This window comes from Ambystoma mexicanum, chromosome 9 (genome assembly GCF_040938575.1).
Source record: "Ambystoma mexicanum isolate Mex_15411 chromosome 9, UKY_AmexF1_1, whole genome shotgun sequence".
Taxonomy (NCBI): Eukaryota; Metazoa; Chordata; class Amphibia; order Caudata; family Ambystomatidae; genus Ambystoma; species Ambystoma mexicanum.
This window is the reverse complement of record NC_090931.1, coordinates 1,045,237,948-1,045,310,036: the sequence shown is the minus strand read 5'-3', so window position 1 is coordinate 1,045,310,036 and position 72,089 is coordinate 1,045,237,948.

Genomic DNA, 72,089 nt, shown 5'->3' with positions numbered 1-72,089 from the left:
GAGAGGGACGCCTTAGGCCAGGAAGACAGCCAATTAAAAACTAAGTTAGAGGAAAGAAAGCTGGCCCTTCAGGAGTTTGGTGAAATCAAAGCTGATTATGAAAAGCTACTAGAGCAAACCAGGCGGGTGGAGGATGCTTTGGAAAAGAATACTCAGGCCAATAAGAGCCAAATTCAGGAGTAGAGTCTCCTGCAACATAATTTGGCCCAGTATTCCCAATCAAGGCAGGAAGCACAGAGAGACAATGAGGCTCTCTGTGAAAAGAATGACAGGCTCCACAAACAGATAGCTGTGCAAGAACAAATCATAGAGACCAGTAAGGCCTTAATAGAAGAGCAAAAGGGTCAGATTTTGGCATGTCATTAGGGAATAGGGGCTGGAAGAGATGAGGTAAGAAGGGAAAGAGAAACCCCTGAGCATAACCTCAGGACCCCTGTCATCAGGGACTTTAATCCCTTCAGTCTCATGAACTCTGCCACCCTCCTGTCCACTGGCTCATATGAACCAAGGGCCACGGGGATGGTAGACTTCAGCACAATGGGAAATATGGGACTGACAGATCAGCGCCTCCCAGAAATGGATGGGGGGGCATCTATGTACAGATTCCCAAATATTATGGCCAGCCTCTCTGATCAGGAAGACTCCAGTGGGGGAGAATCAGGGAACTGGATCCTCACAAATATCACCTACCAAGGGATCAGTCTGTCAAATTTGGTGGTGAATTCCATGAAACTAGGCCCACAAAGAGCATCTTAAAAACCCCTTCCCAGATAGGGCAGTATGAGGGGGGGGGGGGTGTACTCAGCCAATCCTGGGAGAAAGGGAGAGTCAGAGGACTCTTCTGAGCACCACAGGTCTCAAGAGATTAGGCCCCCACATTCTGCAAGCCATTCCCAAGCCCGCAGAATCAGGGAGAGCCTAAAGGATAGCAGGAACCTCCTGTAGCAGTGCCTCTGAGTCAGAGGGTGAGTGGACATGGGTGACCAAAACTAAAAAGGCCAACAAAATTAAGAGGGCCCTACTGAAAGATCCCCTGAAGCAAATCAAGGCCATTAGGAGCGTCATAATGCCCTATCATCAAAAAGGCCAAATGTTCAGTTTGGGAGCACCCCGAGTTGTATGAGCAAATGATGGATACTTTCCACTTGAAGGATAGCCAAAGTTGCATGCAATATGTCAAGTGGACATTTTCCCCTGAATAGTCTAGCTTCTTTGCGGGGCTGGAGGATCAGAACCACTCGAGATGGTCCACCTATAGGGTGGCCATCTTAAAGCATTTCTCAATACACAGAAACCCTGAAGAGGCCCGCAAGACAGCCGACAATCTGCAATGTGGGGAAGACCAGGCCCCACAAGAATTAGTACAAGAGCTGAAACGTGCCTTTGCGCAGACCACCAGGAGGGTGCGCACAGACAGTAGGGAGTTCATCAATACCTTCTTTCATGCACTAACAAAATACATTATGACCCAGCTGGTGAGGGACTTTCATGAGAATAGATCACTAGACTGGGTCATTGAACAGGCAACTCGCATTCATGAAGTGCAGAAACCGGCAGAAAATAAAAGTGTCAATAAAAGCCCAAAACCAACCAACACCCCTGCCTCTGCTAAGGTGGCGTAGGTGAAGGTTGCCCCCATTTTAGATCTGTAGATGGGGGGAGACTAAAAATATTCCTGTGCAAAATCCTCCTAACCAAAGACCCAGAAGGCCCTCAGACCAATCGCAAACAGGTAGTCAGGGAGGTAACCCCACAAATGGGACCCCTAACTCCCCAGACTATATCAGCCCCTATTACAAGGGCAGCAGACCCATTGAGGCTATGTGTGGACTCCCCCAGCCCAAGGGGGGGGCGTTCCAACCGGGTAGCTGCCAACCTAGGAAACTTCCCTCCTAATTTTCCCCAGGAGGGCAGTAATCCCCAAATACCGGGTTGAATTTCTTTCCCCGGTACCTGCCAAACATCAACCCCCAAAACAACCCTTCTTTCTTTCCCCACTTTCCTGAGCCCAGACAGCCCAATCTGGGAGAGGGGAGGCCAAGGGTGGAGGGGTACCAGAACTATCCCAACCAAGGGTATTATGGGAGAAGGGACATTTACCCTTCCTGTGACCAACCTAGGATGGACCAGAGACCCCCATACCAGCCAGAGCGTGTGTCCCAACTGGAGCACCAGGTCCAGAACTTGTCAAAGGATCTGGGTCGCATTTTGAGGGCTCAGCAGAACCCTCAGATGAACATGGTGGCCCAGAACCCCTCAAATCAAGGGTCTGGTAATCCAGAGCAATGACGGGGAGAGAACCCTGACAACCCACCGGTTCCCAGGGAAGAGGCGCAAGGGGAAGGGGGGTGTGAAGCATTAGACAAAGCTTCCTTCCCCACTTGTGAAAAGTCCCTGGAAACCCAGTAACCGGAACCAGAATCTCCTGCCCCCGAAAGTCTGCAACCTAAGGAACAGAGGGCGGGTAGGAGAAATTAAGGGCCTAAAAAGACACATTTTGTGGAGGAGGTTAGAATCTTCCAATTTGAAGGCGAGGGGTCCTCAGAGGATTCTGGGAAAACGATCTTCTCCTTCAGGGATGGGGGACCTCCTCCCAAAGAAAAATGGGTCCCGAGATATCCTGATCAAGACCGGGTAGATGTGGGGACCGAGTTAAAACCTCCCTTCATTGAACCCAAGAATGACCAGCAAGGAAATCACCGTCCCCAAAACAATTCTGGTGACTGCCTCCAAAAAGGGGAGGGCAGCCCAGAATCAGAACCAGGAGCCCGAAACTCCCCCCATATCCAACTGTCACCTTTTTCTTACAGGTTCCCAAAATCCCAAACAAAACCCTGCCCAAATCACCTCTCTGTCAGAATCCAGAGCAAAGAAATGAACCCACCAATTGGCCCAAAATGTGCATTATCTTTGCCCCCTTGAGGAAAAGGAGGGAAGATTTTATGCCCCAGTCCAAATACAGGGGCAATGTACATTTTTGCCACTGTTGGACACTGGATCTCAAGCCACCCTCCTGTCAAAAAGGGCCTTTGATCAGTTGAATTCGGGAAGTGGGGAGAAATACCAAATCCCCCTCACCCCTCTTCCTGGACAACTTCAGAACTTCGATGGGAAGGAAATTCCTGTCGAGGGGACTGTGGGTTTAGACCTTCAAATTGGGCGACACAAGGTGAAGCACCCGGTCATAGTTGTGACTCCAGAGGGCACACCATGTTTACTAGGGAATGACATCCCGCGTACATTGTCCCCCCTCATTGATTGTGTAAACAAGGTCCTCTGGACCCAGACTAACCGACCAATAAAATTAAAACATAGTGTCAACTATGTTAGTTTAAATGGTGCCTGCCACATGGTTGAACAAAAACCTGACCAAATTGAATTTAATTTCCAAAACCACCAAATCCCTGATGTGACCATAATTGCAGTAGGACAACAAACTGGTGGGAAGTCCTCTCTATTTCTGAAAATCAACCTTCCTTGCAGTCTCAAGTGGTATTCCACACTGGAAGGGAACACTCTGAAATTCTATACAAATTCACAATCAGATAATCCCTTTCCTATAGTCCAAAATGATGAGAAACCAGCTCAAAGCTTGGCTGACATTCAGAAATATGGAGAACAGTTGTTCATCCCTATTCAGTTAAATGAGGGGAAGGACTCTGTTCTCGCCCGAGTATGTTTGAACAACGGTAAGAGCTTCATCAGCAAAGCCATGTTCTGAAAACTCCCAAAAGATCCAGCCATGCCCACATTTACACTGTTAGACAAATGGGAAATGGACCTGGAAACACCCAATTCTAAACATCTCCTGACTAGCAGGTGTATGCTCAAAATTTCTGTAGGCAACAAGAGCATAGTCAATAATTGTTGGGTCGTGCGAGATGTCCCTGCTGCATTTTATTTAGGCAGTGACATTGTCAATCGCTTTGCCATTAGTTTGGACCTAATAAATTTCAAAGCCTGGTCACAATTAGCGGGTAATCCCATGGACTTTGATGACCCAGAGAAAGCATTTTGGTCAGCTCAACTGCTGCCATATGCAGTTGAAATTCAGATTGGAGAGGAAGTCACCATCCCAGAAAGGACCCGACAATTCTCACTTAAAGTAAAAATAAAAAGAGGACAGAAACTGAAAAATACTGATGCACATGTTGACCTCAACGCCCATTTCCAACAGCAAGGGTTGGGGTTAAACCCAACACCATTAGTCAAGACAGAACACAACACCATTCCAATAGAGGTGGATAACAGCGACCTTAGGATTATCACTCTGGGCGCAGGCACCATTATTGGAATGGCGGTTGATGATCGACATTTTTCCATAGATTTAGGTAACAAACTGGTAGGACTAATCCCCAATGACTGTTTTGACAGTGATAGTGACAATGACACAACACCAGACAGGATCTTCACCCAGCATGAGGTGAATGTCCTGGCGTACTCTTCCTGCCCTTATGGTAAGGAAGAGGTGACCTGTGACTTCAGGAGGGATGAGGTGATCTTTCAAGTCCACCAGGACTGCCTTCCTCACCTGAAGCCATCAGTCCAAGTTAGTACTTTGACCAGGGACTTCCCACCCAGCTGAAGGAGGCCGCTGAGATAGCCAAACCAGAAGTCTTTCCGGGTTTCAGGCAGATGGTTGAAGAAAGAGTCAACCTAGCTGATGCCTGTGAGACTCTGGAGCAAAAACAAAAATTGAAACAAGTTTTCTTAGATTTTCAAAATCTCTTTGCGGTGGACTCATATGACTGTGGTCGCACCAAAATCCATACCACAACAATTCTCACAGACCCTGACATGACTTCAGTGTTTGTGAAGCAATATTGCTTGCCTCTCGCATCAATGGAGTCCCTTACTGAAACAATTAAGAACCTTGAGTCAGTGGGATAATTCGTCCAGTCCACAAAACCTTCAATAATCCGGTTCTGAGGATTTTGAAACCAAACGGCCAGTGGAGACTCTGTGCTGACCTAAGGGAGCGGTGTAAGGCGCTCTATAAATAAATAAATCAAACAATCAATCAATCAACAAACGGGTCCATACTTCCTGATGGCCTCTTCACTACATTGTCCAAGGGCTGTCCCAGATCCAGGGGTCAAAGGTATACACTGCCATTGACCTGACCAATGGGTACTGGACTGTACCTGTCAGTAGGGAGGACCAATACAAGCTGGCCTTTACCTTCAGGGGGCAGCAGTACACTTGGACCCGGACTCCCTTTGGATACATCAACTCCGGCACTGAATTTAATATCTTTCTGCATAAGGCCATGCACGACTTGGGTGAAAGGGGTAACCTGGTCTATGTAGATGATGTTCTAATAAAAAGCTCAACTGTGGAGGAACACATAGTGGAGATCCGTTATGTTCTGACACAGTTGAGGGCTGCTGGAGCAAAACTCTCTTTCCAAAAGGCACAGTGGTGCAGGGCCCGTGTCAATTTCTTGGGGCATGAGATAACTCCTGAGGGTATGTGTCCCGAGGAAAAGAAAGTAGAAGCACTCCAGAAATTAAAAGACCCCACAACTCTGCGGGAGGTAAGGAGCCTCCTTGGATTGACTAATTACAGTAGAAAGTTCATTGAGGATTACGCAGAGATCACAAGACCCCTGATGCATCTGTTGAAGGGGGGAGGTCAAGTGGTAGTGGGGTCCAGAACAAGCTGAGGCAGTAAGACAACTCAAAAGAAGCCTCTCACAAGCACCTTGCCTAGCTTACCTTGTCAAAATCAAGGAGTTATTCTTGGAGACAGGGTTTTCAAATACATGCTTGACTGCAGTATTATACCAAAAGCATGAAAAGGTCAATAAAGTAATCTCCTATGCGAGTAAGTCTTTATCCTCTTTGGAGGAAAAATTCAATGATTGTGAGAAGGCACTCCTGGCAACGGTGTGGGCATTGAAGAATTACCATCCGTTTATCCAGGGGGAACACATCATAGTGGAGACTTCACACCACCCTCTGCAATATCTTCAAAGTGACAGAATCTGGGCCAGAAATGTGAGTAATTCCCGAATTACTTCCTGGATTCTGTCAATGCAGGGCTTTCCTGTGGAGGTCAGATATGGTCAAAACAAGAAGAGTCCCCTCACGCAAGGTCTGGCTGACTTGCATGATTGTGCCAGAGAAAACTGTCTTGAGGACGAATGTCTTAAAATCAAGGACAAGATGGAGGCATACCTTAATTCCCCACACAAAGTCTATGAATAAGACAAGTGTGAGGGAATGCCCACTGTCTATGTGGATGGGTGCTCCTACCATGTTGACAACAACGGGGAAAAAGGAACTTGTGGCCGGCATGGGGAATGCATGGGTGAATGATGCCCCAGAACCCTCCACTGGGTACAAAATCGGTCCCCTGAGTAGTCAAGTGGCAGAGCTGATGGCTGTGCATCAAGCCATCCTCACTGCTGTCCAAAACCAACTCCACGAACTGGTCATAATCACTAATTCAGATTATGTACGGAATGGGTTCGTGGAGTACCTGGTTAATTGGAAAATCAGAGGCATGCTATGTGCTAACAATAAACCACTGAAACATGGAAAATTAATACAGAATATTGATGATCTGGTCACCTCGAATGGGATGACCATCTACTGGAAAAAGATTAAGGGTCATTCTAAAGTAGAGGGACCAGACAAAACTGGAAACGACCGGGCTGATGAGCTGGCCAAAACCAGAGCCATCCAAGGGGATTTACTTGAGATCGAGCTCCTGTTGGTGAAATCCAGGTCACTGCTATCACTAGGTCCCAGACAAATGCTCACGATGTACTCTCAACTGCCCAATGGAGTAAGGAGACCCCAGATGCTGATTGTCATGATCCCTGCTTCCAAGGGGTCAGGACTTGCCCCACGACCTTGGAAGCAGGCCCATGACTCTGATCCCAGGAACCAGCCAGTCCCTATAGGGACCCTCTTGACCTTGTCCTGGCGCCAGTGGCGCCAGGCTCATGATGGTGACTGGTCCCGGCACAGGAAGCGCCGGGCTCATATTAGATAAGAGTGCTTGGTGGACCTACCTGTAGCAGACCATGCTGCTTCCTTACCAGCTAACTGGTCTCCTGATCCTTCTCTGCCTGGAACTACTTTTTCTATCTGGGTGGAGCAGGAGCCACTCCCTGGAAGCAGAACACAGGAACTCTTCTAGAAATCTGGAACTCTTTTCTTACCTGGGTGGGGCCGTGGAAGGAGACGCCTAAGCACTACAGAAGGCTATTTAAACCACACCCGATTGGTTTCACGTGCTTCGCGTTATTCTGCATCTGCAGCAGGACGCTCACCGTGTCAGCTCCAGGAAACCTCCAGCTCCAGATCCTGTGAACACGAAATAACCTGCTGGAATCCAATCTTCAGTCTTCTTCAGTCTTCTGCAGCTCCTGCAAAACAAAGGCACAGGTTAGGCTAAAGTAAAGGCAGTGAATCTACTTACCTAATCCAACGGCAGCATCCAAGGCGCCTTTCTCTGCCTTTCTCTTCCGGCATCCGGCATCTGCAAAGAGAGAGAACATCGGTCAGTAATATTCAACTACAAGTTCTGCTTACCTGTGTTACGCCCGTTCCAACTCAGCTCGCGCTGCATTCCGGCACCTGCAAGGCAAGATACATCGGTTAGTAACGCTTAGTTACAAGACTGCTTACCTGTGTTATGTTCGCTTTCAATCTGTTCGCGCTGCACCTCAGCACCTGCAAAGACAAAAGAGACATTACGGAGCATTCTCCAGCGCTAGTGCAGTCTTTCTACTTACGTGCCATTAGAAGGATAATCTTCATCGTCACAGCATCTGAAAAGGGAAAGACATAGGGCCTCATTCCGAGTATGGCGGTAAGGGATAGCGGCCACCGCTAACGAGAGCGGTGGCGGTAATCCCTTACCGCCATACTCCGAGTTCCCTTAGCGCCATGGTGCTTTTAACACCTGCTTTTAGCAGGCGTTAAATACCATGGCGCTAAGGGACCTTGATGTTAATTACGCCACCGTAATTTACGGTGGCGTAATTGACGCCTTCCCCACTCCCATTATGCCCTATGGGGCAAGAATGGGAATGGGGAAGGGTAAATGGGGATTGGGGAATTACCGCCCCGCCAACCTTGGAATGGGGCGGTAATTCCGCCAACCACCAAGGCGCTGCCGGTCCGGGTACGGCGTCAACCAAGGCGTTAATAGCGCCATTGGTTAGCGCCGTACTCGGAATGAGGCCCATAGACTTTACAGACTTAAGACTTTTGAAAGAGAAGAGAACAATGCAAAAGGAACTTTGATACTTACAAGGCACGCTCGTGCATTAACGGCGTCTTCGCTCTCAGCAAATCCTCTGCTATCAAGAGGCAGAGCTTGCATCCAGTGAAGCAACTGGATCCAGCGCCCCTGCACAAGACGCAGGATGGAGAGCCCGGCATTTACCTATATAAGGTAAGCGCAATATCAACCCAGTTCCACGGGGAAAGAAAGGGCGAGAGGGGCTAGGAACTTTCCGAACCTTCCAAACACTAATACCTTGGTTTACCCTTGCAGACATCTCACTCTTCAGCTTAAACTGTCGGTGGGAAGGGGGCCCAGTCCGGGAGCAAAACGAACCCTGCACCTAACACTGAAGACAGTATCCTCGCCAGATCAAGACCTGCGCCTCCGGGGGAACCAGGTGAGCGTTACAGAACGCGAAGCCTTACCACAAAATTCCCGCCCAGGCGCAATGGAAACCTCAGACACAGACCAGTTGGCCCAATTACTCGGGGAGTTGAGGGCGGAAGTACACGCTGCACGTCAGGAAACAAATGCCCTAAGGAGGGAGTTAGTGGTCTCCAAAGAGCGAACAGACGATTTGGCTAGACAATTGCTGCAAGCCCAAGCTGGACAAACTCCTCTATCAACCCCAAGTGGGGGCCACGCTCCTCCAGCTTCCTCGAATCCGATACAAATCAATCTACCAGGAAATATACCTTTGGCTCCGCCCGAACGCTTTTCAGGTGATTCAAAAAGGTTTGCTGTGTTCTTCAATCAATGTCGCTTGCACTTTTTGTGCAGACCCGCCGCTTTTCCAACGGACCAGGCTAAAGTGGCCTTCGTGCTCTCTTATCTCAGTGGCAGTGCCGCAGATTGGTGTGTTCCTTTAGTGTCTCAAGATGACCCCATTCTCCATAACTTCCAGGACTTTCAAGCCAGTATGGAGAAACTGTTCGCAAGGCACTATCAGGGACAGGCCTTGGACAATGAACTTCTTTCACTACGACAGGGCAATCAAGATCTTCTGACTTATATTGCATCATTTAACAGACTAGTGGTGGAAACCGGATGGCCGGAGGATAAGAGGATCACACTGTTTTACAGAGGTCTGCGTGGGGAATTAAAAGACGTTCTGGCTCAAGTGGTAAATCCTCCACAAGACTGTTCCGAATATATCGATCTGGTAGTGCAATTGGATCATCGACTACAGAATCGGAAAGCCGATCGATCCAGATTTGAAACCCGACCTTTTTCAAGGCCACAAAGTTCTACGAAAGGAACTGATTCCGTGGAACCCATGCAAATAGGGGGTGTAAAAGGACCTTTAACCCAAAAGGAGAGGGAAAGGAGGAGACAACTGCAATTATGCCTCTATTGCGGAAACTCAGGGCACTTTCTTCGAGATTGTCCAGTGAAGCCCAAGAAGAAGATAGTAGGGGCGTCTGATAAAGGTACCGAGAATTCTGAGCCGGGAAACGACCTCACCCGGCAAGTGTAGAGGTCCGCTTGCCGAGCATTAAAACCAGTTCTTTGACCTCGCATTTCATCATGCCCATGGTCCTCGTGAGTCCTGAACAACCTAATCGTATGCATGCCATTAAAGCATACATTGATAGTGGCGCAATCGGGAATTACTTGGACTGTGAGCTGGCCGCCAGGATGAATCTATCTCTTTGTCCAAAGACGGTGAAAGACGTCATTACCACCGTGGATGGGACGGAAATAGCTTCCGGACCCGTAACTCACACCACCATGGAAGTAACGTTAGTAAGCCAAGATGGGCATCAAGAGAAGATCGTGTTTGATGTGATCAAGGCCCCTCAGTTTCAAGTCATCTTGGGAGTTCCTTGGTTGGAGAAACACAATCCTCAAATTGATTGGCGAGCAAAGACAATCCGGTTTCCAGAATGCGCTTCTACCTGCTACCCTCAGCTCTCCACCAAACTAGCTGCAACTGTTTCTGAGAGTCCGCAACTGCCTCCTGAATACCAGGAATTCCAAGATGTCTTTCGGAAAGACCAAGCTAATTCTTTGCCTCCCCACAGATCATACGACTGTCAGATAGACCTGATTCCCGGATCCACTCCTCCGTGCAGTCGGATTTATGCCCTTACTGAACCTGAAAATCTCCACCTAAGGCAATATTTGGACCAGTACCTGGCTAACGGATTCATCCGTCCTTCGAAGTCCCCGGCCTCCTCAGCTCTGTTCTTCGTGCCAAAAAAGGAGGGAGACTTAAGAACGTGTATAGACTACGTGCCCTGAACCAGATTACAATTAAGAACAGGTATCCATTGCCATTGATCCCAGAACTACTTGACCAAGTCAAAAACGCCTGCATATATACTAAGTTAGACCTCAGAGGAGCCTACCATTTGGTGCGAATAAAGGAGGGCGATGAATGGAAGACGGCCTTTCGTACCAAGTATGGACTGTTCGAGTATCAAGTGATGCCCTTCGGGTTATGTAACGCACCGGCCGCATTCCAGTTCTTTATGAATGACGTGCTCCGTGAACTCATTGATGTGTGTGTAGTTGTATACATTGACGACATTCTGGTTTATTCGTCCTCTGAGGCAGAACACCGAAAACATGTAACCGCAGTACTGGAGAGGCTCCGCAAACACAAACTTTTTGCAAAAATAGAGAAGTGCGTCTTTCATGTTACTGAGGTCGAATTTCTGGGATTTATTTTGTCACCTAACGGAGTTCACATGGACTCGAGGAATGTAGATGCAATTATCAAGTGGCCCTCACCATCATCTGTAAAAGGGGTTCAAAGTATGTTGGGCTTCGCCAACTTCTATCGCAGGTTTATTCCAGACTTTTCTCGGGTAGTCCAACCCATTACAGCTCTCCTCAGAAAAAACAAACGTTTTGAATGGTCTACCGAGGCAAAACAAGCCTTTCAGGAGCTAAAGACTAAATTTACCTCCGCCCCGATTTTAAAACATCCCCGCCCGGAACTACCTTACATCGTCGAGACCGATGCCTCCAGCCTTGCTATGGGAGCAGTGCTTTCACAAAGAGATCCAGAAACCAACCAGTTGCACCCCGTGGCGTTTTGGTCTCGCAAATTATCAGCCCCAGAAATCAATTACACCATTACCGATAAGGAACTGTTGGCTATTAAGTCCGCCTTTAAGGCCTGGCGGCATTATCTCTTAGGAGCCCGACACACAGTCACCGTTATTACTGACCATCGTAATCTACAGTATCTTAAATCAGCCAAAGCTCAATCCTCCAGACAACTTCGCTGGGCATTATTTTTTGCCGAATTTGATTTTATAATCACCTACCGACCAGGCAATAAGAATGGTAAAGCGGATGCCCTCTCTCGAATCGGAGTAGAGGAACACATGGTTAACCCTGAGCTCGTACCTATTATTCCTGAACAAAGAATCCTGGGTTTGATCAGCATGCAATCCATTGAAGAAATTGAAACCCAGGTTAAACAACTTGTAACTCCAACGGACATACAAAAATGGCAGCTTCAGGGGGAAGACTTCACAGTAAAGAACGACTTATTATACTTCAAGGAACGACTTTATCTACCCTGTACCAGCTTACAAAATCAAGTCATCTCTTGTTATCACGACTCCTTAATGGAAGGACACCCGGGTATGGCCAAGACCTCGGAAAAGGTCAAGCGTCACTTTTGGTGGCCATCTTGGAGAAAAGACACCAGAAACTGTCATGTCCTGTGGAGTGTGCGCCCAGAACAAGAGTCCTAAGGAAAAACCAGCAGGCCTCTTACAACCACTTGAAATCCCACCTCATCCCTGGCATACCCTTTCCATGGACTTCATCACCGACTTACCTCCCTGTTCCGGATACAATACAATCCTGGTAATCGTAGACTTATTTTCAAAAATGGCACATTTCATCCCACTAAAGGGGTTACCGTCAGCAGCAATCCTGGCTCGAGAATTTCTTGAAAACATCGTTCGGTTGCACGGCTTTCCTTCAGTTTTAATCTCAGACAGAGGAAGTCAATTCATCTCCCACTTCTGGCGGAGTTGCTGTCGTTTAGCTCAAATTGATGTGAGGCTTTCCACCAGTCACCACCCACAAACCGATGGTCAGACCGAAAGGACCAATCAGACTTTGGAACAGTACCTACGCTGCATGCTGCAACAGACAGGAGGAACTTGGAAGGACATCCTTTGGATAGCCGAGTACGCTTACAATAACTCAGTCCACTCTGGAACCGGAAAGACCCCGTTTTTTCTTTTGTATGGTAATCATCCTCGAACCTCTAACCTGGATCCACCTCAGGATCTTGGAACACCAGCAGTTGACCACCTACATTCAACCATCACCCAAGCCTTCAAGGAAGCTACTACCCACCTTCAAAGGGCCAAGGAACAATACAAGAAAGGAGCAGATCAACATTGAAAGGAAGCCCCTCAATACCAAATAGGAGATCAAGTCTGGTTATCCACCAAATATTTACCCCTAAAGGGACCACGCACCTTTAACCCAAGATACCTGGGACCCTACTCTATTACTGCCATAATAAATCCAGTAGCGGTCAAGTTGGATTTACCCCATCGCATGAAAATGCACCCAGTCTTCCATGTTTCACTACTAAAACCTGTTCAACCAGAAACCCGATTGACTAAATCCCCTGAACCTATCCTAGTTGACGGAGAACTTGAGTTTGAAATCAAAAATATCCTGGATTCCAAGATCTCCAAATCAAAACTACACTACCTGATTGACTGGAAAGGCTATGGCCCCAAGAAAGATCTTGGGAACCTGCAGAACATGTACACGCACCACGACTAATCAAGAAATTTCATCGGACATTTCCTAACAAACCAAGACCTCCGGAGAAGTCAACCTTGGGAGGGGCCTTGAGGGGGGGTGCTGTCATGATCCCTGCTTCCAAGGGGTCAGGACTTGCCCCACGACCTTGGAAGCAGGCCCATGACTCTGATCCCAGGAACCAGCCAGTCCCTATAGGGACCCTCTGGACCTTGTCCTGGCGCCAGTGGCGCCAGGCTCATGATGGTGACTGGTCCCGGCACAGGAAGCGCCGGGCTCATATTAGATAAGAGTGCTTGGTGGACCTACCTGTAGCAGACCATGCTGCTTACTTACCAGCTAACTGGTCTCCTGATCCTTCTCTGCCTGGAACTACTTTTTCTATCTGGGTGGAGCAGGAGCCACTCCCTGGAAGCAGAACACAGGAACTCTTCTAGAAATCTGGAACTCTTTTCTTACCTGGGTGGGGCCGTGGAAGGAGACGCCTAAGCACTACAGAAGGCTATTTAAACCACACCCGATTGGTTTCACGTGCTTCGCGTTATTCTGCATCTGCAGCAGGACGCTCACCGTGTCAGCTCCAGGAAACCTCCAGCTCCAGATCCTGTGAACACGAAATAACCTGCTGGAATCCAATCTTCAGTCTTCTTCAGTCTTCTGCAGCTCCTGCAAAACAAAGGCACAGGTTAGGCTAAAGTAAAGGCAGTGAATCTACTTACCTAATCCAACAGCAGCATCCAAGGCGCCTTTCTCTGCCTTTCTCTTCCGGCATCCGGCATCTGCAAAGAGAGAGAACATCGGTCAGTAATATTCAACTACAAGTTCTGCTTACCTGTGTTACGCCCGTTCCAACTCAGCTCGCGCTGCATTCCGGCATCTGCAAGGCAAGATACATCGGTTAGTAACGCTTAGTTACAAGACTGCTTACCTGTGTTATGTTCGCTTTCAATCTGTTCGCGCTGCACCTCAGCACCTGCAAAGACAAAAGAGACATTACGGAGCATTCTCCAGCGCTAGTGCAGTCTTTCTACTTACGTGCCATTAGAAGGATAATCTTCATCGTCACAGCATCTGAAAAGGGAAAGACATAGACTTTACAGACTTAAGACTTTTGAAAGAGAAGAGAACAATGCAAAAGGAACTTTAATACTTACAAGGCACGCTCGTGCATTAACGGCGTCTTCGCTCTCAGCAAATCCTCTGCTATCAAGAGGCAGAGCTCGCATCCAGTGAAGCAACTGGATCCAGCGCCCCTGCACAAGACGCAGGATGGAGAGCCCGGCATTTACCTATATAAGGTAATGTCACGGCCCGCTCCCTTCGCTCCCGTTCTCGCTCCCTTCGTTCCCGTTCCCGCCACTTGGGGGCATGTTTTGGGGTTTATTCCCTACTGGACATTTCCTTCGAACCTTATGCTACAGTGTTCTGATGAATTGGGACCGTTACAAACTTATTTTCCAAGTTTCTTCCCTTCCGGATCCATTCCAGGGTTTTGGCAGCCAGCATGCTACTTAAATCAAATGACCATGTTTCCCAGAATGCCTTGGCTCACTGCTTCACCTCCTGCTTCCCAGAATGCCTGGCTCACTGCTTCGTCTCCTCCCTTGCAGCACAAGGCTGGGTGGAGAATAGGCAACACCTGTGGCTGCAGGTGCAGCAGGCGGCACGCCTGAGGGGTGTGCTCGTTTAGCAGCTTTAAAAGCCTCAGTTTGCTTCAGTCCGGCGCTGGTCATTGTAGCAGTGTTCCTGTTGTGACTAGTCTCCTGTTCCTTGTTCCTTGTTCCTGGTTTCCGTGCCTTGTACCTAGTTCCAGTTCCTAGCTTTTGTGCCCAGTTCTTAGCTCCTGTATCTTATTCCTCTGTCCTGGATTTCGGATTAATGTGCTTAATTGATTCATGCTTTCTGCATTTCCCTTTCTTTCTTCCTCTGTCTGCAGACAGCCTTTCTCTGTGCTTTACTATTTGATGCAGACCAGGTTGCCGGAGCGTTCTGTCTCTTTATGCTGTTCTGATTACTGAAGACTTGATGCATTAACCTTACTTTTGTAGTATTAGTTTACTGCCTTTTCCCTTGGTTGGGTGGGAAAGGTTTTCCTTGTAATAGCGTTTCCCCAGCTCCTGATCCATTCAGATTCCATTGCATATTTTCCATTGCACTTCAGCATTTACTTTCCATCGCATATTAGGTGTGGGTGTTGTTGCAACATATTCCAGTGTGTATCCCCTTTTGTTTGCCTCACAAGTTAATATCACAAATCTTACTTGCCCCTTACTAGGGTTAACGTATTTTGTTATCTTTAACACTTTGCTTTTACAGCCTTCTGGGTTCCTGTTTGATCTACAGGGTTCGTGACATTACTGACATTCTAGTGGTCTTTCCGGTCCTCGTGAGTACTGTTTGAATGTTACTTATTCAGTATTTTACAGAGTGTCAGTTCACAGAATCTGTACTTGCTTGCCCGTTACGTGGGTTTAGCGCCGTCAGTATCTGTAAGAGCATAGTGGGTAAAGAGTTTGCTGACTTTCCTTTCAGTTATAAGGAGGTCTTAAGTACTTACCCTACATTCCTTTTTCGTATATTGGTAAATACTTTATTTGCACTCCTGGGTTTATACATACACAAGCCTTGGGTATTTTATGCACGTTGTTAGATCCAAGTTGTTCCCTGTGCAATTCTGTGCACTTTACCCCTTGCCGTAGTCAAGGCCTTCTGCCTTTCCTGACAGAATGACCAGCCGATCTTCCCGTTTGAATATGGCCAGAAAGAAAGGCAGCAAGGTTACTAAAGAATGTGTACTGAAAGCTTTGATTCCGTTTATCTGTAATAATCAAATCACTGATCCTGACTTAAACGAACTCCTTGACACAAATGGGTATTTACGTGCAAAATATTTTTCCCACAGCCTGACCCATCATACATTGCCTGATCCTAATTCTGTCTTTAATTCTGATCCAGATATGTCCGCACAAGCCTTAGCAGCGGAGAATAAAACACTGTTAGGTTTACTAAATACGAGTACATCTGTTGTTGAATCTCATGATTCCGGTTGTGCTTTACCTCAGATTGAACAGTTTCATGATTCAAACATAAAGAATGAAGGGGTTCAGTACATAACTTCTGTTTTCAGCCCTCAGTCAACTGCTTACTCCTCTGCACAAGTACTTACTGTAGTTACTGACATCAAGAGGTCTGATGACAGAAGTTTACTTAGGGGTAACACAGATCAAGTCGGTATGAGAGAGTATAGAACACAAGACTTGCAAGCAGTAAATGACAATGTACCATCAGTAAACGTCCGGATGACTAGGGTAGGATCCAGTCCTGATGCCACCATGCCTTCCCTTTTGCCTACTGATAGGGATGTACAGGTAAGCCTGGGCATGTTAAGAGCTGAATTTGAGGAGTTAAAACGAGAATACATCAGTTTACTAGAGGAGAACAAAACTTTACGATTTTCTCTGACTACGCTTCAAACTTTATCCGTTGATGAAGTGAAGACTGTTCAATCTCTGAGTGAGGAGGTTTTAGTAGGCCATGATACTTGTCAATATGAAGCATCTATTGGGAGTGAAAGTCCTCTTTCTTGCACAGCACTTATTCAGAGCACTGATTCTGACAATTGTTCTACTGTCTGTCAGGAATTGCTGTTAGTTGAGGATTTACAAGCCACTCCTTTACCTAAGGTTTCCTCTGTAGCAGTCAGTCATAATTCAGAGTTTAAACACATACATGCTTCTGATTCCCAAACATTATCCACAATGGTGGCATACACAGAATCAGTCACTACCGTAGGCTTAGGTTCTGCCCTTGATCTAGCTGCTGAGACTGAAGTAAACATTCAAGCTGATGTGGAGAACGATGCTACCTCTGTGTTCACTCCTTCTTCTGCCACTTTTTGTCACAATGAACAATCAAAGACAGTACTTAACTCTTGTTTTGATGGACTCATTCCACAGTGTACTAAAACAAAGACCCGGCAGGCGATTCCTGAACTATTGATTGATAATCAGCCGCCTTCAGAAGTTAAGACAAAGGAATGGACACTTGACGAAATCCGAAATGACTCTGTGTCATCCACTAAGGAGAGGTACGGCATGGGTCCTGCTCAGTCTTTGGTTAATGGTGTCATGGAGTCAACCGCCCAAAAGATGCTTTCCATTCCTGAGCCACAATTATGTCTGTCAAATTCTGGAACTCCGGTCTGTCCTCCTACAACCTTGGACTCCTCAATGTCCCAGTCCACGGCTCAACACTCATCGTTGACACACGTATTTACAATCAATGAACAATTGCTATGCCAGCCAGTTACTCAAGAGCCTTCACCATGTACGTGGTCAGAGCCAAAGACTTCGACAAGTTTGTCTTCAGCAAACGAGACGGCTTCAGTTCATGAAAGACCTGTATCCTGCTCAGCCTCGCTGTCAATATCGGAGGAGCACTTGTCTGCTTTTTTTGATCATGTTGCAGATTCATCTACTTCAGAGCCACCTCCTAAATCTCCACCAATTATTACGGATGAACGTCCCATCTGCCCATCTTATGCTTCAGGAGGATCACCAGAAGGCCTGTCTTTCACACAAGCTAATTCTTCCAACAGCTTGACTGTAGAAGTAGCACCTCTCGCATATGCTTCATCTGAGTCTGAGACTTCTGCCAAAAACATCAAACTGGTTCACAACTCGGGAGGGCCTTCCGTGCAAGGCCGTTGGTCTTGCCTGGAGTTTTGCAAAAGGGAGACGGATACCATCCGCCATGGCCTAGACATCGATCAAGTAGCCAACCAGGATAACGGGCTGGACGGTTCACATTTGGGGGCCGGTTTGGATCAGCCGCTTGACAGCTCTTTTGTTGCCGGATCCCACATGAGCCTGAAGGAAGGGACAGGCACGGCCCTCCAACTGCTGCACCATTCGGGTGCTAGTAGTCAAAGGGAGGACTTGACTGCTGCGGTTCATGATGTGCCTGTTATTGCTCCTGCTGCGAGTGTGCTTGATGTACCAAGTACTGCGTCTATCACTCTTATCGGTATGCCAAACGTCCCTGCGGCTGTATCCCACGTGCAACCAGGTGGCTATATGACTAACACCAGGAATGCCAGCCTTGTACAACCCATTGGACTTCCAGGCCCCCAAGGTGTTGAACAGATGCAATCTGATCTTGGTCACCCTCAACCTCAGGTCTTGAATCAGATAGATGATGAGAGAAGATCCGAACCTCTATCTCGGCCACTACCTTCTTTGTCTGAACATGAACATTACCTGAAACCTGCAGTTTTCTCGCCTCTTGTGTGTAAGCCTTCAGCAAGGGGGCTACCAGAGCATCAATCCTCAGCCAAAGCATGTTGCACCAGCCAGCCTTCCTCCTCAATGATGTATGAGTGTTCGCTCCCAGAGACAGTGTTTCATGGACCTTCCAACTCTGCTTCGGGTCCTGCAAATCCTTCATGCTTTTCTTCAACCCATGAGTCTAATCCTCGCCAAAAACCTGCCTATGGCTCTTATAGACTGCAGCCTGATTCTATTCATTCCAGACCTTCTGCTTCTACCCGTGGATCATCGTTCTCGTCAGTGCCGCCTCAAAAATCAAGGCGCTTCCATCATGGTAGGAAGATGTTTTGTGCGAGTAACGGCCGCCTGGAGTCAGCCGTGGAAGGGGGTATACTGTCACGGCCCGCTCCCTTCGCTCCCGTTCTCGCTCCCTTCGTTCCCGTTCCCGCCACTTGGGGGCATGTTTTGGGGTTTATTCCCTACTGGACATTTCCTTCGAACCTTATGCTACAGTGTTCTGATGAATTGGGACCGTTACAAACTTATTTTCCAAGTTTCTTCCCTTCCGGATCCATTCCAGGGTTTTGGCAGCCAGCATGCTACTTAAATCAAATGACCATGTTTCCCAGAATGCCTTGGCTCACTGCTTCACCTCCTGCTTCCCAGAATGCCTGGCTCACTGCTTCGTCTCCTCCCTTGCAGCACAAGGCTGGGTGGAGAATAGGCAACACCTGTGGCTGCAGGTGCAGCAGGCGGCACGCCTGAGGGGTGTGCTCGTTTAGCAGCTTTAAAAGCCTCAGTTTGCTTCAGTCCGGCGCTGGTCATTGTAGCAGTGTTCCTGTTGTGACTAGTCTCCTGTTCCTTGTTCCTTGTTCCTGGTTTCCGTGCCTTGTACCTAGTTCCAGTTCCTAGCTTTTGTGCCCAGTTCTTAGCTCCTGTATCTTATTCCTCTGTCCTGGATTTCGGATTAATGTGCTTAATTGATTCATGCTTTCTGCATTTCCCTTTCTTTCTTCCTCTGTCTGCAGACAGCCTTTCTCTGTGCTTTACTATTTGATGCAGACCAGGTTGCCGGAGCGTTCTGTCTCTTTATGCTGTTCTGATTACTGAAGACTTGATGCATTAACCTTACTTTTGTAGTATTAGTTTACTGCCTTTTCCCTTGGTTGGGTGGGAAAGGTTTTCCTTGTAATAGCGTTTCCCCAGCTCCTGATCCATTCAGATTCCATTGCATATTTTCCATTGCACTTCAGCATTTACTTTCCATCGCATATTAGGTGTGGGTGTTGTTGCAACATATTCCAGTGTGTATCCCCTTTTGTTTGCCTCACAAGTTAATATCACAAATCTTACTTGCCCCTTACTAGGGTTAACGTATTTTGTTATCTTTAACACTTTGCTTTTACAGCCTTCTGGGTTCCTGTTTGATCTACAGGGTTCGTGACATTACTGACATTCTAGTGGTCTTTCCGGTCCTCGTGAGTACTGTTTGAATGTTACTTATTCAGTATTTTACAGAGTGTCAGTTCACAGAATCTGTACTTGCTTGCCCGTTACGTGGGTTTAGCGCCGTCAGTATCTGTAAGAGCATAGTGGGTAAAGAGTTTGCTGACTTTCCTTTCAGTTATAAGGAGGTCTTAAGTACTTACCCTACATTCCTTTTTCGTATATTGGTAAATACTTTATTTGCACTCCTGGGTTTATACATACACAAGCCTTGGGTATTTTATGCACGTTGTTAGATCCAAGTTGTTCCCTGTGCAATTCTGTGCACTTTACCCCTTGCCGTAGTCAAGGCCTTCTGCCTTTCCTGACAGGTAAGCGCAATATCAATCCAGTTCCACGGGGAAAGAAAGGGCGAGAGGGGCTAGGAACTTTCCGAACCTTCCAAACACTAATACCTTGGTTTACCCTTGCAGACATCTCACTCTTCAGCTTAAACTGTCGGTGGGAAGGGGGCCCAGTCCGGGAGCAAAACGAACCCTGCGCCTAACACTGAAGACAGTATCCTCGCCAGATCAAGACCTGCGCCTCCGGGGGAACCAGGTGAGCGTTACACTGATTTGATTACGGCTCAAAAAGGGGATCCAATCATTGTTAAGTTTTATCAACACATTGAGGAACCTGAGAACTTTCCCCTGACGGATACCGATTACATTGGGAAAGAGCACCTCAGAGGGTTGATGAAATGTCCAAAATTGTTCCGAATCAAAGACGGTTTGTTGGTGAGGAGATCCATATCTGGCCATGACCAGTGGGTGGTCCCTACCTCATTCCGAAGCCTGATGCTAAGTCATGCCCATGATGCGGCCACAGCCGGTCATCGGGGGTTTCATACGACATTAGAAATCTTGCGAGAGGTTGCATACTGGCCACACATGGGGCAGGACCTCGACCAATACTTGAAGGGGTGTCTTGTGTGTGCATAATTTCAGTCAACATCACTCACACACCGTGCTCCACTCCAAAAGTGGGGGATGACACTGCCTTGGTCAGATTTGCAAGACGATTTTATCGGGCCCGTGATTCGCTCCTCAGGGGGAACAAGTACATGTAGACCGTAACATGCTTGTTTACTAAATAGGAGGAATGTCTCCCGGTCCAAAATTGCAACGCAGAAACAGCAGCTGCCCTGATGATCAATCACATCTTCTGGCGTTTTGGACTTCCCCAAAGGATTGAGTTATACCGAGGTAGCCACTTCACTAGCGAAGTGATGACAAAGATGTGGGAGATACTTGGGGTAAAAAGGAAACTACACATTGCTAACTTTGTCCTCTAGTGGTGGAGTTCAGAGGTACAATAAAACTATTGTGAGCATATTAAAAAAGTTTGTGGCAGATGATTTGCCAAGTTGGGACATTTGATTACCCCTTTTCCTGATGGCCATCATATCTACCCCTTCTTCTGCAACAAAAATGTCTCCATTTGAGCTGATGACTGGACGGAGGATGGTGCTGCCCCAGCATCTGCTCTGCAGTACCCAAGAGCAGACCTTGATAAATGCCTCCACAACTCATGAGTATGTGAGCAAACACCTTCAACATGCTTTTGCCTATGCTCAGGGGAATCTAGAAAGATCTGCAGAAAGTATGAAGACCCACTATGACCTTAAGACAACTGAAAAGGAATATCAACTAGGAGACCGGATCTACTTGTACAATTTCCAAAGGAACCAAGCCAAATAGTGCAAATTCCTCCCAACTTGGTCGGGTCCTTTTGAAATTGTGGACAGAATCTCACTAGTCACCTACAGAATTCCGCATCCCCAAGGGCAGTTTGACAGAAGGGGACGACAAGTCGGTCAACATAAACCAGCTAAAGAGTTGCCACCCCAGGAATACTTTGCAGCAGATAGAAGGGCTTACCGGAAACCCAGAGGGGGAAATTCCAGACACCTACCAAAATTATTAAATCTTCATTGATTGCACCTAAGAAAATGAGTAAAGGATCACTGAGTAATAGATGGGGAATATTGCCAATTGTTAAGGAATGCAAGTGTCTTTCCCACTGCTGACATCCCCTGAAGATGTGTGGACACAGTAGTGGGAAATTTTCCATAACCATGCTATGTTCTGTTTTCTTGCACTGGAACTAAGGATCATCTAATCACCAAGGAGGACTCCTCAGGGACCGGAAAAAGAACCAAGAGCCCAGAGTGTTGCTCCATACTCCCAACCAGAACCAGCAAGGAGAGTGTGTCGCATCTATTGCTGATGGGAGAAGCAACCGGATGTTTTACATGGACCGGAAGAACAATAATCCCACTTGCCCAACTCCCCCACGACCGGAGGTCACAATGGAGTCGGGGGGGGGATATGTGGAGTATTTTGTATCCATGCCACTGCCCCACACTGCACCCCTTTGCCAAAGGGGAAAGGCAATTGCCAAGAATGGAGGCAATAACCCCTCTGCGCACACACAGGCCGATTTATGGAATTAATGTGCGCCGAAAATTTTGGCGCAAGCGTGCGAAAACGTGCGATTCGCAGTGAAAGAGCAAAAATCGCAGTGCAAGTGCGAAAATCGCAGGAAAACCAGCGCACATCGATTCATGGAAGTCCGTGCGCGAGTAAAATGTGGGATGTGCGCTGAAAAAGTGCGCGGCGCACGCTGGCGCACAGGTCATCTAACGGCGTGCGCTAAGGCCACAGCGAAATCGCACATAGCGCAGCGAACATAACAAAAGTAGGCGGAACACGGGGCGTTACACGCAGAATGGGGAACAACTCGTGAAAATGTGGGCGTCACAGGGGAAGTACAGGAGGCAAGTGCGCGGAACGGCCACACGCTCGCCTACAACACGTATTCGTGGAATCGAATAGGGCAAACCAGCGCACGGGCAAAGACGCACACAGGGCCATACACATCCGCCACACGAAAGCAGGCGGTAGCGTCCCTGCGCATGAAAAAATGTGCGCCAAAATGTGCGCTAACAAAAAGAACTTATATACAGCTATGATGAATGTCCCATACGGTGGCCCTCTAGGACAAATGACGTGCAAAGGGGTACGCGACAAACACGGACACCTGCTGTGTCAAAAATAGCGTGTGCGTGTATTCCTGGCGTGCGTGGGAAGTATTACACGCGATCGGGCCTGGGGGAGCGGGTAGTGTATTTCAAGGGTGCGCGAGAGGTTCTACACGCGATTGGCCTCTGTACGTGTATTTCAGGGGTGCGCGGGTGTTTCCACACGCGATCGGGCCTTAGGGGAGCGGGTACATGTATTTCAGGGGTGCGCGAGAAGTTTTACACGTGATTGGCCTGGGTACGTGTATTTTCAGGGGTGCGTGGGTGTTTTCACACACGATCGGGCCTGGGGAGCGGGTACGTGTATTTCAGGGGTGCGCGAGAAGTTTTACACGCGATTGGCCTGGGTACGTGTATTTCAGGGGTGCACGGGTGTTTTCACACGCGATCGGGCCTGGGGGAGCGGGTACGTGTATTTCAGGGGTGCACAAGAAGTTTTACACACGATTGGCCTGGGTACGTGTATTTCAGGGGTGCGCGGGTGTTTCCACACGCGATCGGGCCTTAGGGGAGCGGGTACATGTATTTCAGGGGTGCGCGAGAAGTTTTACACGTGATTGGCCTGGGTACGTGTATTTCAGGGGTGCACGGGTGTTTTCACACGCGATCGGGCCTGGGGGAGCGGGTACGTGTATTTCAGGGGTGCGCGAGAAGTTTTACACGCGATTGGCCTGGGTACGTGTATTTCAGGGGTGCACGGGTGTTTTCACACGCGATCGGGCCTGGGGGAGCGGGTACGTGTATTTCAGGGGTGCACAAGAAGTTTTACACACGATTGGCCTGGGTACGTGTATTTCAGGGGTGCGCGGGTGTTTTCGCACGCGATCGGGCCTGGGGGAGCGGGTACGTGTATTTCAGGGGTGCGCAAGAAGTTTTACACGTGATTGGCCTGGGTGCCTGTATTTCAGGGGTGCGCGGGTGTTTTCACACGCGATCGGGCCTGGGGGAGCGGGTACGTGTATTTCAGGGGTGCGCGAGAAGTTTTACACGCGATTGGCCTGGGTATGTGTATTTCAGGGGTGCGCGGGTGTTTCCACCCGCGATCGGGCCTGGGGGAGCGGGTACGTGTATTTCAGGGGTGCGGGAGAAGTTTTACACGCGATTGGCCTGGGTACGTGTATTTCAGGCGTGCGCAGGTGTTTTCACACGCGATCGGGCCTGGGGGAGCGGGTACGTGTATTTCAGGGGTGCGCAAGAAGTTTAACACGCAATTGGCCTGGGTACGTGTATTTCAGGGGTGCATGGGTGTTTCCACGCGATCGGGCCTGGGGGAGCGGGTACGTGTATTTCAGGGGTGCGCGAGAAGTTTTACACGCGATTGGCCTGGGTACATGTATTCCAGGGGTGCACGCGAAGTTTTACACGCCCGATTGGTCTGGGTTCGAGATTTCATTGGAGGCGCGTCTGTGACGTGACACGCGCGGGCTTTTCCCTGAACCCGGCTGCATGTTACACGTTCCAGTGTCATCTCGTCTAATTGGAGGATAGGGCCTCAGTGCGTATACGGGAAGTGACGTTGGACGTTTGGTCCGGTTTAAAAGGTACGTGTAGGACATCATTACCTTGTTCGTGCTTTTCGTGGAGAGCGAGTGGGTGAATACTGTACTTCTTGTCGGTTCACACGCGATTTACTTCACAGCGTTTCTAGTTGGTACTCCCTGTTACCTCTGTCAGTTTTTTCTGATTTTCTCTTGGACCTGTTTCCTCAAACAGCGTTCACTTCTTCTTTTGTCCTGTCTCCTCAGACAGCGTACAATTCTTCTTTTGGCGGGGGTGTTGCCAACGCGCACACGTGCATATTTTTCACGCTCTTTTCCCAGGCAGACGGTGAGTCGCGCACGTATTTACCAACTGTGCCTGCCCCGTGTGTCACGTACCCCTTCAGAGGTCATGGTAGGCTGCGTGTGACACGCTTACGTTCATTATTGTGTTTCTGGGTGCCACAGCGTAGTGCGGTTTCATTTTTCCACACACGTGGTCTACGAGGGGTCGCGTGCTTGTCATTTTCTGTTTTTGGGGTGCCTGTGCGTTGCGTGACCCGTCATCTTTCCCCAGGGGTTCCATACAGCCTTGCTAGAGCACTAGGGTACGAATTCCATCTAGTACCCTACCCCTTTGACCCCCAATTGCCCAGGACAATAGTTTACTGCAACTCCCATACGCACAACAACATCAGTGCCATGGCTGGGAGGCGAGCAAGCGGCAAGGGTGGCAAAGGTGGCCGAGCCTCAAGAGGTGGGCCTGGTGGGCGCGGTAGGGGACGTGGCCGGGATTTGCAGGCTACCCCTAGCCCCCCACGTGTGGAGGACCAGTCAGAGACACCCATGCCCCCCCCCATGGTTGAGGGAAACGGGGCTGACACCATCTCTGCTCAGCCCTTGTCGGACCGGCCCATTGTGGCACCTGACCTGGCACAGGGTGACTCCCAGGCTGACTTCCAGGTCGCCAAGTCTAGGCCACGAGTGGCGATGCAAGTCAGTGTCACCAGGTCACGTGAATCAGGGGCAGCCATGTCCTCTGCTGCCCCGAGTAGGCGGGGTAGGGAGGCTGCAGGGGCAGCTGCAGCTCCGTCCACCCCAGCTCTGACTCTCCCAGCCAGGACAGTGTTGGTCCCCGTCCATAAGACTGAGGTTCCCCCTGCCAACATCACACTTCAGCTAATGCCTGCCGAAAGTCATATGGTCAGTGTGCCATCGCACACTACTACTACACAGTCCAACAGTGCTCCTGCCCCTAGTGGCCAGAGTGGCGTAGGCCACTCAGGATCCCCACCACCTTCAAAAAGAAAGAGGAAGAGTGCTCGTCCAGCAGAGGCTGATGCCCCAGACACGGCTACACATTCCGGCACGCCAAGGAAGCCTAGCTTCAATGATACCGAACTGGATGCACTTGTGCAGTATGTGTCCGCACATGACGGCGAAATGTTGATCACTTCAGGGTGTAAGATCACACCTGCTCGACGTCAGGCACACTGGCAGTCCATCGCGGACAGCATAAGTGCCCTTGGGTTTGTGAGGCGCACAGCTGGTGAGTGCTACAAGCGCTGGAACGACCTTAAGCGCAGGGCAAAGAAAAAGCTGGCCTCAAGTCATGCCGCAACCCTGGTGACTGGAGGTGGGTCTCCACAAGAGGACATTGAACTCACTCTACATGAGCATGTTGCTGGGACCTACGTCACAGAGAAGCAGATCCAAGGTGTGGGAGAACTGCTAGATTACGAGGCATTGTCCGGTGAGTGCACATGCATGTGTGTGTGATCCATGTGTATGTTGTTTGTGGGAGGGGTTCTGGTTGAGTGCCAGGTGAGGGTGTTTGTGCCTGAGTGGTTCGAGTCACCCATGTGCTTCATCCAATACATTCTGCGGCCCTGGATTTGGGTATTACAGTATCCCTTCTGGCCACAGTAGACATTTTGCACATTTTTGCATTTTGCATCACGCCAGTTGCCCTTGAAGTGGGATCCTGCAACAACATTGTTCCGTATTTTGCTGTGTTCATTCAGGCTGATTGTTTGGATTCCCCCACTTTTACTTGGCATTTCTCTGCCCTATTGTCACATATATGACATGCCTATGGTACATGCCATCTGTGTGATGGCATGTGTCATGTATGTGGATTGGACATGCCACTCACAGGCCAATGTGTGATGGCACTGCTAGCCAGCATGCAGCTAATGTGTTGCTCTTCCATCTTGGTGTCATCAGTGTCTGACATTTTCCTCCCCTTCCAACTCAGTGACCGTGCATGCATGGGAGGGTTATAGTCATGTGTGACATGTGTCAATCAAGGACTGGTTCTGTAGCTTGTTTGGCCTAATTGTGTGCCATGGTGCTAATGCCTGTTTCCATTTTTTGTCTTTCATGTTTTTCCAGAGGATGACGCACTTGATGCTGTTGAGGGTGAGGAGATGGTGCAGACCCAGGAGGGATCTCAAGCACGACCGGGCACCAGTGGGGGACGTGGTTTGGTGGTGGGGGAGAACCCTCTCTTGCTGCAGGCCATAGTGTCCAGGGGTGTCTCTGGCTGCACCTCCCCAGACCTCTTTTCAGGTGTTGATTCGGATGAGACCTGTGTGGATTCGCAGGTATGTGTTCATGGAAGGGATACTGTTCTGTCCGACCCACCTGCACCAGGGGTAGAGCCCACTATGGGGATGTCAGTGTTGGTAGGTGCGCCTTTGGTGGTTATGGATGCAGGGCCACACTCCGCAACATCTGATCCTGTTCCTGGGCCAGCAGATCAGAGGGGGAATGCAGTCTTGCAGCCTCAGGCAGTACCGACACATCAAGGCGCAGTTCGCCTTGCCCCAGACAGGTGTGGTGCCCGCCAACGCGGTGGCCGTCAGCCACCAGGCAATACTGCATGGGAGCAATCCATATACGGTATGGCAAACCAACAGGCAGCATCATCTGAGATGATGGCTCAAGCCATGGAGAGGGTGGCCACTTCCATTGTCCCCCCAGAAAGGCAGATGGAGCAACTACAGCAGGCAACAGACTCCATTTGCCAATCACTCAGGGAGGACATGTTGGCGTCCAACAGGGACAGACGGGCGGCCCTGGACAAACAGAGGGAATCCATTTCTTTAGAGGCCCAGGGCCAGAGGGAAGCCCTGAGGGGAGAAGTCCGGCACCTCAGGCAGACTCTTGTGGACCTTGAGGCTTCCACTGTCACGAGGAAGGAACATCTGCTGGAGCGCGTCACCCGTACGCTTTCGGCAGAGATGCAGGCAACTCGGGCGGAGGTCCGGGCATCACGTCGGGTGGTGCATGGGGATCTCCGCACCATATACCTCCAGAACGAGACCTTCCACACCTGCATGCTTGCTGCCATGGAGGACCAAACTAGGGCTTTACGTGGGCTGCCTCCCATAGCACCACCACCTCCTGTGGCAGCAGCAGCAGAGGTTGAGGAGAGCGAATCCAGCGATGAATCTCCCACAATGTCGTAGCCGTGCAGGCCATGAGCCCATGGAGGTGTTTTTTTTTCGCAACATCCACACAGGTGGCTGTTGGTGAGCACCCTGTCCTCGGACCTCCTGGGTGGCCTCCCCCAACCCCCCTGGCCCACACATGGCCATTTTTGATTTTTGATTTTTTGTTGCAGTGTGTTGCCTTGTGTGGCTCCTGTGGGCATCCACTTTATTCCGGCTGGGCACATGCAGGATTGTCCTGAGTTTGGGTTAGATGCTTGGGTTCGTGAGACACACACCCCTCCTGCTTCCCGTTTCCATGGGCTTGCAAAGGGTGTGCCCAAGTGACAGTGACTTACACAGTGACGTTGGACTCCCACGACATGTGTGGGCAGTCTGTAGTCAATGCTGTGTATACATTCCTAGTGCATATTGTTGTTGTATTGTGCACTGCATGGTGTATTGATGTGTGCTTGTGCATCCATGTCTCCCTCCTAATTTGCAGGTTCATTCCTCATGTCTTCACAAGGCCGTCCACTTTTGAGATGGAGTTCATTTTGTGAGCAGTGGACTTCTAGATGTGCATGGCAACAACACTGTACAGTTGGAGGTGGTGGATGGGCTGGCATTCTCATGTTGTAAGACTACGTATCCTTTACCTTAGTACTGTCATGTTTATGCTATGTGGATTGTATTGTGGTAAGTATTTGGTCATGTGTGTTGTTATTTCTACATTTATGTGGGCATCTTGTGTGTGGCCAGTTTCCATTAGGGACACTGTACTTTGTGACACTTGTGTCATGTTTGGGGATGACTTTTTTTGCTCTCACATGGCATGTCATGCCATGGTGTGTTGGGTGGCGGTGCTGGGGAGGGATTGGGTGACATGGCACTGTTGTCATGTTGTATCTTGCAAGGGGGTAATGATTTTAGCAGCATGGAAGTGTGTCTTTTGATGACACAGCATTGGTGGTGTTTGTGTAGGTAGGGAAGCACACAATGGAACACTTCCAGATGTAAAATCTCAGGCTGGTATGGTTGTGACAGTTGACTGTCCATTGAGGCATCATCATTGTCAGATTGATTCATCATTGATTGTCAGCTGGTATGTGCCAGGGCTGTGTGCACTCCACAGGGGTGTGATTTTATGTGAATTAATTAGCCACCAGCTGCGTACGGGCTGCCTCACCCCGTGCCCTTTCCCCTCCCATACGCAGCGGGCATGCATGTGGTTGGGGATGTGGGGGCACCACCATGTCCACGGCCAGGCCCCGGCGTGTTGCAACGTTGTGCAGGACACATGCTGCCACTATGATCCTGCACACTACTGGGGGAGCGTATAACAGCTGCCCGCCAGAACGGTCAAGGGAGCGAAAGCGTGACTTGAGCACTCCGAATGTGCGCTCCACGATGCCCCGGGTTGCAATGTGGGCTGTGTTGTATCTTACCTGGGGTGGCGTGGTGGGGTTCTGAATTGGCGTCATCATGTGGGTGCTGAGAGGGTAGGCACTGTCCCCTGGGGAGGTGGTGATGGGTATCATTAGTGGGGTTGTGACATTACTCAGTATCTGACAGGCATGCATGCGCAGTGGCATTTATACTCACCGAGCAGCCATGTATCGCCATGCCGCCCAGCTTCTATGTCCCGGTTTAGTGTAGACATTCTGTAAATGAAACTGTCGTGGGTGGAGCCAGGATAGTTGGCATATACTGAGGTGATGATTCTCTTGGCATCACATACTACCAGGACGTTGATGGAATGCCAGTGCTTGCGGTTTCTATAGATGTGCTCAGTTGCCCTGGGGGGACATAGACCCACATGGGTGCAATCAATGGCACCTAGCACTTTGGGGAATTGTGCCACCCCGTAGAAATCCTGGGCGACAGCTTGCCTTTCTGCAGGTGTTCTGGGCAGGTATATGTGCCTGCGGACTGATAGGCGTGCAGGGATGATGGCCAAGACCTGGTGTAGGCAGCGTGACTGCGTGGCCTGCGACACCCCCCCCCCCACTATGGCACTTGTCCGCTGAAATGATCCAGTGGCCAAGAAGTGCAGTACATTAAGGACCTTCTCCAGGGGGCTGAGTGCTTGGGAGCACAGGGTGGTTGATGTGAGGTCATCCTCCCACTCACTGACCAGGTCGAGTATTATGTGAGGTGGAAACCTATACCTCCCATACACATGGTCATCAGGCATCCCAAAAAGGCTTTTTCTGGGTGTAAAAATCCTGGCCCTGACTATCCTCCTCCTCCTCCTGCGGTATCCCACGGCCACTGCTGCTAGGAACGGTATATTCATCCTGGCGTCTGAGCTTGTTTGTTGTTTGCGCGCACTTTTATGCTGTGCGGGTCGACGTACGCCTGCTTCCTGCTGGCGTACGTGTTTCCTGATTGGCCACGTTCGATTCCATGAATACGTGTTGTAGGCGAGCGTGTAATACTTCCTGTGCACCCCTGAAATACACGCACACGCTCCCCCAGGCCCGATCGCGTGTGAAACTTCTCGCGCACCCCTGAAATACACGTACCCAGCCCAATCGCGTGTGAAACTTCTCACGCACCCCTGAAATACACGCACCCAGGCCATTCGCGTGTAAAACTTTTCGCGCACCCCTGAAATACACGCACACGCTCCCCCAGGCCCGATCGCTTGTGAAACTTCTCGCGCACCCCTGAAATACACATACACAGGCCAATCGCGTGTAAAACTTCTCGCACACCCCTGAAATACACGCACCCAGGCCATTCGTGTGTAAAACTTCTTGCGCACCCCTGAAATACACGCACACAGGCCATTCGCGTGTAAATTTTTTCGCGCACCCCTGAAATACACGCACACACTCCCCCAAGCCCGATCGCGTGTGAAACTTCTCGCGCACCCCTGAAATACACGCACCCAGGCCATTCGTGTGTAAAACTTCTTGCGCACCCCTGAAATACACGCACACGCTCCCCCAGGCCCGATCGCGTGTGAAACTTCTCGCGCACCCCTGAAATACACGTACCCAGCCCAATCGCGTGTAAAACTTCTCACGCACCCCTGAAATACACGTACCCAGGCCAATCGCATGTGAAAACACCCGCGCACCCCTGAAATACACGTACCCAGGCCAGTCGCGTATGAAGACACACGCGCACCCCTGAAATACACATACCCAGGCCAATCGTGTGTAGAACTTCCTGCGCACCCCTGGAATACACGTACACCGCACCCCCAGGCCCAATCGCGTGTAAGACTTCCCGCGCACCCCTGGAATACACGTACCCGGGCCAATCGCGTGTAGAACTTCCTGCGCACCCCTGGAATACACGTACACCGCACCCCCAGGCCCGATCGCGTGTAAAACTTCCCGCGCACCCCTGAAATACACGTACCCAGCTCAATCGCGAGTAACACTTCCCGCGCACCCCTGAAATACACGTACCCAGGCCAATCGCGTGTGTAACTTCACGCGAACCCCAGTTATACATGTACCCGCTCGCACAGGCCCTTTCGCGTGTGGAAGTTACCGCAAAACCCGTAATACACGTTCCTCGCTTGGTGTTTGCTGTTTGGCAGTCCGGTAAACTGGTTTTGGGTTGTCGCAGACCTTTGGGCTGGATTGGGGATTTTGATGCCTTTTCCTTGCACAAGGGCGTTCTTGGGGGCGTAACTGGCGCTGCTGCAGGGTCGCTGCGCCACTCTGCGCCACGGCTGGTTTTGGAGGCTAAAATCCATGAATACGCTGTGCGCTGAAATGGATTTTATCGCACGCAGCTGGCGCAGTCTATCGCACGGGAACACTGTGCGCCAGCCGCCTGCACCACTTTTGTGCGAATTTCCATGAATTACCCTGTAAGTCTGCATAATTGCGCAGAGTTCATAACCCATCAAAATAGCTGCACGCCCTGCCACATACACCAGCAATGTGGTGTAAAAGCAGGAATCACTGCCGTCATCTGTCATCACTGATGCCATCTGTCATCACTGCCGCATCTGTCATCTGTCACTGGAAACAAGCCCACAGAATGGCTAAAATCCGAAAATGCCCCTTAACACAGTTTCTAATCAATGGCAATATTCAAAGTGCTGTTTTGGTGCTAAATTCAGTTATTTTCCCAGTGAATTAGTGAAAGGAAAGTGTGCTGGAATCATGGATCCTCCAGGCAGTCAGAGGAATCCAGGCATCACAGCCTGGCAGTTGCCTAAAGAAATTGGCTGGAAAACATAGCCTAAATGTATTTTCTTTGGCCTGAAAATTGCAAAATCCACTATTTCAAGCATGCTGGTGAAGAGCTAATTCCTTTAAAAGGTTTAAATCCTTCATACACTGGGCTTATATTTTATATGTGAACTGAAAGTTTTTAATGTATAGGAATCCAGTCTGAAGCCAATCCACATGTGAACTCTGATCTGACAGGGCCTGACCTGGGAAAACTGACATCTCCGTTGACACTCCCTTGAGAACAGGAAGGCTAATGGCTGTTAATGGTTCACGCATAATCCCAGCAAGCCACTCAATGGGGCTGCATTAGACATTCGTCTGCGGGCTGACCAAAGAACAAAGGACATGCTGAGAATTGGCCTCTGCAAGGAGGAGCAGGATGTGGGGGAGGTGTCTCAGTGAACTTTAAAGGACTGGCCATCTGCTCACTTTGGAAGCAAGAAAAACAAAACCTGGACTGGATTTTGAATGGAAATTACTTGTTTTGCCTCAGAACTTTATGACATTTAACATGACAGCTGAAATAAGTAGACAAGTGAAAAATACAAACTTATAAATCTGAACTCATGCTAGACAGTTGAATATGTGGTAGGAGTTCTTATTACATAAGGGACCAAAGATACACTAAAACACTGGTTGTGGCAAAACTATTAGTGTTGCAAGCTTAAAATTGTATGTACACGATCCACTGATCAGCGCCCAGAGATGTGTCAAATTAAATATGATTAATCCAAAGTGTTATGGGTAAAACTGATAAAAATCCATAGAATGACCAATACAGCTCTCACAAAGATGGAAATTTAATGTAAATGTAGACAATCAAATGTGAAAAATATGTGTCTAATTTTATGAAGGTACATAATGGTAGAAATGTACATTTGTGCAAAAGTATGTTTTGGGTAAAAAATCCAGGTGGGAGTTCCTAAATCCTGTCATAAAATAACAGCTCTGTTTAGGCTGCCAACCAAAACAAAGCGCACACCTGTAACCACTCACAGACATGGGGGGGTGTTTTGAAGTTCTGCCCATGCCATAAAATGATAAAATGTGTAATGCATAAATATAGGAGTTTGACTACACATAGACACACACTGCTTCCAGAGACACTGCTTCCAGAACACCCTGCTTCCAGAACCCATTCAGAAGTCCTCGCAGCACCTTATTCCAGAACTCTTCATTTTGTAGCTGACACCAGAATTCTTTGAAAGATCCAGATTTCTTTGCAGAATCCAGATTCTAGCATTGCAAAATTATTGCTAGCCTGACTCCATTGCAAGAATCCCAAACTTGAAGGGACTTAATTTTAATTCAGCTTGGCTGGCTACCATTAGGCATGCCCGCTGAAAACCTGCATCCGACTATCTACCATGTCCAGTAACCAGAAGGGGGCCTTCCAAATCTAGTCTGAGGTGCAGTCCAAACTTGACCAGAACCGCGCTGCTGATCCAAATCCCTCCAGAGGTGCCTGTTTCTCGGTGGACCTGCCCAATCCAATGACCAGAACTGACAGTCCAATTTGATCACAAAGGACTGTAAGTATGAACAGGAAGAACAGTGACCCACAATATATCTGCATTGTATGATCCCAATCTCAAACCCATGCCATCTTTAGTTCAGCCCCATAGTATTGTTAGAACTATCCTTGCGCTGACTTTTCTCTCATCTGTGTTACTGAACCATACCCCCTTATTGATTTGATTAAGAAAGTAATTCCCAAACCAAACGGAAACTACAGTATCACGCATGAATAGAGTTATGATCGGCCATGAATAACTGATTCCTGTGTGGCATTCTCTTTTTGTAGTCCTTAATATAGTATAAGAAGACCTATCTGTCATTTTTAAACCCAAATTTCTGTTTTCCATTTTTGCACCTATTTTACAAAAACGCTTCTCATGAAAACCTCTATAACTCCTTCCGTTTTACAGATAGAAACGGAATTCCAACTCCCACTTGTACCTAACACCCTTAGCTATCTCTAGTGCGAAACGGTGTGATTGACCCGTTATATTGAACATTTCATAAGGAAAAGTTTGACGCGAATTGACATTTTGAAATGTTTTACACGTGTGAATTAGTTTTAAATGATTTCCCGCTTTGAATTTGAGATTCCAACTGTTTCCTTTTGATTAAATCATTGCTGGTGTTTGCTCGCATCTGTCCAAAGCAGCTCCCGCAGAAATGTCTAATAATTTAAGCATTTTTAACCACATTTGGTGTTTTTGCTCAGCCAATTGCAAAGCTATTCTGACAGTGAAAAGTCAATTCCGTTTTTCTCTTGTGTCTAAAGGGGGAAGGGGGAGTGATATTCTGTTTGATCTGTGTTATTCCTGAGTACCTGCTCTCTCCTCACATCTATTTAAATTGCCTATTGGTAGGTTGAGGGGTGTTGCAGGTGGAACCCCTAACCATAATTGCTATCTGTTCTAAACAAGTCCAAAAGTATTCTTTTCTTTGCTGCATTGTTTTTGGTGCTCATTACTTGATACCCAGTGCATTGAAGATATTATTCAGTGTTCTGTCACCCTATTGGTGATTGTTGTTACCTATTAAAATATATTGTGATTTAAATTCTAAATACATAAATAAATATTTACCTTTGCAAACTAGCATGATTCCTGGTTCAGTGGGACCAGGGGATGTCTCAGGAGAAGGGTGTGATATGAGTGGTATATCGTTCAGAATATTGAACTTATGGATAAAAATAAATAAGCATTTCATTTGCGCCCTACATGATGGGTGAGACTTGGGTGTGTGCCAGATTGAAATCACTTACACACCTTTCTCCCCCTGAGTGCTGAAGGGCTTTGGAAAGGACTGCTTTCCGAACAGTGTCCAAATTAATTCTTATTGACGGGTTGAAGTCCGGAGATGAATCAAAGAAGGAGTGGGAGACACCCTCTATTATAGGCAGAGGTCCACAGGTGAATGGACAAAAGCAAGCCTGTTTTAAAGGGTCCAATCCCTGCCTTTGTGGTGAATGGGCTTCACCTGCTTGCATCATTCCCCAATTGCTTTTGCCTGAAGGAAGTGGAAGAGACCAGAAGGAAAGAGAGGTGCAGAGAGAAACAAGATTGGGGAACCTTTCCCCACTTGTGTTGAACTCCCATGTTTACACTAACCCCCGCCCGTTCTCAGACCCATAGCATCAAAGGCCTTTCGTATGCAACTCCCTGGTGTGAGGCTAGTCCTTTAGTGTAGGGTGTGCCCTTTGATTCTTGTTTCCCAGGACAACCCCTGCTGAGGGACTGTCTCTCTGGAGCGAGGTGTTACCTGACCTTACAAAAGATCACAGAAAGGTAGTCCCCACTGACTATGGTACTGCTGGGTGCTGCAGAGACAGCCAGTCTGAAGGGAATGCACACAGGCTATCCCTGACTGGACTGGCTCACAGTGTTGACATGTGAATGATACATATTCAGGTGTGGCTGTAATAGTTATGAAAAATGCTAGCCATCATACCCTAATCCCAGGTATGGCTTACATCTTAAGTTTCCAACTACCACCAGGATAGTAAGTATCATAATTATGTGGTTTGGGAACATAGGTGCATATCATAAATACAGCCTCTGTGTTGAAGTGACATTGCTGTCTCTGCATCTGTCAAGATGGCACCTGTGCTCTGTGCCACTAGAGAGCAGGCACTGCAGATTAGGATACTGGTGTAGCAGGGCACAGGTACACTCTGCTTCTGGCATAGGGTTTGCTGAAAAGGCGGGTCTGATTAACAGGCCACCCTTTTTGAGACAGAATTACCTTCAAAATTTTATGAATTCATAAAAATAAAAAAGTCAGTGCTTCTACACCCTTGCCAGATGGCAATTCCTAACGGTTTAATTCGAGTTAAACCAATTGATTCCTGTGTGCTAGCTCACTCATTCTGATTTGCATTGCATGGTCTCATTTAACCTTATATTATTCAAATTAGTATAGCAATTCGACAATGTACCTTCTTGAGCTCAGTATTCTTAAGGCGCTTAGATGGAGCTTGTGTTGCTGTTTTGCTAACCTACTGAGCACCTCTCATTTTGCTTGGTAATCTCGACCTTGAAGGCACGTCCCAACCATGGTAGGAGTTTAGCATGATGATTCCCAAAGCCCATGTTCCAGCCTGAAGATGAATTCTTGAGCACACTGCTTCCTCTTCTTGATAGAGGTGACATAGGCTTGTTGACTTGGGTATGGTGAAGGGTGGAAGCACCTAACTGAAAAAAATCGTATTTTTAGCTGTATCTTAGACAGAGACAATGTGAAGTTACTTCTTGGACTGAGGGCTTTAGCAACTCTATGTGTAATCGTTGTATATGTAGCATGTACTGCAATTGTTAAATTGTGAGTATGAAACCATTTCTGATGTCCTGCATCCTATTCATTAATTGATTGTGTTTGCAAATATTCACTACCAATACTAGACAAAGCTCTTTTCAAAGCATCGTCAAGGGCTACTTCATAACAGCGGATCTGGGAAATCTCCCAAAAGGCAGTTAAGATGGGTCCCTCCTTTCAGCCGAGATCAGCACCAGGAGTAGGAGCTCAGTTGGCCCCTTTCACTTTACTCAGGCTACCTAGTACCTTCCCACACCCCATCATCCAGCTTCTCAGCTTCTAATGGAAGGGAGATTATGCAAATGCAATGTGGTCCACATAAGTGCACGTAGACAAATAAAGGAAGGCATATGCATATGCAAAATAGCTCCATTGACTGTTATGTTATGTCATGGGAGGAGGACCAATAGACAACTAAAGCCAGTGCACTTTTTGCAGCTTTAATTTTGTGACAAACAATAATTGTCTCATACTGCTTTCTTAACTTAGTCTTTGGTCCTTCCTAACAGTCTCTGGTCATGTCAGGATGTCTTCTTCATTCTCTAAGACCCCACCATTACCTGGAGCCACTGACCCTAGAGCCTTGAGGGACACACCTATAAGGCGAGGGTGTCATATGCTTTTAGTTCCTTTGGACCCCAGGACTGCCAGGTTCCCCCACATGAGTAGACATCCTATTTGCAGTGATTCTGAGACCTCTTGAACAGAGTGGACATCTGACTAGGAATGAGGCCCAGGCCTTCCTCTGGGTCTTGGTCCATGCGCCCTCTCACTCCTCACTCTGTTCCTCTGTCTCAATCCTTCTCTCTTCTCACTGCTCCTTATATTGTCTTGTCTGCTCTTTCTTACCACTCATCTTCCCATTCACTTCTCTTCATCCTCTCCTCTGCTTTCTCTTTTGCCCCTCGTACACTATCTACCCTTCTGCCTTCCCCTGCCTCACAACTCCTGCAACGCACTCTCATTCCTTGACACCCGCGCCCTGGTCTTATTAGTTTTCTTATCTCTCTCTCTCCTCCATTTGCTACCCTCTTTTTTCCACTTCCACTGTTCCTCTCTGACTCCTTGATTCTCCTTTAAGTTCTTTTTCTCCTTTCCCTCCTCTTTCACTGCTTGTTCTCTCTCTGCTTCTCCAACCCTCCTCTGATCTCCTTGTTCTCTTTTTCACCTCATTTGCACCTCTTGTTCCTCCTCTCCAGCTGGACCAAGCAGGGGGTTTGTCCTTCTCCTCTGTTTCCAGATCTCTTCTTCAATCTCCTCTGCTTCTCTCCCACTCCTTTCCTCGTCCTCGAGTCTTATCCTCTGTACCTGCGCATTGCTTGTGTGTTCTCTTGTCACCTTTTCACCATGTAGCACATGCATTCATATGTTACTTTTACAGATACTCAGTTTCAAAGACTCAAGTATATTCTGAAGTATTTTTCACAGTGATTAGGACAATGCTTAGCGTAGCGCTTTGTGAATATTATAAATGCAAACCGCTTAACTGCTTGTGTCTGTTTTCTGTGAAATTATATATATTTTTTTTGTGTTTAACAAAATTAATTGTTTTTACAAAAGTGGCTGTTTGCTATGTTGCTTCGGTTCAGGCCTATTTCATGCTTTCTTTTTCTTTTTCTTTTTCTGTTTCTTTTTATTCTTGTGATTCCTGTGGTTCTTTTTCGTTTTCTTTGACCGTTTCGATTTTTTCTAGCGCAGTTTGTAGAATTTTGGTGGTGGCAATTGCCCATGCCGTCTTTTGGCCGCCAATCATACGTGGCCACCAGGTTGGTTCTTCTCTGTCTCCATAAAACTCCAGGACCAGTTTTAGGTAGCTTTCCCTTGTTGTTAGCATTGCCGGACATGAGGTTACTAAGTGACGGATGGATTCAACTTCGTCCTTGTGTTTACATAGTCTGCAGGCATTCGAGTTTGAGAGCCCTCTGATAAGACGGATTTCGTTGGTCGGAAGTAGATTCAGTCTCGCTCTCAGGAAGAGGTGACAGAGTGGTTTGCTAGGGAATATTTAGTATATTTCGGCTGGATCATTAATTTTTCTGGTGAAAGGTGGAAGGTGTGTTAGGAACTTGTTCTTTTCCGCCCTTTCTTGAGGTTTGATCCAGTCTAATTCCTCAAGCTTTTTTTTTATTCTGAGGGGGTTCTGCAACAGCTCCTCCTCTGAGCATACGATGGACTCCAATTTGGCCTTTTTGTTCGTCAGCCAGACAGTTAGCATTTGGGATCTGCCTAGCTCAATTTCCTTATGCAGCAGTTGATATAGGGGCGATGCTTCCGGAAGCAGGATGCTTCTATAGAGTGTCATGCTGCTATTTTCTGCTAACGCCTCTAGTGAGATGAGGCCTACTTCTCTTCTGATAGCTGGCATTGATGTGGAGTTGGGGAGTAGTAGCACAGATCTCCAAAAGAACTCTTTGATTTTTTCCCAGATAACCCCTGAGAGTGCTGGTATAGCTTTGGCTCCATATAGCAGAGTGGGAACCACTTTTGCTTTGTAGTAGTTTAGCAGGGGGATCAAGGAGAAACGGCCGAATTTGTTGTCTAACATGCATGCTTGAATTGTTGAAGATCTAGCTTTCGTCCAGATGAATCATTGCATGCATGTTTCAGAGCACGAATTGTCCAGCATGACGCCCAGATATTTTGAATTCCACCACAACTTCGATAGTATTGCTTTCGATTTGCCATGAGAAGTTCTTCGACTGTTTGTTGTTTTTTTGCTTTTTCCCTAGGATCATTATCTTAGTTTTCTTAATGTTAATTTTCAATTTGTTCATTTTGATGTTCCCTGCTAGATTTGTTAAGAGCCTCTTCAGGCCAATTGGAGTCTGATCCGCCAGGGTGCTATCATCTGCATACAGTACTCTTTCAACCGCCTCTTCTCCTATTTTCAGTGGAAAAGTGTTCGCCGTTATTGCCGAATCCCTATAATCTCCTAAGAAGGCTGTGAACGGTGCTGGAGCAAGTGGGCAGCCCTGCTTGACCCCTCTAGACATTGTTATTGCGTCTGATAGTAAGCTTTTTTTGTTCAATTTTATTCGGATCGAAGTGCTCCAGTGAAAGGCCTTTATGGGATCCAGTATGTTTTTTTGGACAGTTGGCAGCTAGGAGTTTTTCACACAGTAATGGTCTGTCCACCATGTCAAATGCCTGTGAAAGGTCGATGAATGCAAGGTACAGCCATGAAGATCTTTCCCAGGCTTTGCTTTTAAGGGTGCTTAGGAGCATGATGTTGACAATCGTTCCAGAGTTTTTTCGGAAGCCTTCTTGGAAAGGGTCATTTAGAGTCGCCGTTTTGAACCAGACTTGAAATTTGCGCAGCAGTAGTGAGGCGAACACTTTCCCAATCGTGTCTAAAAGTGCGATTGGCCGGTAATTACGGGGGTTGGTCCTGTCTCCCCTTTTGAAAATTGGGACGATCACAGCTGTAGTCCAAGATCTCGGCAGCAGCCTGCTGGAAACACAGGTTTTAAAGACCATAGTAACGAAGATGGACCATTCCTCCAGGAAATTTTTCAGATCAACGTTGGTCACCCCATCAGGTCCTGGGGCCCTTGAGTTTTTTAGTTTGAGGATAGCTGTTTGGATGGTCTCTCTATCTGCTACATCAACCCATTCTTCAGATTTCTGGATTGTGTTGGTTTTGTTCACTTCGAGAGGGCCGCCGAAAACTTTGTTGAAGTGGGCCGTCCAGTGGGTTTCACTCACGCTGTTCAACAGGTTTGGCTCAGATGGGCACCTGAAGATTTAATTAGTGTCCACAATGCTCTGGCATTCTTGCTTCCCAATTTTGCGAGAATTGTTTCAGAGTCTTTTTGGTATAGCAAGAGTCGTCGATTTCTTAGCCAGGCTTTGTACAGAGTTGTTTCTTTGCGTAGTTCCAATTGCAATTTCTGCGTTTCTTGCCTTTCTCTTTCTGCGTCTTATTGCAGCTCTTTTCGCCTCCAGTTGCTTATCATAATGGTGCACAGAGAGATCTTTCGCGGGAGGCTTTTTTGATGTCCTTGCTTTATACTGGCTCAGTGGAGGTTGATAATCCGGTTCTGTGGCCTCTGTGGTATCTGGCGGTTAACTCTTTTATTCTGTGCTCTGTTAGTTTTAGTCGAGACCCTTGTTGGTTGCACTCCATGTGTGTTTCGGTCCACTTTGTTGCCCGGGTGGACATGGTCCAAGTTGCTTTTAGCAGATTGTGGTCGCTTGCCATCGTCTTTGTTACTGCAAAGGAGGTTGCCAGGTTTACCATTTGGTCGCTCGCAAAGATGTAGTCAATAGTGGCGCTTGAGATGTCGTTCTCCCATGTTGGGCGTCGATTTGGATTAGGAAACGTTTGCTCAAGGTTTGAGAATCCCCTCGACTCCATCAACTCCAACCATCGTATGCCTCTCTTTTCTGCAGGGGTGATGTTATGTCTGGTTTCTTTCAGCATTGCCGGGCATCTGGCATTTAAGTCTCCACATATTATAATGTGGGCCACTTCCTGTTCAGTGTATAGGCTGTCGACTGTTGTTTCAATGGAGTGTATTAGCTCTTCGTCTTATTACTTAGTGTACCTTTTGGATTTTGAAAAACACCTGCTTTTGAGGCTACATATCTTCTGCATGCTGGAATGGTAGAGCAGACTTGTAACCCCAAAAGCAGGAAAATGTCCAAACCCAAAATTTGCATCATAAGGTACAGCAAAAAAAGAAAAACATAGTTGAACGGTATCTTTCTGATTCGAGCTACACTAGAAAATACTGGCAAGTGCTTCATTTACTCTGGCACATAGCTTCCGACAAATATACTGTTAGTCTTTGCGAATACTTAAATAATTTCTTACATTCACACGGGTAAATCAAGCATTGGCAAAGCCAATAGTTTCGGATTTTGATCATTTAATTTTACATGAATAGACATGAACCTATGTCAGCCCCATCAAGAGAGGCTCCAATTCAAACAAAAAGCATTCTAAAGGGCACTTATCAAATAAATAGTAATACATGAGCTGTTAGGCTCTGATGGCTTATTACAAACTTTTCACATTTTACATCGGAAACCAATGGACAAAGCCTGTAGCGTACATAGCCTACTATGGAGGCCCAGTAAATGCTTTTGATCTCTGTACCATCCAGCATGACATCATCAATAATGTTAAAACACTTTCAAGACCCAATTACTAAGGGCCATAAACGATGTCACACAGAACGGTGTAACACCGAGCAATCTGTTTACTAAAGGGACAAAAAGTAGGACCGTACATTCCAAAATCGAATGCAGACATGTTAAATATAATATTATTTTCAGTAAGGTATGAATATTGGGCGGCACCGAGCCCAAGTACCAGTTTATCAGAGGCCCATTTAAAGAGAGCATCAACATTAAGGTAAACATGCTATTCGGGACTGATGTAAGGAAGAACCTATAGTGTGAAGCCACATGTCCATTTCTGCCTGAGAAACATTTTAGCTGCCTTTATGTGCCTTACTGTGTTCAAAACCTCCACCTTGTGATAAATCACTTCTTTGCTACAGGCGAGGTACTATCACAATTTAGGAGAGCTGCAGTGATCTCTTTGATGAAAAAACCCTCTTTAGAGACTCTGAACTGGTACAACTACCGGCATATTTTGTTGATCCCATATGTATGTAAATTGATGGAAGTGTTAGCCACAAGGTAGCTATAGTCCTATGTGGAAGCACAGAATTTACTGAACATATACCAAACCGGTTTTAGACCCGCCCGCTGTACAGAAATGTTAGTGGTCGTGGCAATGGATGACTTGAGGTGGTTGGTCGATCAAGGAGGCTCCAAGGTTCTGATTTTGCTGGACCTTTCTGCGGCCTTCGATACAGTCGACCATTCCACTCTCTTATCTCAACTTGGGGAGCTGGGGGTTAGAGATAGGGCTCTAACCAGGCTTTTTGCCTTTTTTGACAGATAGATGTAAGTCTGCTTTTTTCCACTGTATGAATCAGCTATTAATCCTGTGATGTGTCATTCCACAAGGCTCCTCCTGCTTTTCTTTAACTTGTATATGAAACATTTAGCAGATTATATTCGATCTTTTTGGGGTGAGATTTTATGTTTACATCGATGATATACAATTGATTTTCCATGTGGGAGAGGATGATGGCCCCCCTGGGTGGCAAGGTTAGTGCATTTTTTAAACAGGTCAGCTTGTGGATACAGAAAAATCATCTTAAACTTAACATCCAAAAAAACAGAATTACTGATGTGCTCCTCTGTCACCTCCCATTTGGGGTCTGCATCATATGAAGATCCCCTAGTGCCGTCCTGGCCTTCTCAGTTCTGGCCTTCTTCCTTAGGCACTTTTCCATCTCCTGTCTTGAGGGCCAAGAATCTGGAGCTGTGGTTGGATACGCCTTTGTCTCTTCAGGCACAAATCCCTCATGTCTCTAGCACTTGCTTTTTACATCTGCGCTCACTTAGGGGACAGCTAGACTATTTTGCCTTTCCACATAGGATCTAACTGGTAAATGCTTTTATTTCAAGCACACTGGATTTTTGCAATGCAGTTTATATAGGACTGCCAAAGTTAGCTATTCAGAGGCTCAGAGGGTCCAAAAAGCAGCGTCTAGGCTGATGCTGAATTTGTGCTGTAGAGAGCATATGTTGCCTGCTCTTCACACCCTACACTGGTTACATGTTGACCAACATATTACATTTAAGGTTCTCTGTATCACTCACAAAGCAGTTGACAATCTCGTCCCGGATTTCCTGAGTTGTAAACTGCAACAGTATTAAGCCACTAGGTTACTCCACTCAGCGGCAAACCTTCTTTCATCCCTAAATTTTGGCTGGAAAGATGGTGTGGATGTTCATTCTCCGCCCAAGCGGTGAAACTCTGGAACCCCCTGCCGGTGGCCCTTTGTGACATGTCAAACCAGCGCTTTTTTGAGATGCAAAATAAAGGCCTTTCTGTTTACTCCATAATAATCCGGTTTTCTGTCCGAGTGGAGGGGGAGGGGGGATTCTGTGTTAGGTGTTCCTCCTGTCTCTTTGGTCTGTACCCTACCACACCAGAACAACTGAAGAAGCTGTTCTAGGCGGTGCTTACAAGTTCATACTTAATAACAGAGCTTATGTTCCATTCATACATCAAACCCTCCAAATTCGTGAGGCCTCAAATTGGGAAACGTTGAAATACCACATGCAGATCCATAGGCAGGATTATTGGGTGGTTGTGTCAGCATAACAAAGTGAAACCTGTGCAGATTTCATTGCAAATTATGCTTTCAGCATCCAGCCCTTTAACAAACTCCCAATGCAACTTTTAATTCGTCCTTCATCTTCTATTGCTCCATTACACCCTGACCAGAACAGCACTCCCCAATGAGATGCCCTGAGATTGAAAGAGTAGGCAAACGAGAGAGAATGTGAGACAGAGAGCGAGAGAGGGGGGTCAAAGAGGCAAATATGGAGGGAGATGAGAAGACAAAATAGATGATGTGATACAGAGTGGGGACTAGAGATAGTCTGTGAATGAGACACTATACCTGAGAGAATGAGAGACAGTGACGGAGAATCTGTCTATGAGTAGGATGTTGAATAGAATAAAAGCCTACGGTGAAAGACCAAGACAAGAACAAGAGACTAGGATTTGGGGATGGGATGAGGGAATGGGACAAAGTGAGTTGAAGCAGGACAAGGAAGATTAACTGGGATGAACAAGAGGGATGGGGGCATAGGATAAGGGACTAACACAAAGAAGAGGGACACTGTAGTGTGTCCATTTTTCATTTTTTGCAGGCCATCATGAGTGACAGATGGCATTTTGGCGTATCCAGTGTTCATAAGAGCTCAGAGAATGTTGAGTGAGTGATTTGAATGAATGCTCAAAGTGCATGTCAGTTGGGGGGTTGACAAGTGTCAGTGAGGTGTATTGTGGATCCCCTAGTGCCGTCCTGGCCTTCTCAGTTCTGGCCTTCTTCCTTAGGCACTTTTCCATCTCCTGTCTTGAGGGCCAAAAATCTGGAGCTGTGGTTGGATACGCCTTTGTCTCTTCAGGCTCAAATCCCTCATGTCTCTAACACTTGCTTTTTACATCTGCGCTCACTTAGGGGACAGCTAGACTATTTTGCCTTTCCACATAGGATCTAACTGGTAAATGCTTTTATTTCAAGCACACTGGATTTTTGCAATGCAGTTTATATAGGACTGCCAAAGTTAGCTATTCAGAGACTCAGAGGGTCCAAAAAGCAGCGTCTAGGCTGATGCTGAATTTGTGCTGTAGAGAGCATATGTTGCCTGCTCTTCACACCCTACACTGGTTACATGTAGACCAAGATATTACATTTAAGGTTCTCTGTATCACTCACAAAGCAGTTGACAATCTGGTCCCGGATTTCCTGAGTTGTAAACTGCAACAGTATTAAGCAACTAGGTTACTCCACTCAGCGGCAAACCTTCTTGTCATCCCTAAATTTTGGCTGGAAAGATGGTGTGGATGTTCACCTTAAATAGGCAGACAGTGCTCCAGATGTCTTGCTTAGTCCTAAGTGACCCGCCAAAGAAATGTCATGAGCCAGGTCTAGTAGGAAACTTCTGTGGCATTGGGGCAGAACCAACTTCCAGTTGGCCCCTGCTTCAGAATTCTTGGGCTCACGGTACAGGAGACCATTCTCCCAGTAAAACATGAACATCCACAGGGCTTCCTCGTGAGCCTGTTCCTTTGCCTGTTCACGCAGATCTGCCAGAGGAGAGCTGTATCACTGTGCTTGGTATGATGAATCCTACATATTCCTCACTAATTCCCTACCGAATGTCTCCTCCCAGGTAGCCAGGGAAAGGCAGACACTTTCTGATCCTGACCTTGGGGTGGTGTTCTGCAGGAGGATCACATGGGAGGAGAAAAAGCTGAGGGGAGTGAGAGGAATCTGTGGGATGAGACATAGCATTTGCCATCTTTTGGGGAGGAAAACTAAGGATAATACCAAAGTATGTAATAGCTTGTTCAATAAACATTTAGCCATTCCACAAGGTCCGCCTGTAAATAAAAATGAGATCAATTATAAACTCTCGGGTATTAGCAGGAATAAAACTCCTTATAAATATCTTTGAATTGGAAAGCTAGAGACCTCATGGACGCCCAAGGTTACAGTGAACGAAAGTCTAACAACAATAACAGCTTAAAATAATTGCCCATTCCTTGTCAATTAAGTTTGGTGTCTGATTCTTATGAAATGCCGTTAAAGAATAGTGGGAAGAATAAAAGTGAGTTTAAAAGTGAAAATCAAGCCCAGAAAACTAACTTTGCTATTAGGGACTTCAAGTCCCATAATTCCCTATATACTTGGACGAGGAAGAGGGCTGAAGAGGCGCAAGGTTGTAGGAGTAGTCTCATTAATCCCAATAACCCACACCTGAGAGAGTTTGGGAGAATTGAAAAGCCCCCTCAGGTGCAGGCTAAGAGAGCGGGAGAGCAGGAGAATAGCAGTAGCAGTAAGATGCAGCAGCGTGACTCGTGCAAGCAGCCCAATACTGAAGCAGGAGGAGAGATAATGCTGGGACACCTGTGTGGCAGATTGCAGATGCCAGTCCTAAGAAGGTCTGTGCCTTAGGGAGCCTGAAAGGCAGTGGTCGTGCAGTGGGAAGCATGCAGGAATGAAGCTTGCCCGTTGGAGACCCATGTTGCAGAAGCTGTGCAGTAAGGGGTCTGTCGAGAAGCGAAGTACCACAAAAGTAGACGCCCTGTGAACAATGAGGGTAATGGAGATGTGTGCCTTACCCAGTGAGTTGACAGGTTTCTAGTGACCCTGGAGCTCTCTATCCCCACTCGCGTGACGCAGGCAGGCATTCAGAGAGTGGCAGACACTTGCGTAGGAATAAAAGAAGTCCAAAGCTTAATTGTGAATACCAAAATATCGAACAGCAGCAGGCGCAGACCTCGCGTAGGAGAGAAAGTGATTCATAAAGTAATTTTGAATCGCTAACTAGAGATAAACAATACAAGAAGATGTTCTAGACGGTGCTTACAAGTTCATACTTAATAACAGAGCTTTTGTTCCATTCATACGTCAAACCCTCCAAATTTGTGAGGCCTCAAATTGGGAAATGTTGAAATACCACCTGCAGATCTATAGGCAGGATTATTGGGTGGTTGGGTCAGCATAACAAAGTGAAACCTGTGTGAATGTCATCACAGTTTATGCTTTCAGCATACAGCCCTTTTACAAACTCCCAATGCAACTTTTCATTCTTCCTTCATCTTCTCTTGCTCCATTACACCCTGACCAGAACAGCACTCCCCAATGAGATGCCCTGAGATGAAAAGAGAGAGCAAACGAGAGAGAATGTGAGACAGAGAGAAGGAGGGAAGGAGAGAGAGAAAGAGAGAGAGAAAGAGAGAGAGAGAGAGAGACAGACAGACAGACAGACAGACAGACAGACAAAGAGGTAAAAATGGAGGGAGTGCAGGAAGGGGTCTGTCGAGAAGCGAAGAGCCACAAAAGTAGAAGTCCTGTGCACGGCAAGGGGAATGGAGATGCGTGCCTTTCCCAGTGAGTTGACAGGTTTGTAGTGATCTTGGAGCACTCTACCCCCGCTCGCGTGGCTCCGGCAGGCGTTCAGAGAGTGGCAGACACTCACATATTAATAAAAGAAGTCCAAAGCTTAATTGTGAATACCGAAATATTGAACAGCAGCAGACGCAGACCTCGCGTAGGAGAGAAAGTGATTCACAAAGTAATTTTAAATCGCTAACTAGTGAAAAACAACACATTGTAACCAAATTGAAAGACTGTAGTGTTCAAAGTGTGAATTGATGGGAAACCCAGCAGAGTAAGGGGCCAAGATTGACAAAAGCTAAGATCAACACGCCATGCCAAAGCCAAGAGAGACTACTGGTAAAAACTAAGACCAACAAGTATTACCCAAGCCAAGAGAGACTAGTTGTGAAAGTCAAAACCAACAAGCAAGCCAAGAGAGGCTTAGTCTTAGGCAAGCACCATTTAGTCAGCATTGACAAGAACAGAAGTCGGCTAATGAAGGGTCCACAGGCTGGAGGACTTGTTGCCCACACTTTGACAGCAGAAAAAAACTCACATTGCCAAAGCCAAGGAAGGAGCAGAAAGAAATGTTATCCTTGGCAGTCATTGGTTACTGATGTAGTGTGGAAACAAGAGTGGCACAAAGGCTGCCCTTCTGGGGAAGGGATATCGAGGAGTGGAATATTATTTGTGGTAGAATATTAAAGAGCACCAATGTGAATCTTGTTTCCCCTCAAGAGTTGTTGTCAATGCTGAAGCTGCAATTTGTTGAATACTGTGAAGTTCTTGTGAACCTCTTGACAGTTTATCTAAACCACAAAGGAACTGTTAATGTGAACTGCTGTTCGGGCAGGGAAGTATACCTGGATGACAAACCTTTGGAGAAGTCAACCTAGCGGGGGAGTATATCAGGTATACGTTGGAGAAGTTCAAAAGAGTGGTTCTGGCAGTGACAAATTATGCTGTTTGTGGTGCCAAGAGAAAAGCTGTGGCAATGGAACTATATTTCTTTGAAATGTATTGTTGTGTCAAAAATCATCCTGGCCAAGACAATTATTGCTGCTATTTATGAACTGAGTACTTGTTCAAGAAGGAAGAGAAGCTCTATACTTTTTGTATTAGAACTTTCCGACTACACGTGGAAGTGGCATAAGACTATGTTAGAAGTTTTGTTGACACCCAGGATTTCCCTGTGTTCTTCTCTTGAACTGTGGCACTGAACCATATTAAATCTGGAAAAGGTTGTGAAGAGAGACTGTAGTTGCAGTGTGAATTTGAATTATTTGTCTTTTTGAACTACTATGCATTTCCTTATTCATTTGTTATATGTATACGTGTGAGGGACAGATATCCTATGTTATAGTGTTTCCTTTAGTTTATTTTAGGCAGGGAAATCCTCATCAGGGTAGGGATAGCGAGGCGTTCATCCAACCTTTAATTATAATGAAATGGCATTTGTTGAGAAAACTTTACAACATGGTCCGCCTCACATTTCTGACCCCTCACATTGGGAAAAAGTCAGCTTGACTTGGACCTCCACCTGAGGACAAGTTGCCCAGTTCTTCTAGGCCCTTGAGGTTTTGAACCAATGTGTCCTACATCCCAGGTTGTGGTTCTATGACAGTAGGCAACCCTGAGATCACTATGGGCCTCATCACGAGTTGGGCGGTAACGCTGGTGCTAATAGCGCTGGTGCTATCTGCCCTACCGGCAAACCCACCGGCGCTATTAGCGCCAGATCATGGGTTTGGTGGATTTGGAAATCCCCATTCCCCATTGAGCCCATTCGGGAATGCCCCATTCCCTATTGGGCTCAATGGGGAAATTTCACGCTCATACCGCCGGCAGATTTCCCGCCGGCGGTATAAGGGGCGAATTTTCGGCGGATTTCCCCCCAGCTCAGAGCTGGGGCGAAATCCGCCAAAGCCCTGATTTGGCGGACCCTTAAATCCGGCGGTACCAGCGCTACCGCCGAATTTAAGGGTTACCACCAAACTCGTGATGAGGCCCTGTGTCTGGTGTAACCGCAGTAGGCACCTTAGTGAACATTAGGCCCCCTCCGGCAGGAGCAGTTGCTTATGTGGAGTGGGCAGTGCTGGTGGTGCCAATCTCTCACCATCGCCAGCTGAAAGCCCTCCTGGGCAAATGGCTGCAAAGGTTGCTTCTCATGCTGCTTCATTTGACACTTGATCTAATAACTGTAGCAATAATTTCTTCTTCAAGCAGGTCATTCCCTAGCAGACAGTACCCTTGAATTGCACCCTTGACATCGACGCTGAGCTGGAAAGTTTCACCTCTCAAACTGGACTCCACGGTAGCCAATGGGCATCAGGTAAGGCCATCAAACCCCCTAGCTAGTTTGTTAGCACCAGGAATTATATGGTCCTCTTGCAGTAACCGTCGTCAGAAAGTGGTGATACTCACAACAGTATCACGAAGAGTTGGAGCTTTGCTTCCAAATATAAATTCATGATCCAAGAAATATGTCAGTATTAGCAGTAACCAGTGCCTCTGTTTGAGGCCCAGTCACTTTCACATTGAGAGATGCAAGGGTACATCCAGCCAGCTGCTGTCCTGGTGGAAATTCATCATCTATGGTTCTCAGACTGGCTATCTCTTCTTCCTCCATGAGGGTAGCACTAATTGCAGCCAGCTTGGGTCTACCTTCACAGGCAAGATCTCCCTCTCCATGTTTCCAGTCTCCACACACAAGGTAGCATTGTGGGGCTCAACATGTGGGTGCCCCAGTGCTAGGATCATATGGCACATGTATCTTAAATTCACCCTCACATTTCTGGGAACCTTTTTTAGAGGGAGGGGTCAGATATTTGTCCTTATCCTTCTTTAGTTTGCTTTTAACATGTGTCCTGGCATCTGGTTTAGGTGTAGTCGCCTGAGCCTTTTTTTGGACTCGAGTGCTCACATTCCCTTTGGGCACTTTTGCAAGCTCCAAGGGTGTATGATTCTCTTGTCCACTAGATACTGCAGTAACTCCACTTTGCAATCTGTAAGATATTCTCACATGCATTCAAATTACATATGCCCTCAAAGGTGTCAACTTTGATACATGTGATTCATCTACTCAGATATTTCAAGGACTGATATGCAAATGCCTCAAAGGTTTGACTCCCCTTCTTGGTGTGCTCTCTAAAGCTCCTGAGATATTATTCTGTGTTTTTGCAGAACTTCCCGACTACAACTGCCTTCATTTTGGTATAAATGGGTCTCTACTCAGGAGTCAACTGAATTATCATACCAGTTCCTGCCGTCAGTAGACAGCTCATATGGCTGTTCCCACAACTCATCTTTCACCTCCTGGAGGCGGAAGGCTAGTTCCAGTGTTTTGAACCACTTGAAAATATCCTTCCCCACCTCATACTGTTGAGTAAGTCCTTGAAAATGTAGAGACCAGGGTTTCCTTGGCAACCACCACTGGAAATACCTCCCGCACCACTGGAAACTTTGCTGACCTCCCTCTGAGCCTCAAGTTCCATCTTACCCAGCTTCACAAAATCCCTCTGCTTCAGTGCTGCTAGAGACACTGTAGCCTTATGCTTCCACTTTGCTAGGGCAGCAGCGTCACTCTGCTTTTTTTCTCAGCCAGGGCCACCCTTCTTTCCTCTAGGAGATACTTTAAGTCAGCTACCTTGTCTCCAGCTAGTTCCGCAATCTCAGTGAATGGGTAGCTGGGCTGGGGCCTCCTGCTCGCTGCTGGCCCTATGGGAACCCTTCACCCTCCTAGCTTGATCAAAATCTTGGAGGCTCTTGAGCAGTTCAACCTTTTTGACCTTACTGCCATGAGTGAGTCCTCTCTCTTGACAGATTTCTTGGAAGACATTTGCTTTCAAGTTCTGCACAACACTCATGTTGAGTTCCATGATAGAAAAACGCTGTCAGTGTTTCTGAAGTCAACTGCACAAAAATGTATTTTGGAAGACTAAGCTTTAGGCACAGTCTGCCTCAAATCCCAACTGATGCATTAATGTGACGAAATGGCTTCTGCTCTGCAGGTGTACAAGGATGAGTAGTGGCTAAACTGCCTACTCATCCCACACACTTCTACAAACCAACAGTGATCCCACATATGGTTATGAATGTGAAGCAAGACGACACGGAGCACCACAGGTTCGATCCCCGGGTCTGTGCTTAGAAACTTCTGGGTATTAAGCGAGTTATAAATAACCTATCATATCATATCCAGTAGAAACCCAAACAGCAAAGAAACACAGTTCCAAAATAAAATGATGTACAATCAAAGTTCTATAAAATTATAAACACTTTACTAAATAAATCATTTGCACACATAACTATTAAACACTGAAAATCCACTCTGCAAAAAAAGACATGGAAATGCAGAACAAGACTGTGGATGTACTCTGGATTTTTTTTTTTCAGGTAGGCGGCAGAAGGGAAGAAAGGCAACAGTGGCTCAAAAAGGATATGTTGTTGAAGAAAAAGGCACAACAATGGTGACTTAGTAGTCTCTAGGGTCCCAAAGGTGGACATGGGGAACAGACCCTCTCAAAGTACCTTATTCCAATGTTTGTGGTTCAACAGCATCAGACCCAGCTTCGGGCTGTACTGTGGTGCAGGCCAAACCAGCTTCGAGTGTGGTAAGTCATGCTGGGTCAAGTGGCAAGATAATGTCTAGTTGGCTCTGGTGTGGGAGCTTGGTGCAGTTTAGCCGGTATAACTGGTGCCGGTAATACTGACAAATCCTCCCATGGAGTCCTGCAGGACTCCATGGAATGGGAATTAACATCACTTACCAGCACTCGTAATCCAGCGGTAATTCTGCCAGACCTGGTAATGGTGTTACCAGCACATTATTACCGCACAGGCAACCTAGTAATGAGGCCCCATGACTTTTCAACAAGGGCATCAAATAGGCAGCTCTCAATCTCTTGTACAATGGAAAGAAGAATAACACAATTTAAAATGACTCCAACATAATACAATCAGCAATAATTAAGTGTAGAATTCCAACTATTCAGTACACATCCAAAGGGTAGAGTGCCCAACATATTCACCTCAATGTCTGAAGGCTTTGGAAAGATCAAACTCTGCCAAAAGTTGTCCAAATTAACGTTTGTAATGTCCTTGTGATGAATTGCCATCTGGCAAGGGTGTGAAAGCCCTGGCTTTTCTGAGTGCTATTAAATAATAAGGTGATGTGGTTAATTCCATCTCGGAAAGGGTAATCTGCTGATCAGATTCTCCTTTCCTAAGCTCCACCCAAAAACATAGTGTGTATCTGTGGCCTGCTGTATCACTATCCTGATTTGCAGTGTTTGTTCTACCAGTGGCAGGGAGAAGGTTCAGGCCACAGTTCCCCCTTGATAGCTGCAGTCATTTAAAACCCTGTTCCAATAAGTGCATAACCCTGAGGAATCTGTCCTGGTGGCATGTTAAATTGTACATGTGAGCCATATCTGAGTTAGGATTTGGTTGCCAGCATCTTTCATAGTTATCCCAGCCAAATTAGTTTAATATCACACATGTGTCAGCAGGTCAGCTGTGGAAGGGTTATGTGTATTTGTTCCAGACAAAGCTTCCCTCCCTATTGGCATAACTGTAGCAGTGGGAGATTGCCTCTCTTTGTTCCTTTATAAGAGCAGATATAACCATAAAAGTAATGGGTGGAAAGTTTTGAATAAATCTGAACCACTGGCACTGTTATGAGCAACCTTCCACACCACTGTTTTATTAGCCTGTCTGCATTATTGTAAAAGGAGTCCAGCCATAATCAAATCAGTCAGGTCCTGTCACCAATGGAGCATCCCAGCCTGAACTGCTATGCCAGGGCCCCTGTAAGAGCAGGTAACACCCTTTCCTCAGGGACAGCCACTCCACAGAAGCCTGGCCTGGGAACAGGAATCAAAGGACACATCCATTCACAAAGAGCTGGGTGATGCATTTCTAAAGGCCTTTGTTCCAAGTGAAAAGGGAAGGTGGTGAGGTTAGAGGAGAAAGCGGGGATCTGTACAGTGAAGGATGACTTCCAGCATCTTGGTTCTCTCTGCCCCTGTCTCTCCTTCCTCCCCCTCCACTTCCTCTGGAGCTAAGCACTTTGGGTGTGATGTGAGAATGGCAAAGTCCACTTCTTTCAAGAACAGGGTTTGGGCAATTAAGGCAAGCTAGCTTTAGTCCAATCAACTGCTGACTTTAACCTTTCAAAGAAGGGTTCTCTCATCACTTCTTTGAATCATCTCTGGAATCCAACCCTGGAGAATATTTTGCTGGAACCTGCTGAGAGAGCAGTCCTTTCTGAAGTCCTCAACTTTTGTGGTGAAGGCAGGTTGAACTGGAGACTTTCAGACCTTTAAGATGAGTAGCAATACCCTGGAGATGAATGGGGATGCAGATTTTAATCAAACATCAATAATTCAAATGACACAAACAGCTTGGCAAAAGTTTGTCTGTTTTAATGCAAGTAACTAAAACGGGAGTACAACGAACATCAGCAATCACTAAATACTCAACTCTCAATTATTTCATAAAAAAGATGGGTTCTTAAACTCAAAATTGGTCATAGCTGACGTGCTGACCTGCGTCATTACTGTCATCCTATGTGGCAAATTACTAAAACCTATCGGGAAGCGGGATTGGTTCTGTGAATAACTAAGCATAGGTGTTATATCTGTATAGAGTAACAAAGAGAAATAAAGGGATACTTAACATCAGGTGGGGCAACTAAGCCATCCCTTCAAAATGGCCACTATGAACGTCACTAAATGTACGACGTCCTATTGGCTACACAAACTACAGGACCCCCAACTACGTGGTTCTCTACAATTGGTTGGCTACTAACCACCATCAGTAACTTTCCACCTATGTGAGCAGCATGCAGACCGAAAAACCATGTGCGGGTGACCTTGTCTTAATACCAGCTTCCCACCAATTAAAAGTACTCTCCATCATCACCCCAATGGTTCAGTGTCAATTAGTGTTTGAAGTTGGCCTTGAGTCTGTACTGTTCTCTGGGATTTTCTAAGGAGTATGGGTACTGTCTGGCTTCCGTGTGTAGGTGTGATCTTCTCATGCGTGCAACTTTCTTCCATCATGTGAATGGACACCATGATTTGAGCCTTTTCGTGTATTTGATTTTATTCCCCAATAGTCCTCTGATGTCTTTTGTTTTCAATTGAACATCTTAAACAGGAGCTTCTGTTCTTTCACGCTAATTGAATCCAATGTCAGCCAATTCTAGTTCTGATAAGACCTTTGGCTCTCCTGGCTCATCGAACTCATTAGCTGAAATATATTCTGTTTAATTCAATTGCTTTTGTAACTGCGACACTGAATTGAGGCCTTCCTCGTTGCTCAAGACTGCTATATATATAGTGGAACATTCATTCTTTATTCAATACATATGTATATATGAGGTATATTACATGGCCACGGTAGTGGCCATGTAGTTATGGTTAAGTTGCTGTTTCCATAGGAAGAGCACTTTTTGGGCGGCGTATAACTTCGCTCTCCCCGGACGGATCGTCACCAAACTTTGCAAAAAAAGTATTTGGGTCACTCTGAATTTTTTTTCAAAGTTTGGTGAGGATTCGTCCAGGCGGGGCAAAGTTATACGGGGGCTCCCAAAACTTTTTTTTTCCCATAGACTGAATGGGAAAAAAATTTTGCTCGCGCCTACAGCCCAAACCGCTGGACGGATTTCCACGAAATTTGGACCAGGAGCAGCGGCTTGGTCCCGAAAGCATGCTTTTGCAAATTTGGTGAAAATCCGTCCAGTATTTTTTTTTAAAATGACCAAAAAGTAGGTAAAAAAAAATTAGTGATATCTGTGTTCGGTTCGCGGACACACTTCCCTGTTCGCTCCGCGGACAGTGTCCTGATTGGCCAATCGTCTTGCGTGATGTTCGCGGACATGCAACGTGTTCGCTGATTGGACGGCATGGAGCGTGAAGCGCGTCAGATTTTTCGGTAGCGCCCGCCATCCTGGATTCGTGGACGTCCGCAGACAGCGCGGTGAAACTTTGTTCAAAATGTGTATTTTGTAGAGTGTGTTGGTGTGTAGGAGTGTTTGGGGAGGGTGGGAGTGTATGAGATAGGATCAAAGTTGTGTTTTTTATGTGTTAGACGTTCTTTTTGTGTTCGATTTGTTTGCGGACATCACAGGTGTTCTGAAATGTTCTAAATAAACTGACTAGGGGGTGTTCTAAGGACTCAATATGTGTCCGTTTTGTTCGCAAGCAAAGTGAAACTGTTCTAAGAACACTCGCGGTGTCCGGGGAGTGTTCGTAGGGGGTGTCCTGAGGACGCTGTCCGTATTGTTCTCTGTCAAGTTGAATGTGTTCTAAGAACACCCGCGGTGTCCTGAAATGTTCGCAAATAAACAAAATGGGGGTGTTCTGAAGACGTTTTTGAGAACACTCCCGGTGTCCTGAAATGTTCCTAGGGGGTGTCCTGAGGACGCTGTCCGTATTGTTCTCTGTCAAGTTGAATGTGTTCTAAGAACACCCGCGGTGTCCTGAAATGTTCGCAAATAAACAAAATGGGGGTGTTCTGAAGACGCTTCTAAGAACACTCGCGGTGTCCGGGGAGTGTTCGTAGGGGGTGTCCTGAGGACACTGTCCGTATTGTTCTCTGTCAAGTTGAATGTGTCCTAAGAACACTCGCGGTGTCCTGAAATGTTCGCAAATAAACAAAATGGGGGTGTTCTGAAGATGCTTCTAAGAACACTCGCGGTGTCCGGGGAGTGTTCGTAGGGGGTGTCCTGAGGACGCTGTCCGTATTGTTCTCTGTCAAGTTGAATGTGTCCTAAGAACACTCGCGGTGTCCTGAAATGTTCGCAAATAAACAAGATGGTGGTGTTCTGAAGACGCTTCTAAGAACACTCGCGGCGTCCTGGAATGTTCGTAGGGGGTGTCCTGAGGACGCTGTCCGTATTGTTCTCTGTCAAGTTGAATGTGTTCTAAGAACACCCGCGGTGTCCTGAAATGTTCGCAAATAAACAAAATGGGGGTGTTCTGAAGACGCTTCTAAGAACACTCGCGGTGTCCGGGGAGTGTTCGTAGGGGGTGTCCTGAGGACGCTGTCCGTATTGTTCTCTGTCAAGTTGAATGTGTCTTAAGAACACTTGCGGTGTCCTGAAATGTTCGCAAATAAACAAGATGGTGGTGTTCTGAAGACGCTTCTAAGAACACTCGCGGTGTCTGGGAAGTGTTCGTAGGGGGTGTCCTGAGGACTCTGTCCGTATTGTTCTCTGTCAAGTTGAATGTGTTCTAAGAACACCCGCGGTGTCCTGAAATGTTCGCAAATAAACAAAATGGGGGTGTTCTGAAGACGTTTTTGAGAACACTCCCGGTGTCCTGGAATGTTCGTAGGGGGTGTCCTTAGGACGCTGTCCGTATTGTTCGTTGTTAAGTTGAAAGTGTTCTAAGAACTATCGCGTTGTTCTGAAATGTTCGTAGGGGTTGTCCTGAAAACGGTGTCCGTATTGTTCGCTGGCAAGTTCAAAGTGTTCTAAGAACATTCACATTGTTCGCGGACATTAAAAGTTTCCCATAGATCATAGTTGAAATGTTTGACTCTATGGATGTGATATGCTGCGGTGGTTGTTGCCAGGGCATAGAGTCTTGGGTGCATGGCCATTTGGCCATGCACCCAAGACTCTATGCCCTGGCAACAACCACCGCAGCATATCACATTCATATTTGCTTATAACTTTGGGTGAAAAACAAATGTATAAGGAATAAAGGTATTAGATACTATGGATGTGATATGCTGCTATGGTTGTCCTTATTATTGTATACTTACTGTTTGGTCTAGTAATGGGAGTCCATGTTTTTCTTCTTCATTTCTATGATAAAAGAAAATAGCATGTTAGTATTAGTATTTTGTAATGACTTATTACATTGTCTAAGCAATATACTTTTATTTTTTTTCGCCCCTCATATTTAGTAGAGTACAAATCAGAGTACTGTGCAATTTGCTCAGTTTCTGTATTTGTTGCTAAAATCATTGGGTCTGTGGGAGAAAAAAAAATCCATGTTGGATTAAAAAAAAAACCTTTTTCTGTTATGCTACAGTTTATTTGTTTGTTTGTTTTCAGTGTTCACTTGTTGTTTCTGGCTAATGCTTTATACTTTGCTTTGTTGTATTTTTTTTGGAGCAGTAACAGATTCTTCATTTGTTTTGATATTATAAAATTTTGGAGCAGTTAGATACCAATTGGCGTATTCTAACTGTCTATTTTTTTAATATATTTTAGTGGTTTTGATTCATCTATTTGGATATTGTTAAATTTTGGGACAGTTAGATACCAATTGGCGTATTCTAACTGTGTATTTTTTGGCCTAATTTAGTGGTATTCATTTATCTGATTAGTTGTTGTAGAATCTTTGAGCTGTTAGATAGCTTTTGGAGTATTCTAACAGTTTATATTATTTTAACACAAATTTATAATTTTGGGACAGTTAGATACCAATTGGCGTATTCTAACTGTGTATTTTTTGGTCTAATTTAGTGGTATTCATTTATCTGATTAGTTGTTGTAGAATCTTTGAGCAGTTAGATAGCTTTTGGAGTATTCTAACAGTTTATTTTTTTTAACACAAATTTACTTAAAGGTTTAAATACAGTTTATTTATCAAATTTTGGTTTTAAGAACATCAAATAAGCGTTTGTAAGATTTGCTGGTAATCTCTGCTTTAGAGTAATGGTACTATCATTACATTCAAACCATCCACATTTCTTTTTTATATATGCCGTGTAGTGCCCTGAATTGGTTGTGCCTCCTGCGTGGTAGATTATACCTATTGTTGTGAAGGTTTTCTTACCAAGTGATATTTGACTATGTGTGAATCCAGTCAGCTTGCAGTTGTTTTTGGTACCATCTGCATTGTAACGTAGAAGCATTAGTATTACGTATTTACTATGTGTTTGTATTACTAACGTGGAGCGATTATCTGAATTGCAGGTAGAGCATAATCTACCATGGTTTGCATTTTGTACAAGTTGCTGAAATGGAATGGATTCACAATTTGGTATTGATATATATATGAAGCGTTCATTGGGAATTTCTTCTTGTGTCACATTGTTGCACAGAGTGCATGTATGTTTCCACATGTATGAAATCTGGAAGATTTCATTTATAGGTATGTTTTTGTTTTCCAGTACTAATAGTAAGTACATTAGAAATTCTTGTGGATCTTCCTGTGAGTTTATAGTGAATTTCACCATTCCATCACAGTAGTCCAATTGTCGTCTTATTCCAAAAACACTATCAGGGTAATTCATAGAATTTCGCAGAAAAGTGTCGCAAGCGGCTGGCGCAGAGTGTCCGCGTGCGATTGACTGCGCCAGGCACGTGCGCTAAAACCGATTTCCGCGCACAGCGTATTCATGGATTTTAGGCTTCCAAACCAGCCGTGGCGCAGAGAATCGCAGCGACCCTGCAGCAGCGCCAGTAACGCCCCCAAGAACGCCCTCGCGCAAGGAAAAGCCATCAAAATCGCTAAATCATCGCAAAGGGCTGCGCTAACCCTGGACCAGTTCAGCGGGCTGGCAAACAGCAAACGCCAAGCGGGGAACGTGTATTGCAGGGGTGCGCGGGAAGTTCCACACGCGACTGGCCCCGTGCAAGCAGGGTACGTGTATTTCAGGGGTGCGCGGGAAGTTCCACACGCGATTTCAGCAGGGTACGTGTATTTCAGGGATGCGCGGGAAGTTCCACACGCGATTTCAGCAGGGTACGTGTATTTCAGGGGTGCGCGGGAAGTTCCACACGCGATTTCAGCAGGGTACGTGCATTTCAGGGGTGCGCGGGAAGTTCCACACGCGAATGGGCCAGTGCGACCAGGGTACGTGTATTCCATGGGTGCGTGGGAAGTTCCACACGCGATTCCATCAGGGTACGTGTATTTCAGGGGTGCGCGGGAAGTTCCACACGCGATTGTCCCAGTGCGAGCAGGGTACATGTATTTCAGGGGTGCGCGGGAAGTTCCACACGCGATTGTCCCTGTGCGAGCAGGGTACGTGTATTTCAGGGGTGCGCGGGAAGTTCCACACGCGATTTCAGCAGGGTACGTGTATTTCAGGGATGCGCGGGAAGTTCCACACGCGATTTCAGCAGGGTACGTTTATTTCAGGGGTGCGCGGTAAGTTCCACACGCGATTTCAGCAGGGTACGTGCATTTCAGGGGTGCGCGGTAAGTTCCACACGCGAATGGGCCAGTGCGACCAGGGTACGTGTATTCCATGGGTGCGTGGGAAGTTCCACACGCGATTCCATCAGGGTACGTGTATTTCAGGGGTGCGCGGGAAGTTCCACACGCGATTGTCCCAGTGCGAGCAGGGTACGTGTATTTCAGGGGTGCGCGGGAAGTTGCACACGCGATTTCAGCAGGGAATGTGTATTTCAGGGGTTCTGGGGAGTACTACACGTGAATTGGCCGTGTGGGTCCTCCCAGGTGTACGCTCCACAACCTCCACGGCCCCTGCAGGCAGCCCACACCACGGGGGACTACCCTGCACCCCTGCTCATGTCCCGCAGGCAGCCCATCCACCATGGGCATGCCCCCAGCCAACCCACATGTCACCTTGCACTACTGATCAACAATGCATGTCTCCCACCACCCCCACCCCCCAGCACTGTGGGACACCTGCCAGCAGGCCCCCACTCATGTCCAACTCATGTTTCCCACCACCCCCACCCCCCTGCACCGTGGGGCACCTGCCAGCAGGCCCCCACCCATGTCCAACTCATGTACCCCTGCACCACCACCCCCCAGCAGTGCAGGGGCACCCTCCACCAGGCCCCCACTCATGTCTACCACCACCCCCACCCCCCAGCAGTGCAGGGGCAGCCTCCACCAGGCCCCCACTCATGTCTCCCACCACCCCCACCCCCCAGCCACCAGGGGCAGCCTCCACCAGGCCCCCACCCATGTCTCCCACTACCCCCACCCCCCAGCCACCAGGGGCACCCTCCACCAGGCCCCCACCCATGTCTCCCACCACCCCCACCCCCCAGCAGTGCAGGGGCAGCCTCCACCAGGCCCCCACTCATGTCTCCCACCACCCCCACCCCCAGCAGTGCAGGGGCACCCTCCACCAGGCCCCCACTCATGTCTGACACCACCCCCACCAGTGCAGGGGCACCCTCCACCAGGCCCCCACTCATGTCTCCCACCACCCCCACCCCCCAGCAGTGCAGGGGCAGCCTCCACCAGGCCCCCACTCATGTCTCCCACCACCCCCACCCCCCTGCCACAATGGGCAGCCTCCACCAGGCCCCCACCCATGTCTCCCACCACCCCCACCCCCCAGCAGTGCAGGGGCACCCTCCACCAGGCCCCCACTCATGTCTCCCACCACCCCCACCCCCCAGCAGTGCAGGGGCAGCCTCCACCAGGCCCCCACTCATGTCTCCCACCACCCCCACCCCCCAGCAGTGCAGGGGCAGCCTCCACCAGGCCCCCACTCATGTCTCCCACCACCCCCACCCCCCAGCAGTGCAGGGGCACCCTCCACCAGGCCCCCACTCATGTCTACCACCACCCCCACCCCCCAGCAGTGCAGGGGCACCCTCCACCAGGCCCCCACTCATGTCTACCACCACCCCCACCCCCCAGCAGTGCAGGGGCAGCCTCCACCAGGCCCCCACTCATGTCTCCCACCACCCCCACCCCCCTGCCACCATGGGCAGCCTCCACCAGGCCCCCACCCATGTCTCCCACCACCCCCACCCCCCAGCAGTGCAGGGGCACCCTCCACCAGGCCCCCACTCATGTCTCCCACCACCCCCACCCCCCAGCAGTGCAGGGGCAGCCTCCACCAGGCCCCCACTCATGTCTCCCACCACCCCCACCCCCCAGCCACCATGGGCAGCCCCCACCAGGCCCCCACTCATGTCTCCCACCACCCCCACCCCCCAGCAGTACAGGGGCAGCCTCCACCAGGCCCCCACTCATGTCTCCCACCACCCCCACCCCCCAGCAGTGCAGGGGCAGCCTCCACCAGGCCCCCACTCATGTCTCCCACCACCCCCACCCCCCAGCAGTGCAGGGGCAGCCTCCACCAGGCCCCCACTCATGTCTCCCACCACCCCCACCCCCCAGCAGTGCAGGGGCACCCTCCACCAGGCCCCCACTCATGTCTACCACCACCCCCACCCCCCAGCAGTGCAGGGGCACCCTCCACCAGGCCCCCACTCATGTCTACCACCACCCCCACCCCGCAGCAGTGCAGGGGCAGCCTCCACCAGGCCCCCACTCATGTCTCCCACCACCCCCACCCCCCCCGCCACCATGGGCAGCCTCCACCAGGCCCCCACCCATGTCTCCCACCACCCCCACCCCCCAGCAGTGCAGGGGCACCCTCCACCAGGCCCCCACTCATGTCTCCCACCACCCCCACCCCCCAGCAGTGCAGGGGCAGCCTCCACCAGGCCCCCACTCATGTCTCCCACCACCCCCACCCCCCAGCCACCATGGGCAGCCCCCACCAGGCCCCCACTCATGTCTCCCACCACCCCCACCCCCCAGCAGTGCAGGGGCAGCCTCCACCAGGCCCCCACTCATGTCTCCCACCACCCCCACCCCCCTGCCACCATGGGCAGCCCCCACCAGGCCCCCACCCATGTCTCCCACCACCCCCACCCCCCTGCCAACATGGGCAGCCCCCACCAGGCCCCCACCCATGTCTCCCACCACCCCCACCCCCCAGCAGTGCAGGGGCAGCCTCCACCAGGCCCCCACTCATGTCTCCCACCACCCCCACCCCCCAGCAGTGCAGGGGCACCCTCCACCAGGCCCCCACTCATGTCCCCCACCACCCCCACCCCCCAGCAGTGCAGGGGCACCCTCCACCAGGCCCCCACTCATGTATCCCACCACCCCCACCCCCCAGCAGTGCAGGGGCAGCCTCCACCAGGCCCCCACTCATGTCTCCCACCACCCCCACCCCCCTGCCACCATGGGCAGCACCCACCAGGCACCCACTCATGTCTCCCACCACCCCCACCCCCCAGCAGTGCAGGGGCAGCCTCCACCAGGCCCCCACTCATGTCTCCCACCACCCCCACCCCCCAGCCACCATGGGCAGCCCCCACCAGGCCCCCACTCATGTCTCCCACCAACCCCACCCCCCAGCAGTGCAGGGGCAGCCTCCACCAGGCCCCCACTCATGTCTCCCACCACCCCCGCCCCCTGCCACCATGGGCAGCCCCCACCAGGCCCCCACCCATGTCTCCCACCACCCCCACCCCCCAGCAGTGCAGGGGCAGCCTCCACCAGGCCCCTACCCATGTCTCCCACCACCCCCAGCCACCAGGGGCACCCTCCACCAGGCCCCCACCCATGTCTCCCACCACCCCCACCCCCCAGCAGTGCAGGGGAGCCTCCACCAGGCCCCCACTCATGTCTCCCACCACCCCCACCCCCCAGCAGTGCAGGGGCAGCCTCCACCAGGCCCCCACTCATGTCTGCCACCACCCCCACCCCCCAGCAGTGCAGGGGCAGCCTCCACCAGGCCCCCACTCATGTCTCCCACCACTCCCACCCCCCTACCACCATGGGCAGCACCCACCAGGCCCCCACTCATGTCTCCCACCACCCCACCCCCCTGCCACCATGGGCAGCCCCCACCAGGCCCCCACTCATGTCTCCCACCACCCCCACCCCCCTGCCACCATGGGCAGCCCCCACCAGGCCCCCACTCATGTCTCCCACCACCCCCACCCCCCAGCCACCAGGGGCACCCTCCACCAGGTCCTCACAATCCCCAATCATGTGCGTAATGGTCAGCCTCCACAGCCAAAAAGCCCTACCAAGTAACCCATTCACCCACATGGAAATGGAAATTACATGTTACACCCCCAATGTTCATTAAGCTAATGAACCCATGTCCGTCACACACAATGGTTGCAATTGAATGGGAAAACACCCAACATGACATGCATGAAACCAATGAGATGATACCACACAGTGAAGTATGAAAACAAAATTGTATTGAAAAAAATAAAGAATGCTAAAGAAAGGAAACAAACTACAATGGGAATGAGAAAAAATAAGCTGCATGTCCGTATTAAAAAAAAAAACTGCAAATCAGAATCCAAAAAAATGTCGTCCAAAGTCAAATGTAAAGAAATCTCTATGCAATAAAGAACTATGTTAAAAACTAACAAGGGTCCATGAGCCCAACTGAACAAAGGAAACCTACTAAAAAACCTAACTAAAAATCAACTATATACAAAAAGTGGAGCAGTGTCCGTCGACTCCAAATCATAATAAGAAACAAAGGAAACCTAAAACTAAAGAACTATATACAAAGGCGGCGGGCAAGTCCAGCGGCTCACTCCGTGGTGTCCCGGGCCAGGGCATCATCGAACTCCTGTTTGATGTCCCGGAGGCGGTCCAGTCCATGGCCCCGAGGGTCCGCAGGGACGACGCCATGTCCTCCTCCAACCCCCTGCGGATTGCCTCGAGGCACTCGGCCCGCCTCAGGGCCCTCCGCATGGAGTTCTCCGCCCTGACCATTGTGAGCCGCGCCTCTTCCGCCCGCCGCCGCTCCGCACCTATGGCGTGGCCCAACCGCTGCCACACGGAAGACACTCTCTGTCCTGGGTCCCCCTGCCCTCCGGCCGATGCCTGCCCCTCCGATGTGGAAAGCCCCGAGCCTTCATGTCTCCCACCATGTTGCTGCTGCTGCACTGCCTCTGCCCGTGCACTGCCTCCTGCTGCCTGCACATCCTCCGCCGGCTGGGGTGCAGTTGTTGATGTGGCCACCCCTGCTGGACCTCCGACTCCCGACTGTGGCAGGGATGCCTCCTCCACCAGCCTGGCCGCACCGTCAGAGGCAGCTCCACAGGGCACCCAGGTGACTGATGGGTGGGAAGATGGCACAGAGGATGACTGGCGCGTAGGGGGTCCAGTTGAGGAGGGGGTCGGAGCAAGCCCCATCAGACGGAGGAATCCGGCCTGGGTGACCTGTCCCAGCAGGCTGACGTGGTCAACGAGCCATTCGAGATGACGTGCAGTCTCTCCATGAAAAGACTGCAGGTCACCTCGCATGGCCCGTTGACGCAACGCCACACCAGCCAGGACAGGCTCAACCCGGACCTGGATGGCCACGTCCGCAGGCAGAGGAAGGCCAGTTGACGTCAGCTCATCCCCTGCCTGAAAACGGGTCTGGACGTAGGCATCCCTGCTGGTGCAAGATGATGCAGGGACATAATCGGGGACAGGATTGCACACAGGCACCTCCGCGGCGGCCTGTGCTGCCTCCTGTCCCTGGTCCTGCACTGCACCACTAGCACCAGTGGGATCCCCACCTCCAGACCCCGTCTCTGGTGCTTGCACGGCCTCCTCCTCCACCAAACCCCCCACCAACCTGGATGACTCCGTGCCATCTTCCCCTGTTGGGCCCTGTGGGGTCCCAGCTGCCCCTTCTGCTGCCGAGGAGTCCAACTGCAACCTCCGCCTCTTGGACCTCCCCCCGGCAGCTGCGGCCTGGGACGCGGCACCGGACTCCTCACTCCCCGACGAGATGACAACACGGGAGGGGAGCCGGGCCTTGCGTTTCTGGCTGGCGGTCGGATCCCCGCCGCTGTGCTCCACAGCACCTTCTCCGCCCTCTTCATCAGTTGACGCTGCAGACAGGGAGAAACAAAACACAGGCATCAGGGCACTGTACAATGGACACATACACACATGACAGTTGCACATGAGTGGCATTGGCAAACCTCAGACATGTCATCACAATCCCCAACACACATGTCATTGCAACTCGCACACATGAGCCATACCACAGCCATATCGCAACTGCCAGCACCATCCATACACATACAACAGCATCAGCAGCCAAAGGGGAGCCAGACATCACATGCAACACAGGAAGTGCACCACACATGTACACACACCACCACACTTGCATGCATGTGTACACCTCTGCCAAGTGTCGCACTGTTCAGACGGCCATCCATGTCACATCTGCCAATCAGGCTTCCACATACCGCTGTCACATGCATCCATGTTGCATCACTGTTGCACCCTTGTCAAATACACACACATGCACATGTACACAGTGCTCATACATGCAGCCGAAAACAACATACATGCGTGACATCACGGACATGTCTACTTACATACACATTCATACAAACATGTGTGCACGCACAACTGCATTTGCCATGCAAGCTTACACACACAAGCACCATCCATGTCTCACACATTACAGCCCTCGCATGTGTCAGCCCCACGGCCCTGTACACCCCCACCCATACTCGACCCCATACAAACAGATGTGCAACCTGCACAATACCGAATAATCACCACACGCACTGCTCACAATCAGGATGCATGTACACTCACCGCTCGACTCCAGACGGGTCTGCTTCTCTAGGACCTGGACGTGCAGCACTGGGGATATGCGTTCCAGGACCCCCATCTGTTCTTCCGACAAGTGGCCCCGGCGCCCCTTGGCATCCGCTGCCTTCAAGAGGCGCCGGGACTTGTTCAGGGTCCTGGACCTGTAGTCCTCCCAGCGCTTCCTGACATGTTGTAAGTCCCGGACTGCCACCCCATCCGCGTTGATGGCAGTCACGATGTCAGTCCAGATCCGAGTCCGTCCTTCCTTGTCGGCGCGGGAACTTCCGAAGAGGGCATCATACTGCCCCAGGACTTGCTCCACCAGGACACCAACTTCGGTGGCACTGAAGCTGGTGCCCCTCTGCCTCTCTGGCCGGGGGTTGTCAGTGGTCACAGATGGTGTTTGCCCCGACATGACAACCCCAGAGGCAGGAGTGGGTGGGCAACTGGGTCCTGGGGCTGGGCTGTGGAGCGATGGAATTCCAGTCGGGAGTCTTCGGTTCCAGCAGGGGTGGTCACAGCAACAGCACCCCTGGCTGATGTGCAGGCAGCAAATGGCAGTGCACGTGGGCAGCAGGCAGTCAGGCAGCAGCAGATGGCAGGTGGGAGCGTGCTCGGGGCTCTGGGGGGCAGTAGTTCGGCCTTCTGGGCAGGAGCGTGGTCTTCCGTGTGCTTACGCGTGGCCAGCTTGGTACGGAGTGATTTGGCACGTGAAAATCCTGCACGTCAGCGTGAAAATCGAGGAAAGGCCCTTAGCGCGTAAGCGCGTCAGCACGCATACGCGATTCTATTGGACCAAAGGCCCTTAGCGCGTAATCGCGTCAGCACGTATACGCGATTCTTTTGGACCAAAGGCCCTCAGCGCGTAAACACGTCAGCACGCATACGCGATTCTATTGGACCAAAGGCCCTCAGCGCGTAAACGCGTCTGTGCCGTGACCCGCACGGGTGTTTCCCACACAGCACGTGATGACAGAGCACATGTGGAAAGACTGCACGTCAGAGTGTCATCGCGTGTAATTGGACAGCACGTCAGAGTCTCATCGCGTGTAATTGGACAAAAGTGCGCGTACACGCGATTGGCCTATGTACGTGTATATCAGGGGTGCGCGGACACTTACACACGCAAGTACGTCAGCGCACCTGTATCCCGGGGTGCGCGGGAATTTCAACACGCTATTGGACTGGGTACTGGATTTCAGGGGTGCGCGGGTCACACGCTCGCCTACAACACGCGCAACGCATTAATTTGCGCGCTAACAAAATAACAAGCTCAGACCCAGGATGAACATACCGTTCCTAGCAGCAGTGGGCGTGGCCTACCAAAGGAGGAGGAGGAGGATAGCCAGGGCCAGAATATTCACACCCAGAACCAGCCTTTTCGGGATGCCTGATGACCAGGTGCATGGGAGGTACAGGTTTCCACCACACATCATACTGGACCTGGTGAGTGAGTGGGAGGATGACCTCACATCACCCACCCTGTGCTCCCAAGCACTCAGCCCCCTGGAGAAGGTCCTCAATGTACTGCACTTCTTAGCCACTGGATCATTTCAGCGGACAAGTGCCATTGTGGGTGGTGTATCACAGGCCACCCAGTCACACTGCCTACACCAGGTCTTGAACATCATCACTGCACGTCCATCAGTCCGCAGGCACATATACCTGCCCAGAACACCTGCAGAAAGGCATGCTGCCGCCCTGGATTTTTACGCTGTGGCACGATTCCCCAAAGTGCTAGGTGCCATCGACTGCACCCATGTGGCTCTACGTCCCCCCAGGGCATCTGAGCACATCTATAGGAACCGCAAGCACTGGCATTCTATCAACGTGCAGGTAGTATGTAATGCCAAGGGAATCATCACCTCAGTATATGCCAACTATCCCGGGTCAACCCACGACAGCTTAATTTACCGAATGTCCACCCTAAGCTGGGACCTAGAAGCTGGGCGGCATGGCGAAACATGGCTGCTTGGTGAGTATGAATGCCACTGCACATGCATGCATGTCAGATACTGAGCAAGGTCACAACCCCACCAATGATACCAATCACCACCTCCACAGGGGACAGTTCCTACCCTCTCAGCCCCCACATGATGACACCAATTCGGAACCCCACCACGCCACCCCAGGTAAGATATAACACAGCCCACATTACAACCCGGGGCATAGTGGAGCGCACATTCGGAGTGCTAAAGTCACACTTTCGCTCCCTTGACCGTTCTGGCGGGCAGCTGTTGTACGCTCCCCCAGTAGTGTGCAGGATCATAGTGGCAGCATGTGTCCTGCACAACGTTGCAACACGCCGGGGCCTGGCCGTGGACATGGTGGTGGCCCCACATCCCCAACCACATGCACAGCCGCTGCGCATGGGAGGGGAAAGGGCACGGGGGAGGCAGCCCGTACACAGCTAGTGGCTAATTACTTTACATAGAAATCACACCCCTGTGGAGTGCACACTGCCCTGGCACATTCCATCTGACAATCAATGATGACTCAACCTGACACTGATCCTGAATGTCTGGAGAATGAACCGTGAAAACCATATCAGCCTGAGATTGTTCACCTGGAAGTGTCACAATGTGTGCATCCCTACCCACACAGACACCACCAATGCAGTTTTGTGAAGTAACACATTCAAGCAGCTAAAATGAATACCCACTTGCAAAATGCAACAAGAGGACAGTGCCATGTCAGCCAACCCATCCCCAGCACCGCCACACCACACACCGTGCCATGTCATGCTATTTGCAGGTAAACAAAGTAATCCCCACAACATGACACTAGTGTCACAATGTAGAGTGTCCCTAATTGAAACTTGCAACACCTGAAATGCTCACAGTAATGCAGGACCAACAACAAACTTGAGCAGGTACTACCATTAACATGACATCACAAATGTTATATATTAGTAGTCTCACCACCTGGAAATGCCTGCACTCCCACCACTACCAACTGTGCAGTGTTGGCGCCATGTAGAGTTGTAGGTGCACTGCTGCCAACATGGACCCCATCTCCAGACTAGAGGGCCTTGTGTAGACATGAGGAAGGGACCTGCAAATTGGGAGGTAGGCACAGATGATGAGTTACACATCAATGCAACATGCAGTGTACAACACAACAGCAATATGCACTAGGAATGTATACACAGTATTGACTACAGACTGCCCACACAGCTCATGGGAGTCCAACGTCACTGTGTAATTCACTGTCACTTGGGCACACCCTTTGCAAGCCCATGGAAACGGGAAGCAGGAGGGGTGTGTGTGACTCAAACCCAAGCATCTGAACCAAATACATGACAAGTCTGCATGTGCCCAGCCACAATGCTGCGTATGCCCACAGGAACCACGGAAGCCAACAAATTGTCCCAAAAAAAATGGGAAAAATTATTTAGAAATTAAAAATAAAAATAAAAATAAAAATCAAAAATGAAAATCAAAAATAAAAATAAAAATCAAAAATGGCCATTGATGGGCCCGGGGGGGTTGGTGAGGCCACCCAGGAGGTCCGAGGACAGGATGCACACCAGAACCCACCTGCGTGGATCCTGGGGAAAAAAAACACCTCCATGGGCTCATGGCCCACACGGCTACCCTATTGTGGGAGTATCACTGCTGTCGCTATTATCACCCTGTGCAGCTGCATCCGGAGGTGGTTGCACTATGGGAGGCAGCCCACGCAAGGCCCTAGTCTGCTCCTCCATGGCTGCAAGCATGCGGGTGTGGTAGGTCTGGTTCTGGAGGATGAGTGTGCGGCGGTCCCCATGCAACAACTCACGGGATGCCCGGACCTCCGCCCTCGTTGCCTGCATCTCAGCTGAGAGCGTACGGGTGAGACGCTCCAGCTGCTGTTCTGTCCTTTGGTGTGTTGAAGCCTCAAGCTCAACAAGAGTCGTCCTGAGGTGAAGGAGCTCCTGCCTCAGGGCTTCCCTGTGGCCCTGGGACTCAATGGAGATGGCCTCCTGCAGAGTCGCCAGTGCCGCCCGCCTGTCCCTGTTGGACCCCAACATGTCCTCCCTGTGTGACTGGCAGATGGAGTCGGTTGCCTGCTCTAGTCGCTCCATCAGCCTTTCAGGGGGGACAATGGAAGTGGCCACCCTATCCATGGCCTGAGCCATCATCTCGGATGATGCTGCCTGTTGGGTTGCCATACCGTAAATGGATTGCTCCCATGCGGTATTGCCAGGTGGCGTACGGCCACCACGTCGGCGGGCACCACACCTGTCTGGGGCAAGGCGAACTGCGCCTTGCTGTGCCGGCACTGCCTGAGGCTGCAGGACTGCATTCCCCCTCTGATCTGCTGGCCCAGGAACAGGATCAGATGTCGCGGAGTGTGACCCTGCAGCCGTAACCACCAAAGGCGTAGCTGCCAACACTGACATCCCCATTGATGTCAGGTGCAGGTGGGTGGGACAGAACAGAATCCCTCCCTGGAACACTCACCTGCGACGGCACGTAGGTCTCATCCGAATCAACACCTGAGTACAGCTCGGGGGAGGTGCAGCCAGAGACACCCCTTGAGAGCACGACCTGCAGCACTTGTGGGTTCTCACCCACCACCACACCACGTCCCTCACTGGTGGTTTGTCGGCCCTCAGACCCCTCCTGGGTCTGCACCATCTCCACAACCCCAGCAGTATCAGGTGCGTCTTCCCCTGCAAAGACATAAAAACAGAGAAATGGAAACAGGCATTAGCACCATGGCACACAATGAGGGCTGAGAAGCAACAGAACCAGTACTTGATTGACACATGTCCCACATGACTAAAACCCTCCCATGCATGCACCCTCACTGCATATGAAGGGCAGGCAAATGGCACACACTGATGACACCAAGATGGAAGATGAACACATTTTCTGCATGCTGCCTGGCAGTGGCATCACACATTGGCCTGTGATTGCCAGGTGAAACACACATGCCATCACACAGATGGCATGTACCATTGCTATTGAGTGAAGATGGAGAGGAGGGCAGCACCTATTCATTCAGTCCAGTTCCCGCATGTAATAGCTTTTCTAATTCTAACAGGTCAGATTTTTCACCTGGAGCTGCCAGTCTGAAATGGTCCAATTGCACAGGGACATGTGTGAACAAATGATATCCAGGTAACAAAGTCACTCCACTTTACCATAGCCATGTCAGACATGTGACTAGTGGACTGCGACATGCCTAGTAAAGGTGGTGGAATGCAAACAATCTGCCTGAATGAACAATGAAAAATAAGCAACAATGTTGTGGCAAGGTGACACTTCAAGGGCAACTGGCGTGCAGTTGGGCTAGATGTCTACTGTTGGCAGAAGGGATACTGCTATGGCCAAATGCAGCTGCGCAGGATGTATTGCATGAAGCACATGGCTGACCCATACGACTCAGGCGCACACACTCTCACCTGGCACACAAACAGAAGCCCTCACACACACACCATGCACATGGATGACACACACATGCATGTGCACTCACCGGACAATGCCTCGTAATCAGCCAGATCTCCCACGCCTTGGATCTGTTCCTCCGTGACGTAGGTCCCAGCGACTGACTTATGTGGAGTGAGTTCCATGTCTACTACTGGAGACCCACCTCCAGTCACTAGAGTTGCGGCATGACTTGAGGCCAGCTTACTCTTTGCCCTGCGCTTTAGGTCATTCCAGCGCTTATAGCAATCATTGGCTGTGCGCCTCACGATTCCAAGGGCACTTACGATGTCCGCAACGGTCTGCCAGTGTGCCTGGCGTTGTGCAGGTGTGGTCTTGGATCCTGCAACAATGACCATCTCGTTGTCATGTGCGGACACATACTCGACAAGTGCATTCAGTTCGTCATCCGTGAAGCTGGGCTTCCTGGACGGGCCGGACTGTGTAGCCGTGTCTGGGGCATCAGCCTGTGCCGGACGAGCACTCTTCCTCTTCCGCTTGGAAGGTGGTGGTGATCCTGAGTGTCCTGCGCCGCTCTGGACACTAGGGGCAGGAGCCCTGGTGGACTCTGTATCAGGAGTGTGGGATTGCACGCTCAGCATGGGAGTTGGTGCAGGCATTGGCTCTAGTGTGATGGTGTCAGGGGGAATGTCAGCAGCATGGACTAGGACCGACACTGTCCTGGCTGGGTGTGTGAGGGCTGGGGTGGATGGAGCCGCAGCTGCCCCTGCAGCCTCTCCGCCCTGCCTACTTGGTGCAGCAGATGACCTTGCTGCCCCAGATGCACGTGGCATGGTGACATCAACGTGCACCAGCGCACGTGTCATAGGCCTGCTGACCTGGAAGTCAGCCATGGAGTCAGCCAGGTCTGGTGCCACAATGGGCTGGTCCAACAAGGGCTGAGCATGGATGGTGTCAGCCACATCAGCCTCAAGGGGAGGGGGGGGGGTTATGGGTGCCCCTGACTGGTCCTCCACACATGGGGGGACAGGCTCACCCTGCAAGTAACGACCACGTCCCCTACCGGATCCACCACGGCCACCACTTGTGGCTCTTCCACCTTTGCCACCCTTACGGAATCCTCGCCTCCCAGCCATGGCACTGATGTAGATGTGCGTATGGGAGTGGCTGTAAAGTATTGTCCTGGGCAATTGGGGGTCAAAGGGGTTGGGTACCAGATGGTAATTGTACCCTAGTGCTCTTGCAAGGCTGATTGTAACCCCTGGGGAAAGATGATGGGTCACGCTACGCACAGGAGCCCCAAAAAAGGGAGATGACATGCACGCAACCCCTCCTAGACCACGTGTGCAGAAAGAAAAACCTGCACTACGCTGTGGCACCCAGTAACACAAGAATGAACGTATGCGTGTCACACGCAGCCTAGAATGACCTCTGAAGGGGTAGGCTACACACGGGGAAAGCACAGATGTTAGATATGTGCGTGACTCACCGTCTGCCAGGTAAAAGAGCGTGAAAAAGGAGCGCGTTTGGTTGGCAACACCCCCGCCAAAAGAAGATTTGTACGCTGTCTGAGGAGACAGGACAACAGTAGAAGGGAACACTGTTTGAGGGAACAGGCCCAGGTAAACCAGTAAAAGAGAAAAAAGAGAAAAAGCTGTCAGAGGTAACAG